This window comes from Callorhinchus milii, unplaced genomic scaffold (assembly GCF_018977255.1).
Source record: "Callorhinchus milii isolate IMCB2004 unplaced genomic scaffold, IMCB_Cmil_1.0 Scaffold6, whole genome shotgun sequence".
Classification (NCBI taxonomy): Eukaryota; Metazoa; Chordata; class Chondrichthyes; order Chimaeriformes; family Callorhinchidae; genus Callorhinchus; species Callorhinchus milii.
In genome coordinates, this window is record NW_024704747.1 from 18,232,609 (window position 1) to 18,284,689 (window position 52,081).

The 52,081-nt window shown below is 38.9% G+C and overlaps 2 protein-coding genes across 5 annotated transcripts; both read right to left on the reverse strand.

Moving 5' to 3' along the window:
• Window positions 1-911: 911 nt before the first annotated feature.
• On the reverse strand, window positions 912-13,960 carry rftn2 (raftlin family member 2). Of its 4 annotated transcripts, none has more exons than XM_042336564.1 (11): window positions 13,878-13,960; window positions 13,324-13,473; window positions 9,227-9,410; window positions 8,043-8,154; window positions 6,768-7,104; window positions 5,996-6,196; window positions 4,719-4,831; window positions 4,060-4,163; window positions 3,060-3,138; window positions 2,037-2,150; window positions 912-1,365 (listed from the first exon to the last, which is right to left on the reverse strand). In XM_042336564.1, the coding sequence occupies exons 2-11, from the start codon at window positions 13,463-13,465 to the stop codon at window positions 1,273-1,275; spliced, it is 1,479 nt and encodes a 492-aa protein (XP_042192498.1). In that variant the 5' UTR covers window positions 13,466-13,473; window positions 13,878-13,960; the 3' UTR covers window positions 912-1,272. The 4 variants fall into 4 exon arrangements, with proteins under 4 accessions (XP_042192498.1, XP_042192495.1, XP_042192496.1 ...); XM_042336561.1 differs by having other exon boundaries at window positions 2,037-2,267; XM_042336562.1 differs by having other exon boundaries at window positions 1,299-1,389; window positions 2,037-2,267.
• Window positions 13,961-20,700: 6,740 nt separating this feature from the next.
• On the reverse strand, window positions 20,701-42,573 carry LOC103182891 (protein boule-like). Its single transcript, XM_007900064.2, is given in 12 exon segments — window positions 20,701-22,806; window positions 23,106-23,204; window positions 26,983-27,044; window positions 27,047-27,110; window positions 28,097-28,144; window positions 30,189-30,269; window positions 30,567-30,694; window positions 31,695-31,770; window positions 34,563-34,617; window positions 37,895-37,986; window positions 38,093-38,245; window positions 42,430-42,573. Coding segments are annotated over 12 exon segments (1,044 nt in total). The 5' UTR covers window positions 42,457-42,573; the 3' UTR covers window positions 20,701-22,647.
• Window positions 42,574-52,081: the final 9,508 nt, after the last annotated feature.

A 52,081-nucleotide genomic window follows, 5' to 3' on the forward strand; every position in this document is an offset into this window, starting at 1 on the left:
GAATTTCTAATGCGGAGTCCACTTATATACAGATACTTAACTAACTATAGATCAGTTGTGGTGATCCTTTAATGTCATTGCAAATAACAGATCACTCTTTCCCCTTTTAAACATTAAGAGTGTGTAAGTGACAAAGTCCAAAATTCCAATTGAACATCAATTTGCGTAGCATGTGATTTTAAATTTTGAATGTGTTGATGTATAGTTAACCCAGCATCAGTCTCAACTATATGTAACTATTTTGGTGGAGATGAAGAAACATTGTATTAATATCATTCTTTGTTCTCATGTTGTGAATTGTTACTAATATGTGTATGAAGGAGAAAAGCAAAGAAATACAATACAGTATAAATTTACACGTATATAGCTCCTTTCACTTCAGGAGAACGTTCAGAAGAATGAGGAGGCTGAGAGGGCCCTGGTTACAGAGAGAAAATGTCACCAGGACAGTCTTGGGACTGTGGGCAGGACAGAAACCAGACTGGAGGGGTTCATGGAGGAAAAGAGAAATACACGTACACCAAGTACACATCTGACAATGAAATGAAAGCATTCTGGTGTTCAATTATGAAATCTACCTGTAGATCCCAAAATGACTATCTTCCCACATGGGTTACTAATAATAAAACAATTATGTTTTAGTTAGTTTGATCAAAATGGATAAAGCACAAAAGAATAACAGCATTTTAGGTCAAATACACATTTCTGTGTGAAACGTACAAAATAAAGAACATATAGTTTGGTGCATTACATGTGCTAGCATTTTACATTTAGGAAAGTTATAAAAATATATTCTTAGGAAACAGAATTAGCAGCCAGTATTTATGAGCAGTATTGTTAAGACACACATTTGGATTTGAAAACTTTGTATAAAAACCCTAATACTGTAAAATGGAAACCAAAGTTCTGTCAAGGCATTTTTTAAAAAAAATTCTAAGCGCTTGAGTGATTGCATTTCTGCTTTAATCAAAATTACAGCTAAAATATGCAAATGGTTCTCTTGTCAAATTATTTGAAAAATCAAAAATATGCAAGATGAAAAGTTTAGACAGTTTTTTAGTTTCGTAACAACTTCAGGCTAGGCAGGTTTAAACATTAACCCGTTATGGAGTTATCTGTCAGTCCTTTACTGACAAATAATCAGCTAACAATCCTATCTACATTGGAACATTTTGTAGGAGTTGCAGAATATCAATGAGGAGGAGGGGATCTTGGTCATTCTCTGAGCAGAACACTGAGTCTGCCTGCAGTCCTCAGCTAGGATCGCGTATCTCAGATTGAACCTGGAGTCTTCCTGGCCTCTTCGATGACGCATTCCATTGGCGAATTTTCCCACTGATCCACTGGGAGTGTTGACTTCATTGTCTAATTGTTTACATAGAACAGAATCTGGAGTATGCGATGAAGCGGCAACCGATTGAGGGTTGAGATGATGCAATTAACCACAAGAGCCTCATTATTTCAGCTTTGATAGGAAACTGCCTCGGAACATATCTCAGTCTGTGGCATTTGATGCAATGTTACTGGTTTTAGTTTAATTGGGTGGTAATGTTAGAAATAAAATAAGTGATAAAAAGAAGCTGGTAAAGACCCTACACTGAATATTTAGCTTGTGTTTTATCCCCAGCCAATGCCGTTAACTAATCAAAAGATAGTACAATTGACCTCAGTCTCCCTACAATCTCTACATGGGATTGTTTTTTTCTGATAACGATAGGAATCGGTTCAAGACGACTTACAATCCTTTTTAAGAGCAAGTTGCAACTACCTGTTATGATTTGTTTTTAAAAAAAACAGGTGTGTGTGCACGGACTCTTCAAACCAATTGTTATATGTCAGTTTCGAACTTAAGATCATAAAAAATAAGATACGCGTTTTGAACAAAATAGTCCTTTTGAAAATAAAAAAATCACGTATGAATCATGACGACGTCAGCAATTAACAATCAAAAGCACATCCCAGCAAATATGATTGTCTTCCTTCATGCCATTCTCTTCCTTGTGAAACGGAAATGTGCAGTGTCATATGCAAGTTACCTGATTTGCTTCATCCTCTTGATCCAACTGTGCATCATCCAGGTCTCGGAGAGCACTTTCCAGTCCTGAAAAGTCTCCATAGTGTTGCGATGGCTCTTTAGCCCAGAGGCTTTCCTTAGAAACAGAACAGGAATCTTCAGTAGAATTTGCTTCCAAAGGTTTATTTTTACTTGTGTCTACACCTACGTGTCTGCCCTTCTCATCACTTTTTGCTGACCGACTATTTTTTTTCTGTGAAATAAATATTCAAAATTAGGGTGGCACAAATGAAAACAAACTTGCAAAAATGTCTTTTGATGTAAAATGAACCAAATCATTTCTCATAAATAACTTATCCAAGTCACAAAATCTAATTCTTTAAAAGTAAATCCTCAACTTCAGGACCATGTTAATGATTTTTAATCTTCGGATATTAAAAGTTTCCGTGGTTTAAAGTTCAACCGATTGAGGGTTGAAATTATGTAATTAATTGGAAGAAATGGAAATAAAACCTGCCTATTTTACAAATTGTTTTCAAAAACACATTACCTTTATGCGGCTAATGTAAAGGCCAAATTTCACTGAAGATATCAGTAATTGCCTTTACCAGGGAGAAGTGGGAAGGCAGTTACTGCACTAAAGAGCTGTTAATTTTGTCCACATTTCAATTCTCACATGCAGTAAAAATAGGAAGGCAAAGGATTCAATGATGGGATAAGAGAAATACAGTGAAACTCTGATAACTAGCCTCTGGGATAAGTAGTAACCCCACATAACTAGTCACTCACTCAATATCCCTCCTGTTCTAGCACTTTGTATTTTTGAGATAAAGTAGTTATTTGAGCTATTTCCTTTGGGGTGACAAGAATTTCACTGTATATAAGTGTAGATTTTCTTATTACTGTTGTATATTTGTTTTTAAACTATGGAACCAGTCAGATGGACCTGTAAGTTCCCATGTACGAATGTGCCAAGCATTAATAGATGATATGTTTTAATGTTTACACAACTTAATTTTCTGAAATTAACTTTATATTAACCTACCTCGTTTGTTTCCACCTTCAAATCAAGAGCTGCGGGCCTCTGTAAGAATATTACTTGTTTTGTTGCTAAATTTCCTTCACTGTAAATAAATAGATATTACAAATACTGTATGTGGCAATGGGTATACGATTACTTTAATCAATCTACCAATATTGGATAAATATACAGCAATTAAGTCTCAAATATATTCTTTGTTTGGGAGAGCTCTTATTTATCTATCCATTCATTTTCGGTTTCACTCTATGGTTCCTGAGTCCACGTGGACTCTGTATGCACGTCAAGGAGACAAAGGACAAAGGATATACAGCACAGAAATGGGACAATTGGCCCAAATCAAATAGGCCATGACACTATTTATACCCCACATAAGTCTTCACCCAATCCTTGCTCCCTCCCATATCCTTCTATTTCTCTCTCTCTCATGTGAAAGTCTAGCTTCCTCTTGAATGCATCTAAGCTATCTAATTCAACCACTGCTTCAGGCAACAAGTTCCACAATCTCCCTACCCTCTACGTGAAGTAGTTCCTCCTGAATTCTCTTTTAGATCTCTCTAGTGGCTATATTATATTTGTGTCCCCTGGTTACAGACTAAACTATTGGAAACAGCCTATTTATGATAACCTTACCGAACCATTTTAGAAATTTAAACACTTCTATTAGGTCTCTCCTTAAACATCTCTTAACGAAAAAAGGCCTAACCAGCCTATTCTTATAGCAGAAACCTACCACCTCTGGTATCACCTCGTAAAACTAATCTGTACTCTTTCCATCGCAAAAAATAAGGTGGAGGCTGCACTCACTTAGCTCAGGATATCGAACGGTTCCTAACCAATGGTGCTTTTGTGCAATAACTATGACAAAGTGAAAAGTTCTCCATTATGTAATGTTTAATGTTTACATCCTTTAGTTTAATGAGTAGAAAAAATCCTCACGAATGATAAATAGAATAGTAAAGAATGATGATTATGGAGCAGCAATTTGTCCGTCAACTAGTTTTACCTGTCATGACGAATGATAGGTGTGGCGAGCACACAGGTAATCAGCCATCCAAATTCAGCCAGTGTATGCAGCAAAGGACCATAATCAGACTTTACTTCACAATCCTACAGGATGAAATAAAATTGCAAAAATGATGAATTCACAGATGAACAAATCATTTAAATCCCTCCCTAGCCGATGGCAGGAAAACAAACACCGATCCGTAGGAATGCCATTCCAACACATCGGAAGGAAATTGTGTTGGAGCAAAGATCCTGTAGGTTGAGTGGGATTTGGTCTAAACATTTTTAAAAGGATAAGTATTCGTCTTGATTTTCCCAACTGCATTACTTATCTTCTTATCAATGGTAGGTGAATAGTTTACTACTTTCTGTTCAAAGTGTGCGTATATGCATACATGCATTTGCATACAATTATACAAAGTGGAGAATTCAATACAGATAAAATTAACTTTGGGCAAAAGAACCACATCTAAGGAATAATCAATGAGACAAATTAACATGGAAAGGAAGTAAATTAATAATAATAATTGATGCAGTTAATACAACTAGTAAAGACAAGCATAATTTCATGTTTGAATGTTTTATGTAGTTTTAGAAGCAAGTTTGATTAAAAAGGTAAATTATTAAACTGTAAATGCTAAAAACAGGTCACCTTACCTCAATGACAGTCCACTGTTCAACCACTATTGCATCATTTGGTAACTTATTTGACCCAGAATCACCTTCTTCATACATAAACAATCCTTCCACAGACTTGGATAAATAATCTCCTAAAATTGAAGGTGGCTGATTTATAGTAATCCATATATAAAAATACAATGGAGATAGACATAACTGGGCTGAAATCATGTCTTTAGGGAAATGCGCAATTTGTGTAATGTCAACTGAAATTTACTCCATATAAATTCCTAACTTTTTATGACCCCTTCCAAAAGGTACATTGTTATGTTAAAAAATATTTTGTTTTGCTTCTCCTGTGAATGCTGAGACCAAAACATCAAGCATTGCTGCAACACAAAATAGACTGGCACATTCTATTTTTCCTCCCAACTCTAGCTCCAAGCAACACTCTGATTGGGACGGAAATTTTAAAGTTATTGTTCCGTTACTTCATTTTCAAAGTGTTTCTCTCCTTTTGTAATACTTAAGAACGTCTCAGCAATAGTTATCCATTATAAATATTTTAAGTAAATACTTCCCTGTTCCCAACATGACAATTTGTTTTTAAAAATAACAGCACAAATCTTCAAAGTACTTGCCAATGAAACAGATTTTCTACTATAGTACTTAACATTGCCCAACTCTGTCCCTACGTAACAACCAATGCAGCCGAAACCCTCAACCAAACCTTCATCACTTCCCGGCTGGACTATTCCAATGCCCTCCTTGCTGGTCTCCCCAGCTCCACCATACACAAAATTCAATTAATTAAAAACTCCACCGCCCGGATACTCACCCGAACAAAACTCCGTAACCCCATCACACCAGTCCTTGCCTGGCTCCACTGGCTCCCAATTACCGAACGGATTGATTTCAATATCCTCTCGCTCGTTTTCAAATCCATTCATGCCCTCGCACCTCCCTACCTTTCGAATCTGCTTACCCTCCAATCCACTACCCACTGTCTCCGCTCGGTTGGCTCCGGCCTCCTGTTTGTCCCTCGTCTCCTCCGCTTCACCATCAGTGGCCGTGCCTTCAGCCACTATTCCCCAAAACTCTGGAACTCTCTCCCTCAATGCCTCAGCCTTGCCCCCTCCCTCTTCACTTTGAAATCCCGCCTAAAGACCTTCATTTTCGATTGTGCTAACAGTCGCCTCCCCACTCCCTCTCCCCCGGCTCGTTGTCAGACCCCCACCGCTGTCAGGCACTCTGGGACGCTATCCCACATGAAGGGCGCTATATAAATGCAAGTTGTTGTTGTATGAAATAATTACCTTTTGTTTCCCAAGTTATAAAGGAATCAATCAATGACATTCCACTCTTATGATAAGATGCTGTAATTTCCAACCAATCTGCCTCCAGGCTGCAGATAGTTTGGCCTTTCCTTGTGACCCTAAGAGATATATCGCTTCCATGATAGGATCGTCGACTGCAGTCTTCATCAGAAACATTAAAAACTGCAAATAATTTGATTTCTGAAATAAAAATAATAGTGTCAGAAGACTGAAAAAATAGCAAACCAAGTTGTTTGGTAATTTCTTCAATTCTCCTTTTGTTAACATTTTTAAAAAAACTATGAATTTCAAGGTTGCCCCCCCTAGATTTGTTGAAGATAACTTTAATTAGTTCTACAAATGGATGAGATTCCCTACCCAACTTTAGTATGGTAGTTTATCCAGTAACCATATATAAATGAATTAGATTGAGATTTTAAAATAATAGATCTATAACAACATTAAAATTACCTGGCTGTTATTGTTATCCTCCAAATCTAATATAGTCTGATTTCCACTTTTAATAAGAATAAGAATTCGACATATGGAGTTATGGATATCGTCAATACTTTTTGTCCAATTGTTTGCTATTTTATGGGCAATACGCTGTGAAAGGCATTTTATTCAACGGAGAGAAGATATTAAGCCAAGTACAAATTGGTATATATCGAAGATGGATTGGCATGCATGAACAAGGTAACCTGAAAAATGTTAATTTTGACTGCTTAACAGAAATTTACAAAGGCTAAATCGAAAACATAATATCACCAACCTTCTTTCCGTTTAACAGAACAACTTTTTTCCCCCATTTCCTTTTCTTTTTCACTCACATCTTCCTCTGGTGAGGGCCCATTTTCTAGAGTACCGGTGGGTTTATGGCAATGATGTTCTTCTACAGGACCTTCTGCTGGCTGTCTGGTGAGAGTACCCTCAAAATATTTGATATGGTTTTCATCAGGATTGTATTTTCCTTGATTAGGTAATTTAAAATCCTGCCCCGATTCTCGATCAGTTTCTGCTGATAATTTTGTGCCATTGAGGGGCTTCAGGAAGCTGTGCTGACTCAGAAATCCAATAAATTTCTTTCCTTCCTTAACTGATTCTTTCACCTAAAATTCAACAAATTCAAAGAACAAAAACACTGCATTTACATCATTCTGTCATTATGATTATTTTACATCTTTTTTTAAACTGTTTTAATGATCCTAATCTCTGGATAGCAACATAAAGATATTGGCTTGTTCATATGCACATGCAGACTAAACAAATGAGCAAGAGTCACAATTATCCTGACTCACATCAGTCTCTGCACTACAGAAGGAAAATACATCATGTGATCTTGTTAATAATAATCCTTGCATTTGATAAAGCGCTTCACAGCATGTATTGTAAAGTGGATTGACTGTATATTCTGTGCGCAAAATGCAGCAGCCAATTGCGGACAGCAGTGCCCTACAACAGTCGTGGATTGAGTGACCAATTTTGTTTTGAGGGGTTATTACCCCCATAAAGTGATCTGCCAATCGACTAACAACCGGGTTCCTACTTGCTGCTAGGTAAATAATAATAATAAATAAATAGAAGCATGTGCAGTAAGGAACTCGCATAAGGTTTCGCCCTGACTGGGAAACAAACCCGGGTCCTCTCGCTTATGAGCTGATAACGCTAACCACTATGCTAGGGGACTCCAGACAAGCAAACAGACATCATTGGTGATGAGGAGGTGATTTCACCACAGGACGCTTGAATTGCCTTTTTTTGTGAACCAGATGGAGACCTCCTCAGCTTGAAGGTCAACCCTCAGCCGGTTTCTCAGAAAATACATTTCCTGAGTGACCACATGGAATTAATTAGAGTAATCCTCTTTTGTGTTTGGAACATTTAGTAGAATTCCATTCACCTTGAAATTCAAATTAATTTAACACTTCCACCAAATTTTAAATCATATAGATTAGCTCTTATCCAAATTAAAGTGACACCCTGAGATGTGTAGTCTATTTCATCTGTGAATGCACATGGGCTTCAATAAAAAGGCAAGCATTTTTACCTTGTCTAATAGACTTTTCACAACCTCATTTGATAGTGCTTGATTGTTTACAGACCATTCTTCAACAACTAACTTGTATTGTCTTTGATCTCCTCGTTGTGCCTTCTTTATTCTGTATTGAAGTAAAATAAATGTAATGTTATGAGAAAAATGTATGCTTTTCATTTATCCGTTTTAAATAAATATTACTTTCTGTGAACACATATCCAAGATCATTTGTAGCTAAAACCTCAAATGTTACTTTATTCTAGAATTGCTTTGACCATAAAAAGTCTCAGTCTGAATTCATTTCATTCCAGGAAAGGTCACTCTACCACATAAGTAAACGAGATTTTAAATTATTATAAAAATGTATCTAATTTTATTTCTTAATACATCAGTCTCTTGCTTACATTTTTTTGTTGCCAATTTTCTTTCCTCATGCTCTCCTGAAGGCGATGAATCTATGGCAGTGCTCTGGTAGCTCACCCAAATGGCCATTCTTCATGTGTGAGACTGGAGAACAAGTGTCAGCAAGCTATTCAACTACCGAGGGCATCAGAGCCAATTCCAATCCTCTGACATCCAAATGCACAGATTCCAGCGGGGGCCACTGGACAGTGAGTAGGAGAGGGGACCCTGGCTGATTTTTATTATAATATTCCTTGCATTTGATATAGTGCCTTATCAAGTCATTGAGACGTCTCAAAGCAGCTCACTGAATATATTGTAAAGTGAATTGACTGTATATTTTGTGGGCGAAACGAGGCAGCCAATTGTGCACAGCAATGTCCCCCAAACTGTTGTGGATTGAGTGACCAAATTATTAATTTTTTTTTGGAAGAGATTATTAGCCGTGGAAAGCGATCCGCCAATTGACTAACAACCGGGTTCCTACTTACTACTAGGTAAACAAAGGCGTGTGGAGTAAGGAAATTGAACCTGGGTCCTCTCACTTACGAGGTGAGTGCTCTAACCAATACAATATAGGACTCCACATTGTTTCCTCTCTAGTCTCTTTAGGGCTAAGGTCATTTGTAATACCTCACCCTATAGACATGGAATCAAACCTATGACATTATAGCTTAGTGCTGTAATTTGACTCACCAGGAAATGTCACTTATGTTTCTGAAAAGATTTTATTACTCGAAAAAAACTTTGAAACAATATTGTTAATCTTAACATTATTAACAATATTAACCTACCCTGATTTCTGTTTAGTTAATATTACTCTATAGATGTAACTTAGAGGCGACTGTTTCCTTCGGCCCACAGAAATAATTGTAGGATGGATGGTAGCAACAATATATCCATTCCTGTAATACTCTTCCAGTTTAGAATTAAGATCCAGGAAAGAGGAAATCTTGATGACATCTGGGTTCGGTGAGCCTAGAATTTTATGAATAAGGTAGAAAAGCAACAACTCACTAACAATGAACATACATTTCCTAATCAACTCATCTTTTAAAACAGTAAATAAATATACAATGTGAAATATGTGAAACCAACATAAAAATTGAGTGTGTGTAATAAACAGAGCACAGTATGGAGGAGTGATAATTTAGAATTACATTATTACTATAAGTAGATAGATATTATGATCATGGTTATAATAATAAATGGCAAATGCATTTCAATGTAGAAAAGTGTGAGGTGGTACATTTTGGGAGAAGGAATAAAGAAGTCACATACATTCTGGAAAATAAAAACCTAAATAGAGTAGAGGAGCAAAGGGTTCCAGGGGTACACATACACAATTCACTAAAAGGAGCAACGCAGGTTAATAAGGCCTTTAAAAAGCAAACCAGGCATTGGGGTTCATTTCTAGAGGGATAGAAATGAAAAGCTGGGAAGTTATGGTAAACTTCTTTAGAACCTTGGTTAGACCACACTTAGAATACTGTGTGCAGTTCTGGTCCCCACATTATAAAAGGGATGTAGAGGCACTGGAGAGGGTGCAAAGGAGAGGTTATACCTATCAGAAAAGGCTGAACAAGCTTGGACACTTTTCTCTTGAAAACATGAAGGTAAGGGGTGACCTGATAGAAGTCTTTAAAGTTATGAAAGGTTTTGATAGGGTAGACATTATTACTAAACAGTATGAACTTTAGTTAAAACCGATATGACAAGAATTAGATTAAAGTTTAAGCATTAAGTAAATCCATTAAGCGATGTATTTGTAATACCAATTTACAAAAAAAGGGGAAAAAATATAACCCTGGGAATACAGGTCTGTGAGTATGACATCTGTTATAGGAAAAACATTTGAGGGCATCTTGAAACAGGGAATGAAGACCTAGAAAATGCAGTACTGCAAGAACCATTCCTCCTGCACTGGATCATTGTGCATGACTTGTCTTTCAGATTGGAGTGTAAACTCTGCAATGCCTGGGACTGTGTGGATGCTTTTATTGATGCCCTTTGAAGCTTTCTAAACTGATTTAGAATTGTTGTCTGAATACAGGATCCACTATACAATCAGGGGAAAGCCTAAAACCCAGAGAGAGACACTAGAAACAGCATAAAACCACTGGCTGGGCAGATAATAATAATAATAGCATTTGATATAGCGCCTTATGTCTTTGAGATGTCTCAAAGCGCTTCACAGAATATATTGTAAAGTGGATTGACTGTGTATTTGTGGGCGAAACGCGGCAGCCAATTGCGTACAGCAGTGTTCCATAAACAATCATGGATTGAGTGGCCAAATTATTTTTTGGCGTATCGGGTTCCTACTTACTGCTAGGTAAACAGAGGCGTGTGGAGTAAGGAAACTTGCCCAACGTTTTGCCCTGCCCGGGAAATGAACCTGAATCTGCTCATTGCGAGTGCTCTAACCACTAAGTTACAGGTCTCAGGGTGTCTATTTCAAAGTTACACATGGGAGCTGTGGGGGGCAATCTGCTGCAGCAAGTGTGCAGTCTAACAATGTTTTGGCCACACACATTCGGAAAGGCATTACCATGCTCAAAATTATTCTCCCATCAGAGTTCAATGCCTATGCATGGAAATTCCAGATATTTATTGGAATGGAATGCGCACTCTCTCCATGGAGGGATCGTTTACCTAATTCCAGAAAGTAATAGGCTCAGATTAGCAAGAGAGAGGGCTTGGGGACTCCAGAGTGTGGGTTGGGCTTCTAACCCAGCGTATGGTTTGGGAGTCTAACCAGCTAAAACTGCACAGCTTGCCATTGAAAGCACTGCCTGGCAAGCTTTCCCGCTGTTTGTCCAGCTAGGACCACGCTACCATCAGTGCTTTTGGCTCTAGAACTCCATCCCACAGTCCCTCTACCTCACCCCATCCCTTGCCTCCTTCAAGACCCTCCTCTTCGACCATGCCTTTGGTCACCCTCCTACCCCTACTCTCTCCGCCCTCCTGATCCCAACCACCAACTCATCCCTGGACTGCTCAGTGTTTTGGGATGTCCTCCTGATGTGAAAGGCGCTATACAAATGTAATTTGTTGTTGTTGCTGGAGAGTCCCTGTCCCCAGTGACCGGTTTACCTTTCCAAATCCTGCTGATGAACCAGGCAACCATCAGCAGTGCCCTGGAGTACTGCGGACCTGTCTGGTTCAAGAACTGGATTACTGAAACTGCTTCAGGGCATTGGTTCGATTCTGACAATCTGTTGCCAAACATGTCACATTGGTGCCAGTTCAACTCCAAGGAGACTCAGCTTACTTCCCCCAAGAATAGTCACTAGTTGGTCATAATCACTGCCACAGACATTGGTTCTGCCTATGCGTTATATTATTTCAAATATACAAAAATTATAAATTTACATTTACGTCTCAAAGAGCTTCACAGAATTGACTGTGAACCCGAGTTGAGGATGAAGAGAGCTGAAGGCGGGGGGGAGGAAGGTGTCTAACAGAAAGGGCTTAAGATGGATTTTAAAGATGGGGAGGGAGGGGCAAAGCAGAAGGAGTTCTAGAAAGTGGGAGTAGAATAATTTTTATTTTAAAAATCTATGAATGAAAATAAAGGTTAATTTTGGATTTGGAAATGTTTTGAGATTTTTTCAACGTCTGATGGTACATTTGTGCACAGTAGCTTTGACCAAATAGATGATCATTTTGTAATTTAGAAACACTTGTGGGATCTTGACTATTAGCAAAATAGCTAGGTTTAGCATAAATGGAAACTTTGACCATTGAATAACAATTTATTTAAAGCCATTCTTTGAAATTAACCTAAGTATATCCCTAAAACAATGCTTGTTTACAGTGTCATGTCTGCTGTTAACATGTCTATGCTCTCCACTTACCTCCTGCTTTCCCCTAACTTTCCAGATTTAAAGCAACACTGTCAGCATACAAGATGAACAGTCAATGACAAAAATAAGCAATAGCATAAACTTGTAGCAGAGGATAGAATTTGTTTTGGAAACAAATTTCTTCAGCTTTTATTGCAAAACGTTTGTTATTTTCCAAGTAGAAATTGTGACATCTTCCAGGGAGAATTCAATCACCCTGAATGAAATGCTGACAAGCAGATAAAAAAAGGTATTCTTCTGTAAACACCAATAATTTGTACTGTGCCTCAACAGCCAACAAATGATAATACAGGGAAAAGTAATTCTATCCAAATCAGTCATAAAGCTTAAATTAAATGCGGCAAACATTGAGACTATTATATTGACAAAAGCACTGGTGGAACAATGATCTAATAATTCTAAATAAATGGTTTGGAGTTATTGGAGGGTAAAATGTACTTCAAGTTCCCAAGAAAAATTGTGAGTAAACTAACTTTTTGTAAGATTGCTATCAGGAAGCAAGCCTCAAATGAACACTGTAGCCTCTGTTTCGAAGAGGCTGCCATCTGGGGCTGTTTGTTTGCATTTTTGGCTACATGGCTAAGAAACAGCAAACCACCCTGTTTAAGCCAGAGTGCTGAGTTGAAGAATTCTTCACCCTGTGGAGAGGTCTGTTGTTGCATTATAAACATAGAAGGAAAATGGCGCGCTCATTACAAACATATGCATTCAATTAATAATATGCATGGAGTCTTACTTCATGAAAATTAAATATGTGGCTAACTTTAGGCATGTTCCTTAAAACGTTTTCTTTGAATAAATGTGATTTTGATTTTTATATCTTTCTCCAGAATCCACAAATCTAACTGTAAACAGACATTATGACTCTATACTTTTTCAAGCCTAATTCCGTTAATAGACTTATAAACAAACACACAAGATATTTCAAACAAATTAATAGAAGTTTTATTCACAGGCCTTTTTTTTGTTATTAGAAGACCAAATAACTTTCACACAAACAAAATAACTTTGCATGAACTTACCGCTCTCCAAAGTAAAATCCAATAAAAGGTATTCATATGAAATATTCGTCTTTGTTTCTACTTGTGATCTCTTCAGAGTTGAAAATATTTTGCCAGGACTGCTATCATCAGGTTCTTCTAGCTTTCGTAACCCACAACCCATGGCAGAATCTGCAAGTCAGATGCAGGAACTAATCGTGAGTTCTGTTACTCTGATTTCAACAAAAGGCACTTATGATTTTTGTTGTGCCTTCAGGCCTCCATAAATCCTGAAGTCAGTTATAAGTCAAACCGGGCCCCTGAACTTACAGGAACTGAAGTACCATTCCTCTATATGTAGTTCTAAAGCCATATGTGAATGGTTTGCGTTTTTTACTTCCAGCATAAACTCAGCACACATGGACTTAAAGGCTGTTCACATCCAGCTTCACATGAGACTTTCATGCCACGTCAGTTTGCACTAAAGCCCCTAACAATATAATAGTGGACAACAGTGGTTTTCTGTCCACCCCCAGACTTACACTGCAGAATTAACACATAAACAAAAGGCAAGAATAAAACTTGGACAGAATTACCTGCAACCAGGAGAGCTCTGAAATTGCTCAGATTGCCGTGCAAAACAGCAGATAGGAACTTCGGCTGAGGCAGAAACTCCAAAATGGTTGTAGACCAAAATCATTTCCAGAAAGGAAGTAAAATTCCTGAGAGGAAACTGTTTCTGGCATCTCAAAGGAATGGAACATTCTCAGAGGTTTAGATTAAGCTGAAGCCATTTGTTTACAGAATGTAGTACAGTTCCTGTCTTCAAAAAAAAACAAGATTATTTTTCAGGAACAAAACCTGCCACATAAACCGATAAAATTCATTGCAAAAAGAAATCATAATAGCAACTTAATAAATGTTGTGCAGAAGGAATTCCTTTGTTATTAAACATAAAAGTTACGTGAAAGATAAGAAGGGAGCAATGGCGAAATTCCTTTTGCTGCTAAATGTGACTTTGACTAGAGGAATGTCATGTCTTATGTTTCTTCAAAATGATATTGGTCCAAAATTGTAGAAACATCAATACTAAAGCTGAGATATTTGAAGCTCAGAAATTCATTTTTAAAAAATTCAGAGGAAAATGCTGCAACAATTTTGTACTATTATAACTAAGGAAAACCATGAAGAAACAATATACATTTGTGTTTGATCCAACTTCTGAATAATTACAACAAAATTGTTTTTTTTAAAGAATACTTTTTAGTGCAACAGTTGCATCTTGGAATTATTGCTCATTTTTCTTTTTCCTGTTAAAATAGACTCACACACCTGCTGCTCGTCTCGTTTGGCTTTGTGTATTCAGCTTCAAAGAGCCTTCTAACCTCACTTCACATTTGCCCTCAGAACTAACAAGAGGAAGGAAGGAGGCTTTCACTAATCTGGGCTGCATCAAAACCCAAGGGATTAAAAATTCAATCAAAATAGTACCCTTCCTTGTTCCTGAATGCAATTGAATTGATAAAGAATCAGCACAATGCCATGAAAAGTAGGTATGGTTTTCAGACAATACAGCCAATACTGTACTGTATAACCCTTAAGTTGCATGCTAAGGCTATGTTTCATTGGTGCCTTTCTCAAAATAAGGTTGGCACTAATGCAGACCTTGTGTTATGGGCTGAAATGTAGCAACTCAACAAAAGCTATTCAGTGTCCAAGCACTGACAATGTAGCCATAAAATAATCCTTCATAATGTTGCAGGGTGGTATTTGATCAGCACCCTACCTTTTATTGGTGACATTTCTTGGGCCATGACCCACTTGCTTTTTGTTGAGGCTTTTTTGTCAGCAAACCTCTATCTACATCAGATGTAAAATTGAGGTACCTACTTCAGATGCTAAGTGGAGCAATAAAATCAAGATCATTCATATACTGTATCTCTGCAATTAATGTCAGATGATACAATACAAAGTTACATTTGTAAAGCGGCTTTCAGGAGGATATCCCAAGAGGATTAGGACCTGAGCCGGGGGTGGGCGTGGGTTGGGATCAGGGAGGGTGGAGGGCAGAGAGGGTGCCCAAAGGCATGGTCAAAGAGGGGGGTCTTAAAGCGTGCCTTGAAGGAGGCGAACGGAATGTGGGATGGAGTTCTAGAGGGTGGGGGCAGAGGCTGAAGGTCTGACCGCCAATAGGGCCTTGGGTCGTCCTCCCGACGTGAAAGGCGCTCTATAAATGGAATCTTGGTGTTGTTGTTGTAGTGGGGCGGACTGACTGGGTGATATGGAGCAGTCCAGAGCCAGCTGAGCAGAGGGAGTTGACAGGTTGATAAGCGGTTAGTAAGTCAGAAAGGTAGGAGGGGACAAGGCCTTGGAGGGCCTTGAAAGTGAGGACAAGGATTTTGAACTCGATCCTCTGAGGGATGGGGAGCCAGTGCAGGTGGGCAAGGGTGGGTGTGATGGGGTCACGGAGTCTGGTACTTTGCAGAGTTCTGGATGATCTGCAGCTTGTGGAGGGAAGAGTTGGGAAGGCCGACAAGCAGGGAGTTGGCATAGTCGAGCCTGGATGTAATGAAGGCATGTTTAGTAGCCTGAGGCAGTGGTAGAGTCGGCCAATGTTGCGGAGATGGGGGAAGGCAGAGTGGGTAATGGCATGGACATGGGGAAGAATGGACAGTTGAGGGTCGAAGAAGATGCCTAGGTTCCTGACTGGCTTGGTGAGGTGGTGTGTATCTGTGGATGCTATTGCTGCCGGTGCCTGAGGTGCAGAGGCGCTGACGGGAGCCAATGAAGAGGGCTTCGGTCTTGTTGACATTCAACTGTAGAAAGTTGGCTCTCATCCAGGACATGATGTTTGACAAGACAGTCTGTCAGGACATCAGTTGTCCTGGAGTCAAGGGTAGAGGCAGAGATCGAGTTGGGTGTCATCCGCGTACTTGTGGAAGCTGACCCCATGTCTGCAAATTATATCACCAAGAGGGAGCATGTACAGGTTGAAAAGTAGACCGAGGATAGAGCCCTGAATACCACGAGACAGTGTGGGGGCTGGAGTGTGGAGACAAAGTGGAGCCGGTGTGAGAGATGTTGTTGGATCAATCCAAAAATTGTTAAGGTTTCAGGATTGATGTTAGAGGGGGATTATGGGACCAGAAGCAAGAGGGGTTTATCAACCCTTTCCCACCAGCCATAGTTGATGTACAAAACATCTCTTACAAGGCCCTATCTGACTTAATAATAATCCTTTCATTTTATACAGTGCCTTATCAAACCTCAAAAAGGGTTTCACAGGATTTTACAGTCAAGTGTAGTGACCATCAAATAGTGTCATGGAATGTTTAATATCCACGTGAAGTCAAGACTTTGGACGGTAATGACAATGCTATGCTCCTCAACATTGGACCCAATTGTCAACCCAAACTATGAGCTCAAAATTCCTGATTTGCTGGTGGTGGTGGGACATTTTGAAACTACTACTTTCGGACTCGAGAGGCAAGAGTGCTACTAACTAAGTCACTTGGGAGTGGTATATTATTTCTTTGGAATTAGGCAGTTTGGCTCTATGGCTATAGGATTTGACTTTCAATATCCTTATTCTATTGTTCAGTTGACTTTATGAATCAGTGCTTCAAAAAAACAAATTTCTGTGTAAACATACTGTAGCTTTACTGTTAAGAGGAGTGTTTTTCCAAATCATATCCCTGGTCTCCCAAAAGCCTTGTGCTCAAACAAGGCACATAAATAGACTGGTTTAGGAAGTCATATGTATGTTGGCCCTGGGTATTTTTAAGTAGCTGGGAGGATCAGTTTCCAGGCATCAAATACCTCCTGTTGAAGAACTGAAATCCATATGGTTGACACATGCTATCAGATCGAATGACCATAGTTATATCTATGTCCCAACAGACCCAGCAGTTACAAATAAGTGGCAATGGAATAGGTTGTATCTAACACACTCAAAAGCAATGAATGAAGCTGCCAGCTTTCTGAAATTGTGCATCTGTTACTTCAAATCAATTGGGATGGTGTGTCTTTAACAACTAATTATCAATATAATTTCCAATTGCTGCTTGAAAAGATTTTTGATAGCAAAAAATTGTGATGATAATCTAGATGCCTGAAAGTTAAGACAATTAGATATGTAGTGCAGGAAGTCAAAGGACAACTGTTTGCAAAGCAAACCCTTCAATTATACATAGAAACTTTCAAACAATAATAGAAACTGTTTATTTACATTACGGTTTACATAAACAAGACATTAGGACATTACAATTGTATTTGAACCGCTTGTTATCTCTATAATCTCCAAGGCTTAGATTTTGCTACATCTTAACAATATATTCTACTGGTCAAATATTGTACAGTATTTTTCTTTACAGTGCTACCAAATTATTACCTATTTTAATATTTAAATACTACAAAACCACAATCTTACTTCTTTAGCTACAGCTCCGTTCCAAACCAAACCTGCATCACATCAGAGAATATTCCTGTTTTAAGTCCTCATTAAGATTTTAGTTATCAAAAATGTTGGAACAATTAAACTACGTGAGAACATCAGTTTGGCATAAATGCTTCAACAGACTTAGTTGTATTCAGACACACTGCTTTAAAAAANTCACAATGCAGTCATTTGGGACATAATTTCTTACTTAATAGTTTTACACTAGTACAATAAAAGTATGTCATAATGACCATCTTTAGTTTTATTTTTGGTACAAACGAAACATATTACAACTAAAACTAAGAAAAGAATGTGTCTATAAAGATTGACACTTAATTTCTACATAATCCATGTAAAATGTTCCCCATTTTTAGAGCTTTACATGGTGATGAAGCAATCAGGAGGCACAGAACTGGATAATGTCTAATGTGATGCACTGAGCTGAGTTTAGGTAGTTTCCCCCACTATATTTATTCAGTTTAATTTCTAATTATCTCTTAACAATGGTACGTCTTCAAACGCTATATTATATTGATGCTTAAATCTTTTCATCTAGTGACAGGAAAAATCTGTAAATATGTATGTGCTCTGTTACTTATTACCTTTATTTTGATTTATCTGATGCTATGTTTTAGCAATACTGTAGCTAAATGGTTAGCCAGTATAAGATTTTTCTCATGACTATGAATTGTTTCAAAGGTCACACTAAAAAAAATTAACCCATTCGCTAATTTAGAGGAAGAAACATAAATTAGCAGCATTAAGGCACTTGCCTTAAAACTCAATGGTTGCATGTTGATGAGTTAGTTAAGATGACATTTTCTCAGATCTGAATAACATTGACATTCTGGCTGCAGGCATGCATTTCTTGCCAGTGGATTAATAGGGTGGCACTGGTACCAAAACTGTGGAAAAAAAAATCAAAGTTCACAGTTTAGAGTGAACTTACACATTTGTAAATCTGTTCGCAGCTCACAAAATGAATCAACTTACAACCAAATTACCAGTTAATGATTACAACTAAAATTTGCTTAACTTGAAAATGTAGTTTTGTAGTTTCATCCTTTAATCCACAGCTGTAACAGAAAATTGTGTATACTTCAAAGTGGTGTAAAATTTATGCCTACAACTTCATAGAGGTAGCAAGGTTGTTCACACTGGCGCATAAATTTCACCCTTAAATTTGTGATTCATAAAAATCAATGGGGAAGTATGACCATGTACCAGACTTTCTAGTATTGATCATAGTAAAATGTATAGATGACAAAATTGAACATTACTGGCAGAAGACCATAAATATCTAATTATTTATCTTCTGTCTCGCAGCTGCATATGTAGAAAAAATTGTAATATGAAGCCGAGAGAATATTTCCCTTAACATTTCTAGAACAAAAGACAGCCCATGATCAGCAAAAATAGGTAAATCTCCCAAATGCCATAATCTTATCAAAGATCATGAAACAGAAATGTTAACCATTGTTGATCTCAAATTTTGTATGTTTATTAAAATTGTTGATAGCCTCCCAGTAGGTTTGATGTATTATTTTCTGAGATATAGCAAGATATGAATTTTACATATGCCCCGTATTTTACACAGTGGTTTCTTTACCTTACCAGGGTGGGTGGAAGTGAATAAGAGTCAACAATGGCCAATTTTGTACAGCATCACAGAGAGAATGGGACAAAGCCATTGGTAATGCCCAATACAGGAAATAGTGTGGCTGAGAGAAATCCAAGATGGAATAATAACTACATTAAAAATTATATACTGGGATCAATTCTATCTAATGTAATATTTATAACCAAAATTGTCTTAAAATGTCTCACTTTCCATAAGTACTTTTAATACAAATGCAGTACAAAAATCCCAGAAAATTCAACAAGGTGTAAAATTTAAATCTCAAAATTAAGCATTTTTAAATCTATAAAATACTGCTGCTAACTTTTAGATCACTTTGCAACAGTGGCTGTTCCACTTTGTGGCATTAGTATGGTGTAATTGCCAGTTCACTTTTTTTGATTGATTCAGTTTGTTGTCTGTGATATTCATTTTTTTTTTGAAGTTTCCCTCTTAGTTCCACAAAATTATTCTAGTTTTGTTTTCTTGTGCCAGGACAACTATATTTTATTGCAGTCCTTTTATCAGCAGCCCTGAAGCATTCTTCAGTCAATGGTGGTGCTGTTCAGAACTGATGCTGATATGTTATCGGGAAGGTTTAAAGCAATAGATGCCAGCAGTCAACTTTCATAGAAGGATCAACTAATCTCTGCAAGAAGCCAAGAGCACCATAGCAAGCTTTGCAAGCAATTTCGAGTCTGCTCACACAAACGCTATCACCAAGAACATAACATCTGACCCAGGAAGATCCAGACAGACAAGAGACAAACAACTTTTTTTCCCCCCAGAAAAGCAGCCTTCCTTGAGGCACATTCTGCTAAAACAGGTAAAAGATGCAAAAGCAGACAGAGTGGAATAGCACAATACACAGGGCCTGTAAAGGAAAATACACTAATAGAAAGAATCAAAATTTTCTGCAAAAGCATTGAGCAAAATGGTGAGAAAGAAAATGTCATAAGTTGTAGATAGTTCAGTTTAGAAATGAGGTAGAGTAAGTCAGTCCCCTGAAAAATCACAGTGTTCTCATGGAGGTGATAGTGAGCAAAGAATGTCACCTGGGTAAATTATTATTCTCACAGCAAGCAAAAGATCAATATTGTAAATGGTGACACTTGCTTCTGTATCAAACAATCTCAGAAACAAATGAGCTGAAATAAGATAGGGATGTGATGCTGATGAAATCACCATTGCTAGGCCACTAGATCCCACCAATCTCAGAGAAAGAAGCTTCTTGTGTGGAAATGGATGTGTAGAAATTGCACCTAGACTTAATCTATTAATGTGTAACACTTTAAGAGCTTCCAGAATTTGACAAAATGTTAAATACAACTTTAATTTTCAAACTAGTTTTCTTTACTTTCTTTCAAGAACTACAGAAAACATGCTTCAAAGTTAAATTGAATTGAACAATTTGCCGAATTCTACATACTCTGGAATACTATATTAATAAATTAATAAAATAAATTAAGACCCAGGTAGAATTTTACTGAGTCTCAGAAACCTTGATGTTATGAAATCACTAGATACTAAAAAACAATCTCAAGTCAGATGATATCAAAAGTACTAGCTCCAATACTTTTGAAAGACTGTTTTGAGCGGTATTTATGAGTATATTCCAATCCTTGAGTATTAATATGGCTACACCTTACATGTAATGACAGGAAATTACTGAAGAAGGTCAAGTTATGACATAGCTGTGTTTACCGTACAGTATATAGTGTACACCGCAACTTTTTTTATGAAATCATTACTTTTATGGTACACATTGCAAAATATGGAGTGGGATATTGAAATATTAATTTCAATTTAGATATCAACTCTCAAATCAGTACTAAACTAGTGGTTTCTAATTTGCAAAGAAATCTTATTTTATTGAAAAATACCTCAAAATCCTCTATCCTGCAGTCGTTTGCATGGTTTAGCAAAGGCTTTTTTTTCAAAACATGCAAAAGACACAGCAGTTACTCAATAAAAAGTTCACCTCTCAGAAAAGTGATATTAACATACAGATGATTAAGTCAACAGTGACATTCCCTTTGTAAAATTTTGCATTCTTAAAATTATGTTTCATTGCTGGGTTTTAGGATTGACAGTCGTTACCTATTCCTACTATTACATTTTGATATTGGTCAGTTTTTTTTGAATTTCAAGATAACCCAAAGAAAACAGGCTAAAGATGAAATTATGGTTTAAGGATCGACTATCTTTATATTTGGAAGAGCAATTGCAAACTTATTTATAACAGAACACATTCATTCAGATACTTTCCTGCTATGAGGCAAAGTGTTTATATAATGCCACCAATTGACCATTTAGGATGCACCTATTGGCCAATTTTCTCCTTAAATCTAAAAAGAGTAATAACGACTTACTTAACTGTACCTAAGCTAAAACATAACAGCATAACTAGATTGAAACAGTAATACTTCCAACATTATACTATATTAATACTACGGTCCTACTACGTTAAAACATGACATTTAGGAAGGATATGTATAAATGCAAATACGATAAAAGGTACCATGTGCAGAGAAGCAAGTGGTCCAATACTCAAGGCTTTTTTTTTTACTCAAGCCGTACACACTAAGTAATACCTCTGCATCAAGTGAGAAAGGGTTAAAAACAACCCAGTCTAAATAAACATTATAATTTAAATGCGACATATACAATATTACAAAACATTACAAAAAGATAGATAACACAAAATGGTAAAAATAAACAATTTAGGCCATATGAATTCACATGGAAAACTTAAATACAAAGGAAAGGTGTAAAAACATATCAACATCAATACTTCTTAAAAATAGAGGTGCGACTTTAAGCTGAAAATGGAAGGTTTACATTTCCCTTCTAGTTTATTAAATCTCCACTTTCAGCCTCCAGGCATTTTTCAAAAATCAGCATAACTACTATTCTGTACCACACTGCCACATATTATGCTGGTCTGGATTATTTGCAAATTCTAAAGAATTCACAATGTAGCCATGATTCTTAAAAATGGTCAGGTTCTAACAACGTATACTGCAAAATCTCTTCGGTTTGAAGTATAAAATGCAGACATGCTCAGACATATTAACAGTGGCATGTTTGATAACATAACATGTTTTTCCAATTTACAAACCAAGATGCCTTGGCTATATATTTAAACCCATCCTGCTTAATCCTACTTCCACTATTTCAAGTAGTTTTTAAAAAACTGAATAGCTCAAAGAATCATTTCTTACACATAGCTTCTAACATTAAGACTTATCCGGATGTCTCCTTTCATACATGTATGTATTCAAATGTGGTAATAGCACTATAAACTCTTCTACTTAACAGATTCAGTTGAGGAAGGTGGAGTAAGGATGGAATCTTCAGCTCGGTATTCCTTCCTCAGATGGTAATGTGGACTTCGAGTGTAACGAGGTTTTATCCCAACTGGTGGCGGCTGAGAAAAATTTCTTCTGACAGGATGTAACCTTGATTCCTAGATGCATAAATTAATATGAGATTGTTGACAAATGTATATATTGATCATTCATCCATCGTTTTATGGCAAAGCCCAGTAGTAACATTAATTGAGATTGTATAACCAACTGCAATTAATGTACAGATAATGCATCACGCAAAATGTACTATAAAAAACAAAAATGTCCTCCAGTTATACTGTCACTATAGTATATACAAGAAATTTTCAATTAAAAATGTTATTCTGGGAGAATTAAAATATGGGCAAGAAAATAATACGTAAAATAGGGAATGGAATATATTATAAGATGTTCCTACCTTAACTTGTTCCTGTTGCATTACAGGTGCTGCTACTGCCATAGGACTTTGGGTGTAAACTTGGTGGTACGGTGCTTGCACACCATGATCAGTGTAAGGCTGAGGGGAAAAAAGATCTCCATCATTAACAATTATATTCATTACCCAATAAATGAAAGGCAGAAAAACAAACGCTTTTTTTTACAAATATCTTGTTTTTTCTCTCAATATGGCAAGAATAGCAAGTAAATATGGCAATGATATTACCAGTATAAAAAACGCTGTTATCACACCCCTCCTCAAAAAACCCATTCTGGATCCCTCTGATCTCACACTACCGGCCCATTTCCAATCTACCCTTCCTTGCCAAAGTCCTGGAACACATTGTTGCACGTTAACTTTGTTTTTTTTCCCTGCCTCTCTTCCCTTATCCACTTTAGTGGGAATGCATGTTTGGAGTCCTAGTTAACCAACTGCCTCCATTTCATCTCGGCAAATGGTTTGTCCTCCCACCCCTGGTGCCCCAGGGCTCTATCCGCAGAGACACAGTGTAAACTTCCACATGTCTGCGGATGACACACAAATCTACTTCGACTCCTCCAGTACCGCCGACGTTTTATCAGCTTGTCTGGAAGACGTCAGGGCCTTGATGACTCTAAACTTCCTGCAACTGAATGTGGACAAGACAGAAACCATACTCCTTGGCTCCTGTCACTCCTGCAGATCTGAACTCTTCAACCTCCCTGGGATCTCCCTCACCGAACCAGTGCACAATCTAGGCCTCCAGTTTGACCCCCAGTTGTCCTACCTTCCCCACATCCGGTCACTGACCAGGACTGCCTGCTTCCATCTCCGTCGCATGGCCTGCCTCTGACCGTACCTTACCCTAATTGCAGCCAAAACATTCGTACATGGGTCTTGCCACCTCCCGCCTGGATTATTAAAGTGCACTCCTCGCCGGTCTCCCCAGCTCCACTATTCAAAAGATCCAGCTCATTCAGAACTCTGCCGGGCGCATATTTACCCAGATCAAACCTCTGTACCCACATCACCAGTTCTGGCCAGGCTCCATTGACTATCATCGAACAGATCGACTTCAAGATCCTCACACTCGTGTTCAATTCCCTTCACTTTCTGGCACCTCCCTACTTCTCCGACCTCCCAACTCCCCAATCCACCTCCCTTGCACCCTCCACTCCACCATTAGAAGTCACACTTTTAGCCACTACACCCCAAAACTCTGGCACCCTCTCCCTCAATCCCGCTGCCTTGTCCCCTCTCTCCCATTTTCAAGTCCCGCCTGAAATGCTTCCTCTTTGACCGTGCTTACGGCCTCTTCCCCCCGCGGCTCGGAGTCAGGCTCCGCCAATGTTAAGCGCTCTGAGACGCTACCCTGCATGGAGGGTGCTATATAAGTGCTTGTTGTTGTTATTGCTGGGATTCAGAGTACAGTTCAGCATTTAGGTATTAAGCATGTAAACTTTGTAAAGTGTATACAATACTGCCACGTAATTGCTTGAGATAATTTGCATTAGCACTTTCATAAAGGATGACTAAGATAGTAGTTACAGCTCATGTACTGTCTCATGATTGATATTGGGATGCAGTCAACAATGATTTAATGTAGCTATTTTTAATAGGTTGAAATTTGAAGAATATTCCCCCCATTGAAATTCAAAGAATATTTTCTCCTTTTCTTCAAACTACTTCTTGTTATCATCAAGTATTCTAAATCGTCAATGAGCATTCGTTACATTCCTTTCAGAGATGCTCAGATCATGAATATCACAGGAAGCAGCCCAGATTGGACAAGAGAGGCCATAAAATACATCCAAATGCTATCCCTCAAATCAACTAGATCTACATTAGTAGATGCCAGCTGAACTTAGGGTGAGGCTCAGCTACAAAGGCTTCCACTAACCTCATAATGCAGCCGAACAAAATAAGAATGATACAAAGAGCTGCTGCTGTCCATGGAATCATACTTCAGGATAATTCACAACTTTCGTGGCAGATGTGGTAAGGAAAGGAACACAGTGGGAATAAATAACCTCTTGATATGGCATTTGGAACATCTGAGGGCTATATTTAAATAGGACCGATTCAGAAAAGCTGTCATTGGAACATGTGGGACTAACTTAGAGGGAAGACAATACAAGAAACATTATACAAAAGAATTGGCTAAAACAAGAGATGAGGATAAATTCAATAAAATCCTTCAAATTCACTTTAACGATACAAAATACTCTACATTCACTGCTTGCGTTAAAATAAAGTTTAGAGACATGGGTAGCACAATGGTGTAGTAAATTGGTGTTCTAATCCATCCTGGCTAGTGGTGGAACATGGATGAATTCCTTTCATTACTTAAATAGCAAGCTCCTCATTATGGTGTGGCCATTAAAATGAAGTCAAGTAGAGCCAGGTGTATTTGCCATGGGGGGGGTAAAAAAAAAATGACGGGGGAAAAAATACCCCAGCCCATCCTTGCCTACCTTCTAAAGGGCAGACTAGAGCAGCATCGACAAAAGCTCAGAGCAAGTTGCTAACTTTATCACCATCAAGTGTAAAATGCTGTATAGCCAAGAAAGACCTAAGAGAGGAAGACAAATTTAAAAATGGACCACTCCTAATAGGAGATGGATAAATAACTGGTTGGGAAAAGCACTGGAGATTTTTTCGGGTAGGAATAGACAGAGATGATCAAATACTATACACAATCTGATCATATTCTATGCTGTAAGAGTTGGAAAGGGGAAGTGAATGTGGTCTGCAGCAGGCAGGAATTAATGGCAATGTGAGGATAGATGAATATTGTTAATTTCTGCATAATTTTTTGAGAATCAGGTGAATTTATGTACAAGTAAATGAGTTAAGTAGAACAACAAGATTCAACAAGATTCCATTTATAGAGCGCCTTTCACGTCAGGAGGACGTCCCAAGGCGCTGCACAGTTGGGTCATGACCCGAGCAGTGGGGAAATGGTCAGGGTGAGGGGAGGGAAGGGAGGGAGAGAGGAGGGGGGAAATGGTCAGGGTGAGGGGAGGGAAGGGAGGGAGCGAGGAGGAGGAAGAGAGTCGAGAGGGGAGCTGAAGGCACGGTCAAAGAGAAAGGTTTTGAGACCGGCCTTGAAGGAGGAAAGGGAGGAAGCAAGACGAAGGCACTGGGGGATGGAGTTCCAGAGCCTGGGGGCTGAGAGGCTGAAGGCCCGACCACCGATGGTAGGGCGGTTGGGGCGGGGGACGTGGAGCAGACCGGAGCCAGAGGAACGGAGGGTACGGGCAGGTAGGTAGGGGTAGGTAGGTAGAACCCACATAAGCGTACACATTTACTGTGGAAGAAGTAGGCTTGATGGACCCTTACTTTCTTTAGTTCTAATGAAAGGAACTGAAGATATAGGAATCACAACCTCAAATCTCTGGGGTCAATTTAACAGTTCATTCGACATTGAATATACACTGATATACAGAAGAAATGTCTCTTGGACTCCATTCTCAATGGTAATGCCTATAAAACTGGGCATGCAACATTAAATATGTGGATTTTGCCTCAGATTTATCAAAATGCCGGTATCCTGCTAAACACCAGTTGATTATCTGGTTATCCAACGCCATGTTTTATGGGTGTCACCAATTGAGGAAAGTATTAAGTGGTTCGGCCTTGTACATACAATGTAAAAAAAAGTAGAATGAACTCTAAAGCTGACCCCAAAAACACAAAAATATTGCTATTGAATCAAATTCAATAACATACAATAATAAACTAATAAAATGAATCAACCCAAGACCTATTCAGATTCTAAAAATGACAGTGGTCTAATTTACCATGTTTTAACAGGATTCCTTACCAAGGAATCAGAGTCACATAACAGCAAGTAACTAACGGTAGTTATTTTTACCTCAGGCATAGAGACTTCCATCACTGGAAGAGGAGGAAGTGCGCATCCACCATCTGAGGCAATTCCATTGGTTGATAAATCATCTCAGGTGGTTGTAGATATAACACAGGAGCTGTAGAAGCTGGTGACTAATTAAACAAGTAAATAGTTAAACAAAAACATTTATGAAAGGGGTAAACAGTTTGTCAGACAAAACCCTTTGGATGTTTTGTTGGGTGAAATGGAGTGGGCCCAACAATCCAGTTTATTATTACAGTTGTGTGAAACTGCTCCTTTATACCATCTGTACATCCATTTATTCATTACCCTGATGTAGAAGTGAATTTGTTATCTCAGTAAAAATGCAATTGAGTGCATTTTGTAGAAATAACAACTCCAGATCACAAAAGGGACTATGAACACACGAGGTAGAGATCCAAATTAGTCAGGTGCTGGAAAAGAGAGACAGCTAGGACTGGATTACGGTCAGACAGATTTTGTCCATTTGAGATAAGGAAGTTCAAGACCTTTTTGCATCTGAAGCCAAATGCGAAGATGGAAGGGGCTTGAAGAAAAGGATGGAAGTGATTCAAGGTGGAATAAAGTAGCTTGGGGTTATTCTCGATTTGTAAGGCAACTTTGGAAATAGAATATTTTTACCGTGGGAGAGGCGATAATTTGGAAGATAGACAAGTCAAGATTTGAAATTAGTGCAACTATAAGACTATTGTATATTGCAAAGTTACATCTAGAATATCGGAGGACCTACTGACTTTAATTTCAAGGTTAAACAATTTACAATAGCCTACTGACAGAAGATTAAAGAGCAAGGTGGTATAGAGAGTAAATGTAACCCAACCGTCCTAGAAATCACGTTTCATACAGGGATAATGTTCCAGTTGATTTTGTACCCTTGGAATGACAGCCAATTCCTATTTATAAACAACTATTCAAAAAGAATAATTCTAGTTGTGTCGAATTAGTTATAGTCAAAAAGAGAAGCGAAATGTCCAAAACTGCAGCATTATTGTGTTTTCAGAAAAACAGGTAGAACCAGTATTGTTGCAAAGCATGTTGCCTCTGAAAGATGCAGGCCAATGGCTTACACAAGAAGCTGAAGTTACTATTTTTTTACCTGTGGCAATCCCCACTGCCACTGTCCTGCAAGACAATGAGCTGGTGCCTGCAAATTAAACAAAAAATGATTTATTTTAAATAAACTTGAAGACATTTATTCCAATTTTTGAGAAAGATGAGAAAACACTGCTGCTGTACAAAATGCTGAGGTACAAAAATCCATTGATTTAGTAAATATAATCCAGCTGCTTGGAAAAAACCTCTCAGTTCTACCGATCACATAAATGAAAGCAAGAAAAATCCCACAAAAGCCTGGCTTAGAGAGAAAACTATTTATTACAACAAACATGACTTCTTTGTTTGTTCCAGGATGTGGCTTTGGGTGGGCTGACTGGAGGCATTTGAGCCATTGTACAGATTAAGAGATATTCAATGTGTTAACATTTTATCCTAAATCTCCTTTAGCTTGAAGGAGAAGCTTCTGTTTGAGAGCAGGAATTCTCTCAAGTTGCTGTCCTCTTTTGAGAAGACAAGAGATCTGAATACAAACCAATAAGAGAAATCTTTTCCTCTAATCAGTTTTTACTTTTTTGTACTGAGTATACAGGTTTTAGTATATTATGAAGACAAAGTTGAGATTACTAAAGCTAGAACAGCCTTATCAAGCTAATGTATATTATTCAGTTACTTTCAACAACAATAAGAGAAACCCTTTTCAGCACCCCTTGTTGCAGCATATCCAGTTCCACCTTATGTAATTTGTTTCAGATTTGCAGAATTGACATCATTTGTAATATGCAGAGACTTGATGTTTTCCAATATTACCAGCTTAATATCAAAAGCAAATGGGTCCTGCTTAAAATGGATATAATGTCACAATAAACCTCCAGCTTACCAAACTCCAGGTAACCGGAATTTGAACCTAGCTGGTCCCAAACGAAAATAAAAATAATTTCCACAGGTTTGCACGAGGGTAGTCTCACACGGACCCATGTCTCCTAGCATGCACCCCCACCTCACTGTCCTTCCCAATGACCAGGGATTCAGTATTGGAATCCCACAAGCAGAAAATAGCTTTTTTGGTAAATATCAGCATTTACCTGCATTCTTGCAAAAAAAATGCCAGTACTGGCATTGTAATTACATTTTACTGGAAATTCCAGCTTGTCTGACCTCTTCCCCCACTTCCCCATTGGTCCGGCTAGCCAGAGTTTTAGTGTCTTTCCTTTTAAACAAGATGAAATTTGTCACTCAAAATAACGAAGAAGCAAGCCCATTTCCTCTAGCATAGATTAACACTAAGTTTGCATTTCCATCATGCCATTCTGCTGATGGTTTAGTAGTGAAGAAGTACACAATGTGGTATGAAAACAAACTAAGATTCTAATTTCAATCTCTCTCTCTCTCTATATATATATATATATATATTTATATAAAACTAGCCTGACAACCCTCGTATTAGGAATCATATATGATTTCTTTTAACTATTCAGAGAACTTAGCTGGAAGATGTACTTGAGTTGATAATCAAGTAAGGACAGGTCAGGCTTAACCGTGATGGCCCCATGGTCAAATAGCCAGTCAATAATCAGTCAACTCTTACATATGAGTTGGCCCATCATGCTTGTGCTTTAGAAGAGCTACCCAATCAGCGTCTTGGGACGTCCTCCCGACGTGAAAGGCGCTATACAAATGTAATCTTGTTGTTGATCAACACTGTTGATAACTATTGAACCATACCCCAATAGATGCAACAATTATGTCAAAATGCCTTGAGGGGAGATTATGAATAATAAAAAAATCACATATCCCTCTTTTCTAGGAAAAAGACAGTAAATTATTTTTAATTTAACTAGAACTACATTATTTTGTTTATTAGCATATTGCCACAAACTTACACACCCTCCCAAGTCATTTTATACACAAAAAAAATATTCCTTGCATTTGGTCTAGTCTTTCACGACAGGAGGATGCCCAAAGCGCTTCACAGGATACACTGCTAAGTGGAGTGACAGTGTGTTTTGTGGGCAAACGTGGCATATGTTCTAAAATGAAGGAAACTATTCCATTAAATCTCTTCAGGAATCAAAACCTCAGGACTGAGCAAAGTTAAAAGGATCCAATTAATATAGCAAGCTATAAATTCCTACCTGGTAGTGGTATGCTGGCTGCTGATAAATTGGTTGAGCTTGATGAGCCACCATTACTGGTGAGCTGGAAATAGAGCGGGGCTGATGATAAAGAATAAAGTTGAACAACTTTAAAAATGGAACTTAGTTCTCATGTGGAACCATTTCATGAGAAGCAAAACTCTAAACTTAAAATTGGACTCACAATACTTCAAATATTATCACATGCAAATTGCAATTTCTTACTTTTTACAACCTGTTATCTTAGAATATTACAGCACAGAAGGGGGCCATTTGGCCCATCATGCCTGTGCTTTGGAAGAGCTACCCAATCAGTCCGACTCCCCCAGTCTATTGTGAAATCAACCAAAGCAAAGAGAGTCAAATAAGTTTACTTACAGGCCAAGGTTGTGGGACTGAGGTCATTTCTGGGCTATGAAAATAAGCCACTCCATTGTGATATGTATATGGGTATCCAGTTGAGGTGGTTAGATACATGGTTCCAGCTGCTGGCATTAAACTTGTTCCTATTTAGTAAATAGAAAAGGGTCAATAAAAAAAAACTGCTTCCTGAAGATATAAAGCTATCTAATGAGGTCCATTTTCCACCTCCTTTAAATATTGGTGGAAAATAGCCTCTAATAGCTCACAAAATTATGAGATCCTAAAAAAATCTTTACATTTGACATAACGCCTTATCACTTCGTTGATTGAGACGTCTCAAAGAGCTTCACCGAATATACTGTAAAGTGGATTGACTGTATTTTGTGGGAGAAACGCAGCAGCCAAGTGAGCATAGTCATGTCACGCAAACAGTTGTGGATACAGTCCAAGATCCTGGTCCTCACCGTCAAAGCCTTTCACGGCCTTGATCTTCCTACCTGTGACCTCCTAAATCGTTACTGACCTGTCCGCATGCTTCACGTCCCCCACCCCACCATTGGCAGGCGGACCTTCAGTATCTGCCCCCACCCTCTGGAATTCCATCCAGCAGTCCTTCTGCCTCACCCCCTTCCTTGCCTCCTTCAAGACCCTCCTCTTCGATCGTGCCTTCGGTTACCTTCCTATCTCTCTCCCCATCCTTCACCCATCCTGATCCCAACCACCAGCTCGGATGCAGATCCCTGACTGTCCAGCGCCTTGGGACCTCTTCCTGATGCGAAAGGCGCTACACAAATGTAATTTGTTGTTATGGATTGAGTGACCCAAATTTTGGGGGATTATTACTGCCCCCCCGAAAGCAATCCGACAATCGACTAACAGCTGGGAACCTACTTACTGCTAGGCAAACAGAAGATTCAAGTTTTTTTTGCTTTTCATTATTCTTTGAAGGAAGTTACTGTACATACAAGTAGGATATTATTGCAAAAGCATGGCAAAAATATTTAAGATATTCTTTTAAGAAATTCACACCCTGAGCAGGCAGGTGATCTTGCAACAAATGAAAGTTTTTTTTTGGTACTTTCCAATACTAATGCTATGAAACACTTAATTTGACCAGTCAATGGGGATTGCAAATATACTTACGTGGAATGCCCACTTGTTGTTTTCTTATTGCAGGGCCAATGTTGAGTTTTTTATCTTTATAATTCAACTTTTCAGCCTGGAATAATAAGGACTAAATATAAATTACCTCATTTTACAATGCTACATATAGAAAAATGTCTATGTTAAACAAAGATTTTGAGATTAATTTGAGAAATGGTGCATTTGTGAAATTGAGTAATCATTCCCTGGAAAAAAAATTAGAACTACCAAAGTTTATGAAAACTCCGATCAAATTGGTTTTGTACTTTTTGTACAAATCACACAAATACATCAATAGAAGTTGAACAATGTTATTCTTCAATATTAAACTTGAACCACTATATTGTTAAATAAAACATCCCTAATTTAGGACACCAGAAGATACGTTTTCTTTTGAGGTATACTTCTTGGTTAAACCCACTTATGAAAAATGGGAATCAAATGCATTTCCACCCTGTTTGTATCAGATGAGGTTTGCTTGCTCAGTTTCCCTTTCCACTTTCCCTTATGAGAAAGTTGCGAATTCAAGTCTCACATTGGGACTCAAGGCTAAAATGACATTCCAGAGCTGTGTTAATGGGAGGTTTTGACTTTTGGGTGAGACATTAAATTTAGGTTCTCATTTGCCTTTTTTAAATGGTGTTGAAGATCCATCATATTGAAAAAGAAAAGGGAATTTTTCCCAGTAACCTTTGCCAACAATTCTTCAGAATTGGTCATTTTTCTCATGGTTTCGTTTCGCTCAAAACCTACAAATGACAGTGATTAGCTACCCATTGAGATTTGTTGATGTGATGAGGCAGTTTTGTTTGGAACTGTTGTGTGGTTTGTCCATATTTTGTGCTCCCCTTTATTTGTTCCTTTTTAGCAATCCAGAACAATTTGAACAAGCCAGTTTATGTGTAATAATGTGCAGCCAATTCTCCATGCCTAGGCCTCCCCCAGATGGGGAAGAGATTCTGATCAGCACCACCGCTGCTGATATGCAACTAACACTGTATCAGCGAGTTTTTTTAAAACCAGTCTCCACCACTGGAGGGCATCAGATGCTGCCGAGACTACCATAGGCTGTTCAGCACAGAGGTTGGGAACCGATCCGTGAGGAGCCAGGATGCATAAACAATTGACAAAGTTATGATGGTGTTATCAATTTAATATTATTACATTAGCATCTGCTCTTAACATTATTTATTTATAGTTACTTGTAGGTACAGCATAACTGCATCTCAAGATAATACATGCGACAGTGCAGGCAGCAGCTAGAGGAGAAGCCATTGATGGCCATGAAGTGCAGAAGGTGGGAAAGGTAGATTTAGAACCAGGCAAGAACAGAACCATTGAGGTGGAGGTGAGAGGAGAAGTGGCGAAGAATAGAGTGTCAACAGTAATGAAAGCAGCCGAGGTCGAGAAGGATGAGACACGATAACTCCGGTCGCAGGTGGACAGAATGTAATTTGTCACTTTGACCAGGGCTGTCTGTGCTGTGGGCAGCACAAAACCCAGTTTGGAGGTTCATTGAGGGAACGCTGGGAAAAAGTGAAGCTGGGAAGTGACCACTCATTCCATGATCTTTGTTAAAGAAGATTTGGAATCGGATGGTAGTTGGAGAGCAGAGATGGGTCAAGAGAAGTTTTTTTTTTGAAGGCAGGCATGATGACAGTTGTCTTTAGGGGGATGGGTACAAGTGCCATTGGATAGGAAGAGGTTAACAAGGTCTGCTACTACAGGGGAAAGGAGGTGGAGCTGGGAGCTGAAGAGAGGGGTAGGGATGAGCTTAAGAGAGCAGGTGGTGGGTTTCATACAGGAAATGGAGGTGAGTAAGGGGGGGGGGGGGGGGGGGGGGGAGAGAAACGGGGTCAAAAGTGTGGAGGGATGAGGGAGCTGGAAGGGAAGCATGAGGTGGGGACAGGGTGCTGGTACAGGGGCTAGAGGCCTGTCTCCAAGCCAAGGTGGGGTGTGTGGAAAGGCGGCTGTAAGCACGGTCGAAGAGGAAGGTTTTCAGGCAGGACTTTAAGGGGAGAGAGGGAGCAAAGCAGAGGGATTGAGGGAGAGTGTTCGAGTTTCAGGGCGTAGTGACTGAAAGCGCAATGTCCAATAGTGGAGGGTGCGAGGGACAAACTGGAGGTCAGTGCCAGTCAAGCGGATGCACCGGGTGGTGGAGTGGGGAGGTCGGAGAGGTAGGGAGGTGCCAGGGAGTGGATGCATTTGACTCAAGGTATTGGAAAGGATGGCAGAGGCATGGGAGGGTGGACATGAGTTGGGTTATGGTTGAAGAGTCTGGGGTTATCCTTAGCTTCCAAGATGATTTTGGAATAAAAGGATGATTTAGCTGAGGTGAGGGTAGAGCAGTAGTTCTTCGTGGAGCTCTACCGGATCTGATGTTGAACCGTTAATTTGGATTTGCGCCAGGTGCATTCGGCAGAGGGCACCTGAGATTTTGGGGAGGGGAGGTGGTTGGTGCACCAGCAGGAGATGACTAGGGCAAGCGTGTCGAGGATGGCCGAGAGGGAGTTGTTTAGAAAGGTGACCAAGGAGGGTAGGTCATTGCAGAAGGGACACTTATTCATACAAAGTGTGACAGCATATCATTGTCTTCTTTTCAGGTGATCGTCTAGATCCCCCAACTATATACAAGAGCCTTGTTCTGAACAACATCTCAGCTCTTAAACAGAGATCATGTCACATGTATGTATATATAACAGAGATCATTTCAGATGCATGTATGAAACACACATTTCAAAGCACTTGAAATGATGATTCTTTTTCCATGACAGTTACAGGCGTTAGGGAGGACTAGTACGTGTAAAACAAATGTATTACTCTAAGAGATAACAGCATTTTGCAAAATTATTAATGATTAACTCTTACCTCTTGTAAAATTTTTTGAGCGTCTTCCTGTGTTTCAAAAGTAATAAACCCATACCTAAAGAAATGTGTGCACAAGAATATGAACATGAATCTAAGTATATTTTAACAAGGCTTCTTAAATGAAGTAAATGAGATAACTGATAATTGGCAGTACAGTACTTCAAAACCCTCCAGTTTTCATTTTAAGTAAACAAACTTTGAACTGCTAATGAAATATGCAGAACATGGTAATGTTGCAAATGTAATTACAGTTTAAAATAACTTATGAAAAACATAGTAAATCATTTTAAAATATATTTTTGCCAGAAGATCAACTGCAAGCTTTTCCAGAACTGCTCAAAATCTTGTTACCTACCTTTGGTATAATCTACCTCAATCATTGAATGCAGTTAAAATCCCACCTACTCTGTCACACAGAAAAAATATATTCGGGACACTTATCCCATACAAAGTGTGACACCATATCGTTGTCTTCTTTTCAGGCGATCATCTAGATCCCAACTATATACAAGAGCCTTGGTCTAAACAACATTTCAGCTATTAAATAGAGGAAGCACCAAAAACTGATTTGAGACAAAATATAAACACGAACAAAAATAACTAAGGTCAGAAAAAAAGATATGAGGGACATAAAGGGAGCTTTGTAGCAGGAAGCTGAACAACATTCAAACATTGAAAAAGGCCACAACTGTAGTAGGTTCAACTTCCACATACATTGAGCCAATTTACTACAAATGCCAGATGTGGTAAAGTTTCACTTAAACGTTAAAGTCAACATGCACCATCACAGCAAGAATCATTTTCATGAACTTTACAATCAAGAAAATATTGCATGAATTTGCTTTAAAATATCTATTATTTTGCAGATAAGAGTCAGATCAAACACTAGAGTGGATCCTAAATATAGCTACAACATATAGCAAGTACAATGCTAACCTTTCCTGGAAATTCCTGACCAACATGGGAATAAAATGTCTATTTGTGGGTCATTGCTGTGCCACGTTTCCCCCACAAAATTTGCAGTCAATCCAGTTTACAGTACATCTTGTGAAACGCTTTCAGTCATCTGAACAACATAAGGCACTATATCTAATGCAAGGATTATCATTATTAAAATAAGCAGGCAGAGTCCACACCTAATCTGCTGAACTATTCAGACCCAAAGATTTGCTGCACAAAAAAGTATCCTAATCGCACAAAAGACACTCATCAATACACGTAAAACACTAGTTCTATATTTCCCAAGGTAGCACATGGGCAATAAAGTACTAACTAGCACAGGACACCACCATGCATAAAGGGCGCTATATAAATGCAAGTTGTTGTTGGTATAGAATAGTGGGTCAAGGTGCCCCACTTACCAAATTTTGCTGTGATGCGTGGATGAACACCAAAGACCTCCCAGAAGGGGGACGAAAAATAGAAAGGGAAATCATCACTGAGACACTTTTGACATCCTAGACAAACTAACTTTGAAACAGCCAGGTAAACTACTTTAGTTTGTTTAGATGTTACACCGAGTCTCCCTGTTCAGGTGGAACGTTAAAGATCTCACAGCAAATTGGCTGCTGCGTTCGCCAACAAAACAGTCACTACCTTTACAGAAAAATCCTGTGAAGTGATTCGAGACATCTGGACAACATAAGACACTACATCAATTTAAAAAACAATTCTTCCACAACCAAAAATAAATCTAAATCAAACCATTTTGTATCTTCTGTAGATTTTTTGTTTAAAATTTCATGCAAGAAAAACTCCTTTGAGGCCTGGTGGGCACTGCTTGATGAGGCACAAAGGTTGCTATGATAATTCCCATTTGTTTTAAGTTAGCAATTAGGGTAGTACAACTGGCCATAAATTCTCAAGTTTAGACAGGGTACAGGAGAAATCTAACAATATTTCTTACTGCTGAGAATTGCACTCTCGGTGCTTGGGTTAGAAATTGGGGGAATTCAAGCACCAAATCAGATCAGTCCAAAGTGACACTCCAACACAGCACTGGAAGGCACTTCATTATTAGAACATACCATCCTTCTGATGAAGCTAAAACCAGTGTCTTGGTTGCAGTGACGTAAGACAATAAGGAAAGCATTAAAGGCGATTCAAAATAGAAGCAAATTTTGTCGGTTTCTTGCCCAACAACCAAGATAAATTTGTTAATTCACTTCAAGGCTGTTTGTGAGGCCTTTCTCCGAGCAAATTGAGAAGCTCATTGAAAAGTTTCAACATTAAAGCCGCTATATCAAGCTGATATACTGTTGAAGCATAACAGTGAGAATCAGCACCTTTAAAAGAGGAATGCAATAAAGGGGCAAAAAGCTTCAAATAAAAGTATTTACTACTTTCAGCTGTATAGAAGAAGTTTCATTTTAGCTTACATGATTGCACATGGGAGTAAGCACTATTCCTCAAAGGGATGTTCTTTTCAGCTGAGGAACAATCAAAACATTTTATTTTTAGGTTGTCTCCCTACTAGCACATGCACTTGGGAAGGTAATACCTCAGCAAATGGGACACAGACTAGGGAAAATAGAGTGGAGATGTTACAATCATCTCACAGGACTTTTTCCTTATCTGGTAGCTACATTGAGGCTCATAGGTCTCTGCACAGCGGAGAGCTGTCTGAAATGATTCTCATCTGTGCGCACCAGCCATTTTCACATTTAAGGGCCAATGAATGTATGCTAGCGTACCTCCAGAACATCAGCAAAACATTTGAACAGATTTCCCTTGCTAGCATCTGGAGAAAGAAAACACTGCACATTGAGAGAAACATTCTCGTTTTCCATCTTAACGCCATCTAACGCCTTTCTACACCCACAACCAAGAAGGGATGAGGAAATAATGCCTTGAAGTTCAGAATTGTTAACATAAATCTTTCTTAAATGTGGAAGAGCAATAGTCCCAATGTATATTTTCTATATGCCAGAACTAATTATAAATTCACATCTAAAACTATTATTCTTCTGATGTTTTTCATAGGATTTTTCTTCTCGCAAGTTACAAAAGAACATGTTTTTAATAACTATAAACAGGGCTTATGTTAAGGAGCTTGATATTTTAACAGAGATTCTGAAAGTCCTCCAAAAAAGTTACATTCAGAAGTGGATAAATTAAGTCTTTACTGTGTCCTTCAATAGACTCCTGAAATGTTTGAAGGATAGCTAAAATTCAAAGGATTCACTTCTTGTCCAATTTCCAGACTTCTATTGAGAAATACAGGAATCAAACAAGGAAATATCTGTTTTTCTGCTATCCCCTTCCCTGTTTCTGGAAGAATCAAAAATAATTTACCATTGTTCCTTTATTCAAAATGACAAAACTATACTCACCCCTTAGAAACTCCTGCTCTGTCATTGACTATTTTGACTTCTTTAACTGTTCCATACTGAGAAAAAAAATTCCTTAGATCATTTTCATTTGTCTGTTAAAAGAAGAAAAGCTTGATTTAAATAATGATTACAACAAAGTGAACAATTTAAGAATACTGCAGTTACAATTTACATTATTAGGTTCAATAGGAGACTAACCTTAAAATCAATTCCTCCTACAAAAATACGATTAGGAATGACGGTTCCAAATCTTGGGGCACTAGTTGAATTGCTATTGTTCATTGGCACGGGTGACATTGGGTTTGGGGATGGAGATGAAGAATCCATTTGTGTCAAATTAGAATTCTGCTGCTGTAAAAGTAAAATAAAGAAATCACCTCAGATGTAAAAGCTGAAAACATAATGCCAGAAATTTTGAAGAACGATTATTGAAAAGGAATTTAGAAACCTTTTTGTTTGCTCACAAACAGTATATTCTTCCATTCACACTACTAAAACTTGGGATTCCTTCCCTCAGGCAAAACACAAAACAAATTATTTTTAAAATCTCAGTGTATACCGTCTACTCAATCCAGGCCCTTTGCTCCATTTATCATACTATACCACGATTAAAAATGCAAGTAGATTATATACACTCGATAGTCCTCATCTAGCAATCCAGTAACTTTCTAACCAGTGAATTGTTCGATCAGCTACAAAACTACCCTATAAATTGTTTTTGAATGAATAACGTTTTTATAAAAAATGTAATCCAATCTTCCAAAAAGGACAGTGCTTAGCCAGTTTGAAAGAAACTTACAAAATATTTTAAATTAAGCAAATTTAGAAATCGTCACAATAGGTATAAAAGGGCAAATCTAAAGTGAATATGAACACAGAAGAAAGTGAAAATTGAAAAAAAATAGTAAAGTGCGAGTACAGGGAATATTTTTAACAAGTTTTGGTTTCAATTACAATTGCGTTTTTCTCCTCTAATTATTCCAGCGAGTTGGGATCAATAAGTTGTAACAGAGATCCAACCTTTTAGTTGCTGCGGGCTGGATTCCCTATTTTGAGAAAGGTCTGCGGGCTACATCCAGGCTGGGCCAGCTGGCCGCCCGTGGGCCACATCCGGCCCAAGACCATTTCCAAATTCCACTCCTTCCCTGGTGAACGCCCTTCCCAGGGCAGCGGCAGGAACCAGCATCACAGTGCAGAGATTGAAAATAATTCCTGGTGTTACTGTAGTCTGTCAGGAAGGCAAGCGCGACTCTTACAACCGCATCCTTTGCAATGGCCATGCAGATAGTGAAACGCACGGCTGATTGGGAGAGAGGGGGAAGAGAGGGGGGGGGGGGGGGGAGAAAGAGTGAGGAAGGGAGAGAGTGATTAAGAGGGAAGAGTGTGAGAAGTGGAGTGAGTAATTGAAAGTATGTGCATGAGAGGAGAGAGAGCACCTGTTGGACCACGCTGAGTTATAATATGAAACAGAAATAATAAATGTATTCTAATGTTTCAATAAATTTATTTTTATAATAGTATTTTTACTGGAAACATTAACAGGTTTCTAACAAAGTCCTAATACGTATAAAACATTCCAAACAAATAAGACAAATTAAGAAAAAAAGTGAACAATTTTCAAACACAAAAACTACTAGAAAACTGAACAGTGTACTATTGTTAACCTCGAATATAGAAAACGCGTGAATATGATTGGTGAAACCTGCGATTTGGAAGACTCAATATGTCAGTAAATGGAAAAATTATGAAGTGATTAATTAATACCACTCCCAAGAGGACACACTAATACCTAATAATAATTCACCTCTTCATTAAAAAATTCTAATTTGTTTTTACAGAAGGTATTGTTGTACCTATCGTACCTCGCTGCACATGGAAACGGATTTAACTTCTCCAATACCACCACTTACAAGCCTTACTTACGTGTGCACTCAAGAACCAGGTGTAGGTCACTTCTATTTCAATTAATGATGAAAATTAAAACATCATTTTTAAGAGAACCCTCCTCTGGTGTTTTGCCGGGTTTCCAGCCCCAGGTAATAACCTTCAACTTTGGGGAGAATTCATTTGATTGAAGGTCCCCATGGGCACCCTCCCACCCTCTGGAATTCCATCCCAGTCCCTCCACCTAAACCCGTCTCAAGACCCTCCTCTGTGACCGCGCCTTCGGCCACCCTCCTACCCCCCCCCCCCCCAACCCCCCAGCCTTCTTGCCCTCCACACCCCAACCGCAGCTCAGGTGTCCAGCATTTCAGGGCATCCTCCCCTACAGATGTGATTTATTAACCCTCCCCCACCACCACCACCACTAACCAACTCCTTCTTCCCCTCCCCCCCCCCGCCCCCAAACATGGCGACCCCCAAAACACACCCTGGCACGTCGAGGCCGCCCAGAGCTTCTATCCGCCGACCAGCTCGAAAGCCCGTTATTAACGGGAATAACGATGATAAATCCTTGCATTCGGGTTAGTTTTTTTAAATATATAATAAAGAAAATTCTCTTCGTACAAAAATTTTTTTTTTTTTTTTTAAAAAAAGCGACTCACCAAAACCACAACCAAAATTACCATTTATTATAGAGCGCCTTTCACGTCGGAGGCTGTGGGGGTGGGGGCTATGGGGTGGGGGGGGGGGGAGAAACGGTCAGGTTCACTCACGACAGTCTATAACGTCCTCAAGTTGGGCCCCGCCCGGGGTTTTCAGTCAGTTTGGGTGTAGTTCGGTGCCATGACTGAGGTGAATGGGAGGGGGTGGGGGGCAATGGCGGAGAGGGGGGGGGGGGCAATGGCGGAGAGGGGGGGGCAATGGCGGAGAGGGGGGGGGGCAATGCGGTCGGGTCCGGCCTGAACCGGCCTGAACTGGAATAACGGCGCGGCGCTGCCCCGCGCTTTTGGCGGGAAAGAGCCGCAGGGCGGCGGCGCTCGGGAGCCGCAAAAGTTCGACGGCTCTCGACAAGAAAAAAAACCCACGACGGTGTAGGAGGAGGTCAGGAGCCAAGTTCAACGGCAAACGGGGCAGCGTTTTAATCGGCAAATTTATATTATTATTAATAACAATGATGATGATGATAAGTGTAATAGAATTATCATCTTTAATCATATATATATGTTTATTAATTTTTTTGAAAAAAAAACGTGACGGGGACGGTTGGTTATAAAAAGGGTCGCGCGAGGGCGGGATCGGTGGCCACGAACCCTAACCGGGAGAGGCGAGAGAGATGGAGAGAGAGAGAGAGTGGGTTAAAAGGCTTCCATCCTGTCCCGTGTGGCGGTAGAAATAATTGAAATAAAAGGTGAGTTAAAGCTTCCAGTTAACTTATATATATATTTTTTTAAAAAAACCCACAGGCGCAACCCAATCCCCCGCCCGAAACGCCTCGCGCGGGAACACTCTTCTCGAAAGTTCTTCCGACTGGATTTTCACACCTTCGGAAGCGGCGGCGGCGGTAGAAGTCGACTAAAAGCGAGTCCATCCGAACGAACGACATGAGTTTCTCTCCCCATCATCATCAACATCATCTCAAAACAAAACGTGCCGAGTCTGAACTTATAACCCGATGTCCAAACACGTGCGCGTGTGTGTGTGTTGTTGTTGTGGTGGTGGTGGTGGTGTGTGGCCGCGTCGAAATGGGAGCCACGCAGTCACCACCACCAACAACTAACTAACCAACCAACCACACCCCTCTCTCTCTCTCCCCCCCTCACGGGCCTTAACATACCTCCTCTTTGCCCGATTAACAGTCCGGTTATAATCCCCGAACAACATTGGCACATTAGAGGACTCCCCCCCTCCCACCCTGAAAAATAAACACCCTGACAGGACTCCCAAATCCGCTCGACAGCCTTCCTTTCACACCAACCCGGCGCTTTGCACCTCCTTCCCTCCCTCTTATCCACTCACTGCTCGTTCGTTGTCCATTTGTACGGATCCGTTTCGGACTGGGGGTGGTGGTGGGGAGGAGGAGGAGGAGGAGGTGGTGGTGGTTCGACAACACTTGACCCTCAAGGTGCACAAGGAAGCTCCTTAGTTCCGCAGTTGGCTTTTGCGGGCGACAGACAGCGCCTTAAATACCGGGTTGTGCCACAAGGCGTTCAGTGCCCGGGGGGCGGGGAAAAGCCACCGACCTCGTCCCGCAGACCAATCCCCACGTGAGGCGACTGCGGCTACTTTCAGGCCTCAGTGAGTGTTCAGTCGGGTTTGTCTTTTATAAAAAGCCACGAAGTTTTAACATTTCCTTATCACGTTTAGCCACGAGAGATCTGCGGGTTATTTTTTTTTGGGGGGTGGGGGGGGGGGGATTTAACACCAATGCAAGATTCGGTGTGTTTTCATTTTTTAAAAAAAAACCCCAACCTTTTACTTCAGGAAAGTTTTACAAGAGCAACTGCTGCTGTTGTCAATCATCTTGCGGTTCAGCGTCAGTGTGAGTAGGAGAGGGAGTGAGCGCGACTCATGCGTTTTAACTCCTGTGCTGCAGAGGGTTTCGAACTTCTGCTGAAACCCTTTAGAGGTGGAGAAGGAATGCAAACACGTACCCCGAAGTTATTGAAGGTGGCTTCCATGGACTCGAAAGGGTCGTCAGTGGAGAGATCGAAGTCCGTCCATAGAGGAGTGCATGTAGCTTCACAGTGCTCTCACATCTCCATTCGGTCTGCTCTCTTGCCCAGCATTCCTCCAAAGTATCAGTTGACGGATAAACCTTCAGAAGGAAGCTACGACAGCTTCTTACTTATAATGTGTCAAATGGCCTGTTGAAATAACACTTTTGTTGTGCAGCCCAATATATTTATTAATACATTTGAATAGTTACCATGTATCTGACTGGTCAATGCAATTAATGCCCCAGTTGTCTTGACACTGCATTTGATAGAAGAGTTTCATCCTCTCTACAATTTCCCATGCAATTAATTCATGTTATAAATAATGTTTATAATTTGGTGATCTTTTGACAAATAGAAACAAGTCAATTGAAAATGCAGATGCAAATTACTTTTTCTGCACTCGTGGTCATAGACGAAACAAGATGAGTGTGATTTGTTTTAATATGAAATCACCAGCATGAATTCTGGCTCATTAATATCTGGCTTTCAGATCAGAAATTTATGTATGTAAGCAATGGCTAAGGTGCTTGTAGGAAATGATGAACAATTCCACAATGTTAGCTCTTATGGCCGTTTCTGAACAGTTTGAAACATGTAAGCTGCAAAGAAATCAATTCCTAAACGTGTTAATTGAAACTGAGACAGGGTTATATGCTCAATCGGATCTTTAAACTACGATGAGTTATTTGCTTTAGAAGAGTGCTCCTTTTGTGGAAATTTTCAGTGTGCATTTTGATCATTGCAACAAATTATGGTTGCCATACATTCTTATAGTTTGATAACTTTAGTTTTAAAAATTATTAAAATACTATTTTAGATATTATTTATTTCAAAATGTGCTGAAATCCACCAACACCAAATCATTCTATCGCAATTACCCTTAGATTATCAGAGTACCAATGGAAAAAAGTACATCAGCTCTTTAAACATTAAGATAGGTTTGATTCAATTTAATTTGCCCTCCTGATAGCAAACTACAGTTCTGCAGAAAGAAGATTTGCATTGTCAGTACATAAGGTATTCTTTCTGCAGAGATGTCACAAAATTGGGTAGAAACTGGTGCAGTCACCACCAACAACGGCTTGCATTTATTTCCTGTCAGGAGGACATCCCAAGGCAGACTGTTATGTCATAGAACATATTTCCAAAAACAAACTTTACATCACTGAGAACAAAGTTTGACTAGAGCTTTTTTAAAAAAAACATGCATTATGAAATCATATAGTTTGGAGTAGATTTGGAAAGAATATCAATTTTCATAGGTGCCAACAACAGCTGCAGCCAACATCATGGTAAGTGTGCCGCGCCCAATAGGACAAGACAGTTAATTTCCTCATCACCCACATCAGAAATGCGCCCAAATTTTGTTTGTATCTTGATACAAACAAGGCATCAAGGCTGTAATGAATGCATTCAAAGATATGAAAATATTTTCCATAAAAAAATACATTTGGACCTGTCAATTTATGGTTCCTGTGCTATACAATTGGTAGCTGTCATCTTGAAAATCAGACCAAAGGAATCTGAATCAAAGAAAACCTAAAGGTAATGCTCTGCTTTCATTTTAAAGAATAAAAATATGTTCCTATGTATATTGTATGATAATACAATAACTCAGTAGATTATTGGACTTTCATTTAACTTGGAATGTTTTGTACTTGTCTTTTGAAATAACAACAAACAACAAATTACATTTGTATAGTGCTTTTCACGTCAGGAGGATGTTCCAAGGCACTGGGATAATCTTTCATAGTGTATTATTCATAGATAAACAGATTAAATAACTTGGGTATACATTGTTCAATTGGATGGCCCCCATTAACTCTGTTATGAATACCACACCTCAGCAACGTTTCTTCTATAACTGAGTTTATATTAACAGTTATAAACATTCCATGTCAATTATGACATATCAGATATGGAGTAGATCTTAACTATGCCCCTTAAATCCACCTTCAAGAGCATTCCTTACTTGAGCAATATGAATTGTTTCATTTCCCACAATAGCTGATCATTGAATGAGATTGCCAATTTGATGTCAATTGTTTGCCAGTTTGGGGAACTTATTGTGGGTGATACAGAGGGGTAAATGCATTCCATGTAGGACTTAGTTAGCAGACCATTTATTCCATCTGTCCATACTCCATTCAAATATTATGCTAGTTCACTGTACCTCGTGATATTCTTCTTGTAAAAGGCATAAATCAAGACAAACATTTTTCAGGTAGCTAATTTTAGAGTGGTAGTGCTCTAGTCACAGGTACAAAGAAGATAGGTTTTAAAAAAAAGCCTCAACAAAATAAATCAGAGTCAAATAAACTCTGCAAATGACAAGAAGCACAGATAAGCGCAATCGCGCTGATCCAGTCTAGAAAGAGGGTGGATGTGGTTGTTGGGGTAGGGGCAGCAGGAATCTCATTGATGTCTTTAGAATATTAATTGACATAGATGAAGTAACCTAAGCTGTTTTTTTCTAAATAAGATAGTAGGACCAAATGAAATTTGCAAAAAGTAAGCTTAGCACATATCACAAAAATGTCTTTTTCTCAAAGTGTGATAATTGCTAGCATTAATGTTGATGCCAAAATGGGTGGAAAGTGAGTTCTTACTTCAAAGTGTATTTAATTGACTGAATCTGTTCTACTGTTATCTTTTAAATCTGATGAATGCCATGACCTAAACTTTGAAGATAAGACTGCAGTTTCAACACTTTTTCCAGTGAATCAATATATTTTATAAGGAGGTGAGTCCAGATCCAAGGCACCAGTGGGAGTAACTAGGTTTATATGGTGACATGTTCACATTATTAAAATCATATCTTAAGAATATCTACTGTAATTTTAATGTAAAAGAACCTCATAGCATCATTCTGGATTTAGCTGTTACGTATATTCAAATGGATTTTACATTGTTAGCAGGTGAAGAATATATAACAGCAGTTGGTTTTGCATTGGTAAGAAATATTAAGGATTCCTCTGAAAAAAGAGGAAAGGAAATTAAAATTTGTTATTGCTTTATTTATTTTAAGTCATATCCTTATAAAAATGACTAATTTCTAAATGGAATATTGTTAGCCAGAACACTGGGAATATCTCCCTTTATTTTTTGAATAATAACATTGGATCCTTCATGTAAAAGGCAGGTAGGGCACTTAACATCTCCTCTGAAATACCTTTGGCAATGTAGCGCTCCCCCAGCAGTAGACTGTCAGCCATGAACTAACCCGACATGGGGCTTGAACCCACAAACCTTCTGACTCAGAGTTGAGAGTGCTACCAACTGAGCCATGGTGACAAGCAATGCCAGGGAAAGGGCCCCCAACTTGTTTCATTCAGTCAGCAATATCTAAAGTCACTCTTGTTCTGCTCAGAAGCAAACTTTTCCCAACATTCCTAAAAGAAGCCAAAACCTATTGGCTGCAGCCATATGGCTACTGAGACTCAATGTCAATCTTATCAGGAAAGGTTTCTAGTCTATTTAATATCCTATAAAATATATTAATCCTATAAAAAATGTGAACGCTGATGGAGCAGTAATAATTTGCTGCAATTTGTTATAAATATATGCTAGGTTTTAGAAATGTATAGTTCAAGTACTCAGTACCTTAGAGAGTTGAGTTTTTAGATCCTTGTTTTGTTTTTCAAATCTGTGTATACGTCTTGCCCCTTCCTACATATACGTGAAGTCCTGTAGCTTGATCAGAGCTGAATTTTAAGCAAATTTATTAAAACATTGATATTATTATTATATGTTTAGTTATCACTGTGTTGTTGCTGAATACTCTTAAAACATCTAACTAACTACTTTTACAAGTGAGCAAAGTGTTACACTCATGTTTGCAGTTATGATCTAAAGATAAGGGTTTCTTGAATATTTAAGGAGACTAATTGAACCCGAAAAGCTTTTAAAGTTTCAAGTAGGTGCTAAACTGCTTTTGTGTCCTTGACTAAAACATGTTTTTTCAGACCTAAAAGGTTGAAGATTACCTGTATCTAAAGGCAGGTGATAACTGGTTAGGACAGACTTACACAAAAAACAGATCTGATGCAAACAAGTGCTTACAACCAGTATAATTGCAAATTACATTGTAAATTCTAACAATATGTAATATAAAGAAATGTGTTTGTCACTTTTAACATGCAAATTCTTTAACTTTGAAGTCTGCAATCAGATCTCAACTTTGTTTAATTTATTCAATTTTGCCTGCAAAGTAAACAGACCCTATCCTTTACAGCAATCATGCGAAGGGCTTTGATAAGAGAGAAGAAAGTAAAGCCCCAGAATATATGCATTCAATTTCTTTGAATATAAAAGAAACAATATCGAGGTTTCATAAGAGCAAAATGTTTCCTTATAAACTAATGTTCAATTTTTAAATTTACAACAATTTACAAAAAAATTGTTTTGGTCAGCTGGGTGTCTGCACATGTCATCAACACCCTTCAGAATATCCAAACTTGATTCAGAGTTTCACATATGCATGCCACTGATATATGCACATTTCCTTGTGTCTCAAAAATCACAGTTTGTGCAGCATACAAAGGCATCCTTTTTTTGCTCCATATGTTCAGCTTTGCGTTATAACATGCAGAGAAAAAAAATGGTCACTTCAATCCACCACTGTTTGTGGGATACTGCTGTGTGCAATTGGCTGCTGTGTTTCGACCACAAAATATACAGTCAATTCACTTTACAGTATTCTGTGAAGTGCTTTGAGACGTCTAGAAAACGTGAAAAGGGCTATATCAAATGCAGGATTATTATTATATTTCCATTACAAATAAATAGACACACTTTTTAATTAAAACAATTTACACAATCAATGCAGTAACATAAATGTGACATGCACAGCCTTGGTCCAGTCCAAAATTTGCACACCATGAAACCTGAAGAATTTCAACCCCCCCAATATTTCTGTTCCGATGGACATTAAAGATCCTATGACACTATTTAAAAAGAAAAGAGAGCTATCTTCCAGATAAATTGGTCATTCACATCATGGCATTTTTTTCTGTATGTCAACTGGATGGGACTACAAAAATACACAGTCACTATATTTGACAGTAGTTACCTTTGAAACATTTTCAATGTTGTAGGCTCTATATTAAATACAAGTTCAAAGGAGGGTGATCGAAGGCACAGTTGAAGAGGAGGGTCTTGAGATGGGTCTTGAAGGAGGCTAAAGAGGGGGCAAGGTGGAGGGGACTGCGGGGTGGAGTTCCAGAGGGTGGGGGCAGATTGGCTGAAGATCCGCCTGCCAATGGTGGGGTGGGTAAGGTGGGGGACGTGAAGCAGGCCTGTGCCCGCTGAGTGGAGGGAATGGGCAGGTTGGTAGGGGGTTAGGAGGTTGCAGAGGTAGGGGAGAGCGAGGCCATGTCGGACTTTGAAGGTAAGGACCAAGATCTTGAACTGTATCCTCTGTGTGATGGGAAGCCAGTGGTGTTGGGCAAGGATGGTGGTAATAGGGACACGGATCCTGGTGCGGGAGAGGACACGGGCTGCAGAGTTCTGGATGATCTGCAGCCTACAGAGGGAGGAGTTGGGGAGGCCGACAAGCAGGGAGTTTGCATAGTTGAGCCTGAATGTTATGAATGCATGTATGAGAGTTTCAGCGGCCTGCAATATGAGACAGTGGTACAGCCGGGTGATGTGGAGGTGGGGTAGAAAGGATTGTTGAGGGTCAAACAAGACGCTGAAGTTCGGACTGGCTTAGTAAGGTAGAGTGTGCATCTTTGGATGGCGATGGTGGTCAGCGCCTGAGGTGTGGAGGTGCTGACGGGAGCCAATCAGGAGGGCCTCGGCTTTGTTGATGTTCAACTGAAAGTTAGCTCTTGTCCAGGATAGTATACAGTAGTCAATAGTTATTATGTTTTCTAAATAAAGCAACCATTAAAAGGGTCATTAATTATAGTCCTTAAAAACGTGTATGTTGTTCAGTAGTCAAATTAGAATTTGCACTTAATTTCAGATTCGCTTTTTATAAATTGTTCTCAGGATGTGAACAGTTTGTAGTCTTCTAAAAAATAAATTGTGCCCCTACAATGCATGTACACCATTTAACCATACAGTGGCACTGTTGCTAATGAATTTAAATTCAGTTGGTTAAAGGCAGCTACATATATTGTGACTGTATTAGTCAGAAACTTTGATGTTTGCATCAAATATGTACAGTATATAATACTAATCCTTGCATTTGATATAGTGCTTTTCACGTCTTCTAGACGTCTCAAAGCGCTTCGCAAAATATATTGTAAACTGTATATTTGTGGGCGAAATACAGCAGCCAATTGCGCACAGCAGGATCCCCCAAGCAGTTGTGGATTGAAGTGACCAATTTATTATTGTTTTTTTTTCTTGAGGGATTATTAACAGGTGTGTGGAGTAAGGAAACTTGCCCAAGGTGTCACCCTGCTGGGAACTGAACCCAGGTCTCTCGCTTGTGAGGCAAGTGCTCTAACCACTCCATATACAATTGAATATATCAATTTATCAATTATTTGTGTAATGTTTAGTTCTTAAATTCATCCATGAGTAAAATTGCTGCTTGCTGGACTGTTCAGACCGAAAAGTTACAAGTTCAAATCTCGGGTTAATGCTGAGTTAACTGATCTCATCCAGGGAAGCAGATGGACACTACAATTGGCATCAGCACATTAGCTTAGGACTAGGATAGGGAAATGGAAATTCATAAGGGTTCCTGTTCTTGATAGTTGTGGTCAAAAGACTCCAGCTAGGATTCTTGGGTGTGTACAGGATTGGATTCCGCTATGATGTTTCCTGTAGTATGTTCATAATGATTTCCCTTGCAATGGAATATTGTAATTAGGTCAATCCTTTGTGGCTGTCTCTGTAGTCCAGTTCCTGAGCCAAACAGGTCGACAATACTTCAAGACACTATTGATGACAGGAGCCTGGATTGTTAGCAGATCTTGGAGAGGCAGAGCAGTCACTGGAATTCTTCCCATTTGGTACCTGTGAACCCTGCAAGCCAATGCCTGAACAAGTCTGCTTTGGTTAATCTTTAAGTGTGGCAATCTGGCACATGATTTCTGCATGTGCGGCTAATATAGCTGAACTAAAAAAATTGCCACTTGGTGAGATATGGAAAGCCTCTGAATCGTATCTCTAGAAGGGGAAGAAAATGAGACAAATACTTGGAGGTGAGTGGAGAAAGTTAGAGATAAGTTTTTCAGTTCTTAGCAGGACTGATATATTTTGCCATGTATCTGAGATAACAAAAAGGCAAGGGGGAGAAAAAAATACATCTTTTAACTGATGTTCTTAGAATTCACTGCCAGCTGATTGGTCATTGAGTTTTACTGACATAGGTTATGGAGAAGTCTATGATCAAGAGCCTGCTGGGGTCTGTGTTCAAGAACGCTCCTTGCTAAGGACAAATCTGTGATGATGAGCATTCCACCAAGAAAGGAAACATTTTCAATATGCAACAGAACTCCAATCGAGCATGACTTGCTGTATTACATTCCACAGCAAACGGTACCAATACGTGGAAACAGTCTTGCAGAAATGCAGTTCTGGAGCCAATTGTCAGTAGTTTCACAACCACTAAATGTGACCCATGAAATTTGTTAAAATTTATGGATAAATAATTGAAATTTTGTAGTTTACACCAGTGGAATCCATCACTATGAAACATCCACCTCAATGATGGCACGAGTCAAAGTGCAACATGTAGTCCCACACAGAATCAAAATGTTGTTCATCTAAACATTAATTTTTCCATCATCCTGTATTCCCTTCAATAATTTTCATTCCCTTCTCCTGAAATGAAATTCTTTCGACTATGTATTTTATTTTCAGTCTGCCCATCATTTGGCAAAAATGTTCTGTAAGTAAGTCTGTATATGAGAAACCCTGTAGCTATAGTTCTTGAGATTATTTTTAGTCAGAGGGTACCTGATAAATGCAGAAGATGAAATCCATGGAACCTTTAAGAACATGAAAACAAAGGAACAGCAAAACATCATTCAATACATCAAACCAGGTCCTTCCACAGACCACAAAAAGCTTCTTCTAATACGGACTTTGCTCTCTATGTCAGCGGGATACAAGTTAAAATAAGTAATAGGTCTCTGTTGGGTAATAGGTCCTTGCATTTGATATTGTGCCTTTCGTACATAAAGTGGTTCACAGGATTTACTGGAATGATTGTTTTGAAGGTGAATTGCCTCTGAGCTGCTCTTTGTTGTCTCAGGTGATCCAAGTAAGAATGGTATTTTACAATAAGAATCGAACAGTATAACTGTAATAAACAAAACTAATGATGTGAGTAACATCCAATTACTTTCAAGAAATAATTTTAATATGAATATTAATACAATGCAATCAATACAACACACACATATTTGGAGTTTAAATGTTCCTACTGAAGTGAAATAGCATTTTATAAAACATTGGAGAATATATCGTCATGCCGGCTCAAGTACTCAGAATTAGGTAATATAAGAAATAAGTATCAATAAAACACATCTCTTTCATCTGAAATTTTGCAAAATGTTCAGATGAAACCACCAAAGTTAAATACTCAATAAGCATAGGAGATATTACAACCAAAGTTAAAAATCAATAAGCATAGGAGAAATTACTAAGAATGTTCCCATCATTTGTTTCCTGAATTGTAAAAAATGTGTAACATTTATGATACTTGTACTTGTGTTTATTTTAACAAACAATGCAGAATACTGCTGCAAAAGTAAACAATTCACAAAATGTTTCCATTTTGAATTTTATGTACCAACTGATGGAAAAATGCAATCCCTTAAACAACAATCAATAACCACCTCAACGGAGATCAGTGAACACACATACATTTGCTCCATTTCTTTGTTTATGTTTACGAGTGAACAAGATAAAAGCAATTCGCCTTCAGAAGGCTTTGCTTGTTTCACTTCCACAAACAAAGCTGCAGGTATCAGCCACGTGTTTTAACAGTTAATGTTTCTCAGTTAGAACAACCGAATTGGGGAATAAGTAAGTTTCATACAACACATTTCTACCCATCGCTGCTGCCAGAGGGCGATCGTGGTGTTAGTAACGACTTGTTCTACAACTGCAGTATTTACGTAAGGGATTGAGTTCTGGGGAATGCAGGGAAGGGAGTTTAATTGGAAAGGTCAGAATAGCTTCGAAGTTGTTCTCGTGTACCGACAGACCCGCGGTTCAATGTGTAGCCATTTAAGTCTGTGAACAGAGCAGACGAGTGTTTTACAGGACAAAGTAAAACTTCACACGGGGAGAGGGGGGGACAACCTATAGAAAACTTGTGCAACAACAGCTTAAAACAGTAAATAAGAACGGCAACTTCATACTAAGTTGTCTGAAAGAAAGACCTCGTCCAGAAAGCAGCACCACTCCCCTCCCCCCCCCGCCGCCGCCCCCCCCATTCGTTCATGCACATGTGTCCCCGGGAGAGTCCGGGGCCCTCTCCTGCACATCGGCGCTGCCAATCACTGAGGATTTCTGCAACATTTTGCACGTGGCTCTGATACAGTGACCAGAGAGAGAGAGAGAGAGAGGAGTGAAAAATCACAGCCACGAAAGTGTGGAGCGATTCCCTCTCTGTGGA

Coding starts and splice junctions, on each gene's coding strand:
- rftn2 (XM_042336561.1), bottom strand. CDS start 13,465: ATGGGTTGTGGGTTACGAAAGCTAGAAGAACCTGATGATAGCAGTCCT. Junction 3,139..4,059: donor CCTATCATTCGTCATGACAG/GTAAAACTAGTT, acceptor ATTTATTTACAG/TGAAGGAAATTTAGCAACAA. Junction 2,268..3,059: donor TGAAGGTGGAAACAAACGAG/GTAGGTTAATAT, acceptor TTTATTTCACAG/AAAAAAAATAGTCGGTCAGC.